Below are 72,089 nucleotides of genomic sequence, written 5' to 3'. Positions count from 1 at the left end.
ATTCCTCTTGATGGCCTCCATTATGCCTCACCTTCAACCCCAAAATTTTTCTCATCCTGCTGAACTATTCTCCCTTCCATATTAGGCTGATCAGCACTGGCCTCTATACCTCAACCCCTCTGTACCATCTTTTCCCTAATCAAAATAGACTGTGGCTTCAGCCCCTGGGATGAGCAGAGACCCATCATTGTTACTGTGTCATGAAAAACTGATGATTTCTTTTCTGTTTTCTGTGGCGAGTTATGGTTTCAAAGTCAGTTACTCCACTGTAATTGAATCATAACTCCAGCCAAAAAATGAAACCATTAAGCCAGCACTTATTACTGCTGACATATGCTGAAATTCATGTGAACACTGCACTATAAGTCTAGGCCCCTATTTAAGACCTCAGTATGGCTGCATGTCCTGAAGAAAGAAACAGAGGTATGATGGGGAGTGATGGCATTATTTAGCGGAGAAGGGCGAATTCATCCTGAATTCAAAACAAAGCACCTGTATTTTGAGGCACTGTCTTTCATTTGTAATTGTTAATTGAAGTGTAGCAATTCTATCAATATCTCACATAAAAGATAGCAAAATATAATGAAATACAAAGAGCTCTTTTGGCAAAATTAAATGCTGTAATCTTCTAAGCTATTTATTCTGTGATTGCTGAATAAGATGATGTGAAGCTTTCAAGTATGCAATGAAGCATACAGAAGGAGCTAAAATGCTATAAATATCCACTTTGTGTGATTCTGATAGGAACTACCAAGTTTTAACTTGAGAAAAGCTATTCATATTTGCAATTATCCTTACATGCTCAAAGCATTGCTGTGGGGAATTCAGTGACATGATACCAAAGAGGATGGAGGCATGTGATGTAACTTGCATAATTTTTTTCCAAGTGTAAACATTTGTATCAGCTGATTTTGTTTTTTCTTCATATTTTCTCTGAGCCATATAAATAGACTACACCTAGAGTGCATTGTTGGAATGTCTGTGTGTCTTTTTTTTTATTATTTTATAGGTGTGAGTTTGAGTTAAAATCACACTGCCTTTGTTCTTGTTCCTTATATTGACACCAAAATCCCTTGACCAAAATATGAATTCATATTTTGCTGTTGTGTATGGTTTGTTTGAGGAAGCCAAGAACTAAATGAGTGACACCCTCACGAAACCACTTGAACGCTGTGGATTACAAAGCCTGATTTATGCATTAAGGAGGGATGACTGTTCTGATAGACCTTGTCCAAAGCTCTTACTTTTATGCTATATACAGGCTTGGAGGATAGTTTAGAAAATAAACCAATAGACTTGCTTAAATTATAGGAAAAATTATTTGTAAAACTGTTGTTAAAAATTACTCTGAGAAGTTCAAAAGCTTTTAGTTTTGCAAACTTTTTGGTGAATTTTTGTCATTATGTTTACAGACTCTTTTCATACATGTAGCGGGTAACTTGCAATAGAACAAAGACATGATCTTTCTCTCAAGGGACTGCAATCTAAAATCCAAAAAGTATCAGATAATATGATCACTGAGGACAGTGGGTCAGGTGTCAGGCATTTGAGCTGAAGTTGCAGAATTACAACCAATTTGAACCATGCCAGACACAACAGAGTGTAAAATAAAAGAACAAAACTCCCTTCCTTCTCCCTTGTCTCCTCTGTACAGACATAGCAGGAAGAATTCTAGGAGCAGCAGAGCATGAATGAGAACAAAAACCAGATTACGTGGTCACTGAGGAGAGGCTGGTATCATGCAACAAAAACAAGTGTGGGTAAAAAGGCATCTTATATGCATTACAACAAACAACCAGCAATTTAGAAGATGTATTTGAATATGGAAAAAGCAGCAGTGGGAGAACATTTATTCAAATTTATAGGTAACATTTTTTCACTTGCACTGGACCATGCATGAAGAATCAGAATCCACTTATCAGGCAATTTCTTAAAAGCAATTACTCTTTAAAAATTGTTAAGACATTTAACAAGATTTTCAGATGACAAAAATATTTGCATAGTGAAAAGGATGTGCCCTATTTGCTCTTACTGTGCACAAGGGATATATTTTGCTGTACAGTAGATTTTCAATAATGAAATTAGTTCCTAATTGCATATGATTGATTTTATCATCCCAAGTTACGCAAGACACTGAGGACAGGCACGGCAGGGTGATCTCTATCAGTCTTCTCTGTGACTCTAGGCACTCCCATAATGATACATGGATAACCAGCTGCAGCTCAGTTATAGCTCAATTAGATGTCACCATTAATCTAAACTCAGAAAACACATTGTCAGCTGTAGCAATTTTTAATGGTGAGAATTAATATAAAATATTTAATTATATATATGTCTTATATACAAATTAGCAACCAGGTACAGATACAGAAGCACTTAGCATAAAAAAACTGAAGACAATTCACAGTATGTCATTCAAGCTAGGTTTCTGTCTGTGATTCAAGTGCTGCTGTGACTTCTACTGAAAACAGGGAAACACACTTCTACCAAATGCTGTAAATAACGAATGCCCCCCTTTCCTTCCCCTTTCTGCTAGCTTTTATATCTGAGCAAATGTCACATAGTATGGAATATGTCTTTGTTCAGCTTGGGTCAGCTGCACCAGTTGTGTCCCCTCCCAAGATTTTGCCCACTCCCAGCCTACCCATGGTGAGGTAGAATGTTGGAGAGACAGGCTGGTGCTGTGCCAGCACTGCTCAGCAGTAGCCAAAACACTGGTGTGTTAAAAACACCCTTCTAGGTACCAATGCAGAGCACAGCACTGTGAGGGCTGCTGTGGGGAAAGCTATCTCCATCCCAGCCGGATCCAATACATAACCTGTTTCTTCTAGGATGTCAAACCTGCCCTCTGCAAGATGGGCAGTTCTGTACTTCTTTTGCCTTAGCTGTGCTGTTTGCATCCAGATGCTGTTTCTCAGGGCTGAGACAAACAACACAGCAGATCTATGCCTGTATCCACACTCTTTGCAGCTGTGATACTGACCCAGAGAGCAAACATTTAATATCGGAACATCACTTAATATCATCTATACCTTGGATGACATGCTGACTTGAAGATGTGGGACCTTCCCTCTGTGGTACTTTTTTTTTTTTATACAGCATTGCTCTGTGGTATCTTACCAGATTCTCCAATTGTACTCACAGAGGCATCACTAAATTTTTAAAATTCTGTTCACACCAGCCACTTAGAATGTGTTTCCTCGGTACTGACAAAGACAGCAGTCTGGAAAAAACTCTGTGCACTACTGGAGTTTGAGAGAGTTTAGCCAGAGACTGGGAAACAAGAGGGCTCTGTTAAAAAAAGTGTTGAAGTTGTGAATTTTACTCAGTCATGTTGGTATATCTCATCTGAAAATAAGTTGAAAAGTCCCTTCCTGAGCTTAATTAAATAAACATAACATTAAAGAACTCACCACATGCCTACAGTGAATGTAAATACACACAAACCTATGTAGAAATATATATACAAGTATATATATTTGCTCCGTAGTGACAGTGTTACAAAATGTTTTTGAAACAGTGAAAAAGCATACCAAGCCCAACAACCCATTAATGCCTGTTTTGACAAATATTTACTATTAAATTCAATAAAGAGATGGATGAATGAGTGAAGTTTCCTGTCCTGTGTCCTGATAGAGGTCAAATTACATGATATAAAAGTCCAGTTTGGTTTTAAAATATATGACTTGACCTCAGTAGGATTAAAATGACGTCGGTCACCTGAGGATCTGTCCTTTGTTAGATCTAAGTAAATAATTTGCCACAAGGTAATTTTTTAATTTCTGCTCCTTCCTCCCTTCCCTCCATTGTGACAAGTCAGAAGACAACTTCCTATGTGCTCTGATTTACTTTATGCTGGGGGATATTCATCCTGTGAGTAACTTCTGGGCTGGTCCCAACTTTCTGTGTGGTAATCATTTGTTATTCAGAAGTAGACTGGAGGAACTGGTCTTTTAAATCACATAGTGAGTGTACATTACAGGCCCTTGGGAGACAGTAGGTCACGCGTGATCCAGAAAGACTTGAGAGGGGGAATAGCATTTCTAAGAGGAGCAACTCTGTGCTGTGCATGCCACAGCCTATGGCTAGAGACTGAAGTGATTGAATCTTCTGTGTCCTTCCTGTGTCTGAGGAGCCAGGGTGGTAGCAGGGTCTATGTTTTGGAGTTGGATGCATGTGTCTTCTGTGCTCTCCCTGAAGATGCCCAGATACGCAGTGCTACATCAAGGAGATAAATGCCACACCAGCTGGCAGAGGGTTGGAGCAGCCTGGATCAGGATGGGTGCTTTCTTGCTTTCTTAACACAGAGAATGGAATTAGCTGGAGCAGGGATTGGGAGTCAAAAATTAAGGAGCTGTAAGGTAGCACGGCATTGAAATTTCAGAGTGCGTGATGCTGGACAAGGAATGCCAGTCAGGCCTGGCAGAAAAAAGGGCCTGATGGGTGGGAGAAAAATTACACCAGTCTGAAAGCATTGAAGGGAGGGAGGAACTAGCTGGTTGGGGGTTGGGAGCCTGGGAAGCAGACAGGCAGTGGCCTGGGTGGGAGGTGGTCTTAAATTAATCCCTTCTTAAAGCAACTGTGATGGCATTAATGCAAACTTGTTGCCCTCTATCAAGGTGAGAATGAAAGGTGTGATACTGAAATGAACTGGTATACACCTCTGGGAAAGCTCATTCTCCATGGTTGTTGCTGCAGAATGAGCAGAAACTGAAAGGACATTGTGAATGCAGGGGCAAAAAGGAAAAAAGTTGTTTTTTAGACTTTTATTCTACGCAGGTATAAACGACCATGAAACAGATCACGACAGTGAGGAACTGACTCAGAAACGTCATAAATAGATTAGAAGAACATGTAATTTCCTGTTCAAGTGAATTATGTCAATGTGTTTTTCTTGCTAATGTTAGTAAAAAGAAAAACACAGTTTTTTCTAAATCTATATTCTACTGAAATACTCTTTTTTCCCTGCTTTCTTGCCTTGTAATTTAATGTTTGTATTCCACTTGCTGTTTCAGCTGGAAGTCTGCATCAACCCTGATGAAAGAGGTTTGCTCTCTCTGTATGCACCCTCATATGCACCCACGGAGATTGCCACTCACACACACCCTGGGACACAATAGTTTTACGCACAGGATACTCTGCCTGAGGAGGGCAGGTCACACAGCCCTGGCCTTGCCAGCATCAGCCTCAGGGAACATTTTAAGGAATAGGTTAGCTGCTATCAGTCAAAGTCAAGTATCCTGGAAAAGGAAATAATAGTCCCTAGTTTTGCATCAGGAAGGAATCTCCCATCCTGAGGAAGAAAGATTAGCTTAACTGTGTGTGCAATTGCTCAGGAACAACTTCCCAAATTACAATGCATGAAAAGATCCCAATTTAGTACATTATGGAAGTAAGAGGACAGGGCTGCATGCAGATTAAAGCTCACATTCATTATTGTTATTAAGTAGTCTAATTTTAGAAAGAAACCTAAACTATTTTACATGAATCAGAAGCACAGCAATGTGAAAATACATTAAGAAAGAAATTGAATAATAAAGGTCATATCTGCATATGTCTCAGAAATAATCATATGGTGTAATGACAATGCATAATTAAGTATAAAAGTATTCTGTGTTGACAGAGCTGGCAAAAAGTAGATTTTCTTATATCTTCATTGGATAAACACACATACATGATAACAAACCATACACACCAGACCCCCATTTTGAAGAAAATTTGATGACACTGTAATCTTACTGTAATGTGTGATTCTGGTTCAGGGTTCATGGCTAGGCTTCGCAAACGAAGATTTGGGAAGGTGTCATGGTTTGAAAAAAGGCCCAAAATCCAATTCTGATTCCTAGCCCCCCTCCCACATCTCAGCCCCATGTGAGATGGGTTTTCCAGACAAAAACACAAGACTCAATATGGAGGGAAAGGAATATATTACAGGACTGTACAAATAAATACTTATACTATAATACATTACATATTATCTTAACTCTATTTCTATCTCTACCATGACAATAATATTTACAGTGGGCCAAATCTCTTCTCCCTCCAAATAAAAGTCCAGGAGAGAAGAAGAAGAAAAGACCCCTTCCAGTCTCTCAGCAGCAGGTCTCTCTCTAGGCAGCAGGCTCTCTCTTCTTCTCTTCCAGGCAGCAGTAGTAGTTGCTGGCCCTCTGCCAGCACACACGAGGGGGTCTCCAAGCCCTTCGGCCCTCCGTCTTCAAAACGGGGGTCTTTCCGTGGGCTGCGGTACCCCAGACAAGGTTGTGTCACCACGGTCATATCATGAAGCACAGGGGTCTTCGTGACGGTCTGGTATCCTCAGGGGAAATCAAGACCCTGCACAGAGCTCCCATGCTCTGACTCAAAGATGGCTGCCAGCTCCTCTGAAGCCTGGCAGCAGTGGGGGGGGGGCAAGGTCACCCCACACACACATTCCTTTGGCCGTCCTGGCTTATCTCTCAGGAGGCCGGAGCTTCTTAGCTCCTCTCTGTAGTGCATACTGCACTCCAAGACTCTTCAAGTGAGTCCAATCATCCTCCTCTCTCATCAGAGGAGTCTCCAAGGGAGTTTGGGGGTTTTGGTTATCCAGTTCTTACCCCCACAAACTCTGTCTCTGCTGCTGGCTCTTTTCCTTCTCCTCAGACACCTCTGTGTCTTCCATGCAGCATACCGGCTTCTGCTGCTTCTTCTGGTTCTTATCAGTTGGCTCTTTGCCACTGCTCTTCGGATGCTGCTGTCTCCGCTGCTGCTCCCAGCGTCTCCCACTGCTCCTACTGGGGAGAAACTCCCCCAGCTCCTGGCCACAGGCACTCAGCCCAGCTATAACACTGTTCCGAGTCTCTGCAGCCCCCCAACCGGGGCTGGGGGGGGGGGGGCAAAGCTCCCAGGGGCCCTGAGCCCCTTCTTTGTGGCTTCTACAACATGGCCACCCTTCTTCTTACAACCAGTACCACTGCTTCTCTTCCGGTGGAGAGATATGTTTATATTTTGCAGGAGCACTGATTGGGTCAAACCCCAAGGGTCACCACCCCCTGGGGGTTACCACTTTCCTAGTTTCAGGGGGAAAAAACCTGGCTCAAACCACTACAGAAGGGCTCTACCTGCATTTGCTACAAGCGCACTGGTGGCTAAAAAGGCCAATATGAGTAAATAAGAATCAATTACCCAAATTCTGTGAAGGTGAAAAGCCTTAATAAATTGGAAAATCTTGGGAAAATGAACCTGAAAAATAAAATAAAAAAAAAACAACAACCCCCCCCCAAAAAACCCCAAACAGAAGCAGAGGGTAGTGTAGAAGCAGGTTCACTACATAAAGAAATTGCTATTCAACAAAAATAGGAACACTGCAGAGTGAAAGTGTCACAAAACTCATTTGTATTTTAGTCCAGAAGTATATTGAGTCTTATCTTTGTAAGAACAATAATTAATCTGTATTCTCCCACCACCAAACTTCTCTCTATTCAAGGATGATTATTTATTTGGTTGAACCAGAAATGAACTGACTGAAGAAAGACTCAAGGCATGAAATGTACCCCATGTACAACCTGTGCAGCAGGACTTGCTTCTACTTGTGCTCCCTTCTCATGAGGGCTAATTCTTCAGAGAAGGGCTGAAAGAGATCAGGCTGATATGAATGGGCACACACCATCAGTCAAAGGGTGAGAATATTTCCTCACTAGTGACCTTTGCTTGATGCCTTAAGGTCCATCTGGTTTTTTGATTTTTCTAATTTTTATAAGTTTTATAAGTAGTTGTATAGGAGAAGTAAGTTTAGAAGCAGCAGCATTTCATTCCTTTACCCTTAACAGAGAAGCTAAATTACCAACCCTCTAACCCCATTCTGTGCTCCCTATATCAATTCTACCTCTGGATTCCATTAGAAATGTTTAGTCTCTCTTTAAGATAGGCCTGTTCTGTTTGGAGAATGCTTGTATCTTAGTCTAAACAGCAGAACATGGTCAGAAACTGGTTGACCATGTACCCTTTGTGCTCTGAAGAAGATGAAGATTGATGAAGAGAGGGTCTTAAAGACCCCAGCCTCAGTTCCCAAGGGGCAGATTGAGGGTGGTCCAGGGCAAAAGCCAGGGGGTGGAAAAATCTCTGATTGGACAAGCAGTATTATGAATTATAACATCTGTAACAGTGGAGTGCGCATCTTGTAACCTTATGCCTCAGAGGCACAAATTAAAACCCTTTCCTTATCTCACCTTCAAAACTAATTTGCTTCGGAGTTTTTTCTCCCTAAATTTTCTTTTAGGCATCAGCTTGTATGTTTATTTGTTTTGTTTAGTTGTTTTGTTGGTGTTGTTGTGGTTTGTTTTTTTTATCATGACCTGTTTTCAGCTAAGATCTTGCCTGAGTTAGGAGAGTCCAGAGAGGCCGTTGTAGCTCCAGTCCAGGAGGACTGGCAAGGTTTGTCATAATCCATAATGAGGCACAACTATGCACTCTTGGGATCATGACACCGACTGTACTTGCAGCCAGGCCCAAGGGTGAACAAGCTCTTCAAGTGAAATCTTTCAGGAGAGAGCTCACTAGTCATATTCAAAGATGTTACATTGCCATTAGCTCCCAAAAAAGCAAACAGTAGCATAAATGATAGATTCATAACCCTGCCTACAGTGTGTATTTTCTGAAGAATGAACATCCTTATTACAACACTGAATTTTCAGATTCCTGGCATTATCCTTCAGAGGAATAGGCACTGGTCAAAAAAGCAGGGAACCAGACCACTTGCCTGAGAGCTTACTCTGTTCCCAGTGTGTTTATTACACTTCAAAGGGTCAGTCCTTCTGCCTTTTCAGTCCCTTGTCTGTAAAACATGAGCATTAATCATAATGTGTCCTTCTTCCTACACTCTTCGCTCACTGCCTATTCAGGTAGTAAGCTCTGCCAAGCAGACTGTTACACGTCTTTAGAGAAACTAGTACAAAGAGTTCCTGATCTTGGCCACAGTTGTCTTTACCTAAATAAAAATATTAGATTTATAAGGATATTCCGTCACATCTATTTGGATAAACGCTGTGAATGCAACTTCCAACAGTATCCATGGATATATTCTCTCCTTTTGCTGGATAAATTACATTTTTTTTGGTGAGAGTTCAAAATTTCTCGTAGTCTCCCTTTCACTACAGAAATTTTATTTTCTTCCTTCCTAATTATCAAATGTTGAAACAAGCACTTTAAGATGGAAGGTAGATGCCCAGTGCTTGTAACAGGGCCAATGGCTATTAGGGTTTTCTGATTAAAGACGCCGTAGTTCTTGATGATGAATTGCTTCAACTTTGAGATAAGGCAAAAGCACCTCCAAAGAAATTTTTCATGTCATGAAAGAGGAAGCAAATTTGCCAGTGGACATTAAGGATTGTTATTGGACTCTCTATATAACCAATGGTACAGGAAATTCATTAATTGTTTTTCACCTGCATGCAGTAAATTAAATCAGCTGGATCTGATAAGAAATAAATACATAGGAATTTGGCTCAAAATTGCTAAAATAAAACAAAAACAGGAAGTATTTTTACTACAGGTGACGTCACAATATGCTACCTGGAATGACTATGTGAAAGCAAAAAGAAAAAAATGAATGCAGTGGTCAAACATTGCATTTGTAATTCATGTAAAGTCATGGAAAATGTGCTTTCTGTTAAATCCCCTGTGGAAGAAACACATATTTTGCATTAAAAAAAATCAAAAATTTGATTTAAACTAGCCTGTAATTTCAGATGGAAAGAAGGAACAGTCTAATGGAGATGATGACACTGCAAGTTGTTAGAAAGTAAAAGCGCAGTTCCTATCATAAAGAGTTAAAATTCTGAATCTGTACTGGACTGGATCAGAAATCCCTCAGAGAGGTGAATGAAGGGGGATAGAAAAGGGCATAGCTCAGAGACTATTTCTTATGATTTCATGCATCATTCATTTTCCCAAGAGAAATATGTAGGAAACACAGTCCTTTCTGCGAATAACTATATAGGGATTTAGCTTTTTCTCTACATTGAATAATCATTTATACCCTGATAAAGTTTATCCAGGTCTGTGCACAAAACAAAATACTGCAAGATCTCTGCTCTTGCTAATGGCAACCTTTCATATGTGCTTTGAAAAGACCCAAACAAAGCAAGGCAGGTTCTTGCTATGAAATCTTCAAGTAGCAAAAAGTCACGTAAACATATTTAGTCTCAATTGTGCAGAATAAAAAGTTGCAGAAATATTATTTATCCTGCTGATCCATGTGTGGTGCCTCCTACTAGCTGCTGCCAATATTTGGGAGTGAGAAGAGCAGGTACAACTAAACTGCTTCTCAGAGCTGTTCCTTTCATAAAAGAACAAACCCCTATTCCACCAAATTCATCACTGACTGTAGGTGGACCAGGTTTTCAACTTTCCTTCAAACACTCTCTCAAAGAACAGATTCAGGGTGTATCTGCTGTTTGGGAGAGTTTGTCAAATGAAGAAAGTATCATTTATTACAGTCTTTTTAAAGCAGGCCAACCTCTGCGGGCTGATGTCAGGGCAGTGTCGAGGGGCTGCTGCACCTTTTCTTCAGGGGTACTGGGACCCCCTAGTTGAGCAGTCACTGCCCTGGCCCAGAGTAGAGGAATCTGCCATCTCCTCCAGCTCCTTGTTGGGACCTGAGAACAAGGATTGCAGGTAAGATGGGACCCCCATGAACAGCTGAGCCTCCAAGGGCTGGCAGCTGCTGGGCAGCTGCAGCAGGGCCAGGACAGGAACACGAGTCCCCATGGTGAGGCAGCAGGTCCTCGGTGGGGCAGCAGGTCCTTGATGGGGCAGTAGAGGAACATGGAGGTAAGAAGACTCTCTGTATCCACAATCTTCCACTGCTGGGCCACAGAGTACACCCATAGCTCCTGCTGCTGCCAGGGCAGTGAAGGCTTAAGGGATCTTCAGGTGCTCCCAGAACAGGGCCACCCAGACTTCCTATCAGGTCACACTGGCTGTGGCTCAAGGCTCTGAGAGATCTGCCTAAGAGGGCTGTTTAACTTTTAAAGGTCCCACTGACTGGAACTATTTCCAGCCCAACAATACCTCTTTCCAGAAAGTGACATATGCCTCAATATATATAAAAAAATGACCATTTTTTTTGTCCCTCCCTCTCACCCCCTAAAGAAAAAAACAAACCCCACATGTCAGCTGTCATGGAAATGAAGGAGCTTAAAATGTTTGTTGCTGGATGAAGTTTTCTGTTTGATAGAAATTAACAAGTTGATAAACTCAGCAGTTTAGATGGAGACTCAGTGGAGGGAAAGCTTTGACATGACCAATGAAAAGGCCCTAATATCAGCACCTCGCTGTTACTCAGTAGAGTGCTGAGAGAAAGCATCTGAAGAAGCATCACTTCTCAGCTATGCATCTTACGCCCCACTCCATCTTCAGAACTTGTACCTGTAAACATGTGCCTGCCCTGAAGTCAACTGTCATGCTTTAGGAGTTTGTGCCTAGTATTATTGTCCGTCATTAGCCCTGTAAGGGCACAGAGAAGTTATTTCTATTCCTTCATGTGCACCTGGTTGGCACTTATAAAAAAAAAAAAAATTAAAAGGTAAATTCAAAGAACTGTATGTTAATATAGATGAGAAGGGACTTTTGGAGGTCTAACTGCCCTCTGAAATCAGGATCAACTTAAATAAGGCTGCTCAGAGCCTTGTCTAGGTGAGTTCTGAATGTGTTTATATGGCACATTGGGTGAAACACAGAAAAAATGAACTAATATTTACAGATAGAAAAGAAAGCAGAATTAGAAAATAAATATTTTAATTGTTCATAGTCAGATAGTGTATCTATGTCAGTATGCAGTTTGACCAGTTCCACAGAAAACATTTTTTGGCTGTAAATAAAAACATTTGTGTATGCAGTCTACTTCTGATAGACACTAATAGTCTAAACCAGCATGCTATACCATACCTCAGTATGTCTACATCTTCTATAACCAACTCTGTTTTTTAATTTTTGCTGTGTTTGAGGCTATTGTTTAGCTAAGATTTTCACAAGAGAGGAAAAAGAAAGGAATGCCCATTTGGAGTATTTCCTTCAAGTTCATTGTTATAAGAGACAGTGTGTCACAAGCACTGGTCAAGACTTTCACTAGTAAAAATTCGAAGAATTTCAGTCTTGTCGCCCTGGAAAATGCTAGGAAATATGGCCACTCTGTGTCCTGAACAAATGAAAGTAAATTTTTTTCTGCAAAATTCATATGATTTATGAATACATCTGTGAATTTTTAATGTTGTTAAAGAGAAGTCATTCAATAAATCAGAAATCCAAAATGTTTCAAATGGGAACTTTTGGTTCAGATATGGCTTTACTTTAGAAGAGATTAAGAAGCTTAAATTTTTATATTTCACTTCAACTACATTTTATTCATCAAACCCTTAATGCGTGATATTTGGACAACATCTAAGCAGTAATGTTTAAAAACAGTACAATACTCCTTATCATAACTCCTATAATAAAATACATTATTGATCTTCTTCAGCATTACATATGTGCTAATACAAAGTAGCTGCAAGAATCAATTTTCTATGTTGCTTTCATTTTTGAGCTGATTCTGTTTTGAGACAATGACCTCCTGTTCTGGGTAACTGTCTAATGACTCTTTCTAGATGTATCTAGCACACACTGGTAAGGCACATTCCTCATACAATCCTATCCTTTCTGTGACAGTTAGAAAAAGACCAGAGTAGCAGCAGGCATCCCAACATCATCAAGCTCTCTGAAAACTAATTTCTGTGTCTGTAATTTATTCTTATTTCTAGTGACAAGTGAGAGATGTCCTGTGTGTTCAACCTGTTACCAAGCTTTGCTCAACTAGAATGAAATGCTTGCCTGAGCAGAGCATAAAGTGATAAAAATTCATCCCTCTTGAGTTGTACTTAACCCTGAAATAAAATTATATGAGATTTAGGTGGTGCATGGACCTTGTGACCAGTGATGAACTGTATTGCTAAAGTGGCTGAATAGGGCCAGAGTTTTCTGAGGAAAAATCTCCATGACAACTTTTTCTTCTTTTTTTTTAGTTTTTATTTTAGTGCTATTTTGTTCCCTGCTGCTTTCACCAGGGAAACGAGACCTATGTAAGCACACTGCCTTTTTACTCTCCTGGCATTCTCTCACTACTTACTGGCAGCTCTGAACCCATTAGCCAATTTCTATCAAACAGTCAGGCATTTCAGAGTTACCACATGTAAATTACCACAAGTTTCCAGAAAGTCAATGACTGGGTTTTCTCAGTTTGTGCTTGCTTGCTCATTCTTCTTTCTTCCTCTTTCTCATTTTATTGCACTCTCAATTAGTAAAACAGCCAGTCAACATGCTTAATAGCACAAGTCAGCAAATGCAGATACCTGTAAATTAAGTGTGAGCCTTCCTGTCGATTTGGCAAGCAAGCAGGCAGTAGAGTTCTAGCTGGGTGTAATGTGATTTACATCAGGAAAGGGCACAGTAGGAGCACTCTGCAATGAAGAGCGGCTCCACTGGTTCAGAAAGAACAAGTAAAGATTGAATGAGGAAATTTTCACATTAAAGTGCTGCATCTCCTCCAGGAATTGACTGCACCATAATATGTATTCAGAAAACAGGTTATTGTGTGGGGATTTGGGGCACTTCTACAGGATCTGCTGTAATAACAGAAGTGATCTGTGACAACACAGTTAGGGTATTGGCCTCAGGATGGGTCCCACTTTCTGTTGCACTCTGATCATGCTGGGTGGCTGCCAAATTGCAGGTGGCGCAAAGACTTCCAATGCTGGGCTGCTGCCAGTGACTGTACCCATACATTTAATAACCATGAGATAGTGAGAAGCTGAGAATGAGTCACAGCAGTAGAAGTATTGCCATCACTAAGCAGCTGAAGGGCATTCTGATGAAAAGACAGTTTTTGATCTGCATTCTCAACTGTAAAGAATAAGCAATGAATTCACCACAATGATTTTTTATGAGTTTTCACTCCTCAAAGTCCTTGTTCAGAAGATCCTCCCCCTTTCCATGCATTTTTTTCATCCTCTATGGAGGGTTTGTTCTGATTTTTAGAGAAGAAGCCAGGTAGACTCGATGCAGAACCTCCTGTTCTTACTACGGACTTGTTCATAAAGGTGTGCTCTTCATGCCTGTGAATAAAACACTGTTCCCTTAGTATTCCAAAGTACAAGCAGAGCAAAACTAGGCTCTTCTGAGCTCTGATTTCCTCATGAGTCTGGTGAACTAGCACACGACTTTGAAGAAAAAATTTACATATATGATCAGCCCGTGATTTTGTGATAATGGTAACCAATCATCTTTGTATCAACTGTATTAAAAAAAGACAGTGAACCTCACTGTGTCAGTTAAACCTTCCATTGCTGACAAACAAACCCATACCAATGACGAACACCAACTGTATGAACCCTACAAGAATGAATATATTCCATAATATTCCTTGTTGCTTGAATAAAACTGCTAAAATATTTCTATACCTCACCGACCCTAAAGCACTTATTAGAATTATTTCTCTTTTTTTCCTTTTCATTTATACATTTTTACTGTTCTTTGAACCTTTGACAGCTGAGTTCCCCACAAATCCAAAATGTAATGTTATATAAATCTTTTTCAGCAGGTGATGTTTTTGGTATTTTATTTCACTCATAACTAAAGGCACAAGCATATAAGGCCTTATAATCCTCCAAACTTGGAGGAGCTGAAAGTTGGCAGGTTAGCTAGCTACACAGAGAGTGGAGCATTATTTGTGCCCTACATATTAGTAGGCCCCATTTATTTCTTTAATTGGATGAGAATTGTATAAAGAATAGGATAGACAGGCTATAGTGAGACAAAGAAATCTAGTCCACAAGAACAGAAAAGCTTCAGCAGGTTTCAAAGACAGGTGGAAATTCTGATCCTACAGTATTCAGTAACTCAAAAAAAAATATCCTCCACTCCATACAAAAGTAGAGCTTGCTTTCTCTCAGATTAAAAAGAAAGATTTTAAGTTGCTCAGGTAAAAAGAATTATAGTGACGCTTTCCTAATCAGAGAAAAATATCAGCTACTTCTGATCTGCTACATCGTCAGCTAAGTAATGACTCATTTTCTGCATTGTTCTCAGTATATGAAGGACAACAGGAGAACAAACCTTATCCACAGGTTCTGGTTACACTGAGGCATTTCCTTCTAACAGACAGGCATTATGAAACAGTGCATTCATAAATTAAAAGCAGAAGCACAGTCTGTGCTGTTGATACACCTGATTGTCCCGCAACATTTCAAGGCTGTATTGCCCTGAAAGAGATGAGGAGAGAGATGCCATAAGCAGGTCTGCAGGTCGGTTTAGTGTCTGAAAACTAGTTCTTCTTTTAAGGTAGACCTCTTTTCTCTTTATTTATACACAAAATTTACAACTTTTCCCATGATAGGCAGGATAGGCTTTTTTTCAGCAACTTTTTGTTGCCTCACCTGCTCTCGACTGGACTGTCAGCAATTTCCTACTACATGAACACATGCATCCCATCTCATGCTAATTTAGCTCATATAAAGAAACAAGCCAGGATGCTTTTTCTTGGAACAGGGAGCACTGGAGGGCCTGCGTTCACTTTGATGCTTGGAAAAGTAAAGAGATTTATTTGGCAGCTGCTATAAGGATAGTTAATTAGGGAGCTGTGCTACCCATAACATGCCTTTATGCAGCACTTCTGACAAGAATACAAGACTAGATTTAAAGTCCAAGGCAAACCTCTCCATTGCATATGAATGTAATAGTAGATATTCCTTATGGTGATTCTTGAAAAGTTGTCCTTAACAGGTTCCTACCTATTCTAGGAGTGTTTCTTCTAAATGGCACAAGCTAAACCTAGGAGGACTATCTGGTATTTTATGGTAAATGCTAAGAGCTTAACACTACTTTGACACGTGTTATATGGTCTCATTCCACTCCTCTCACCTAGATCGCTGCCTGGCAAACTGTGTCCTCAACTAATACTCTTCCTACTTGGGAAGATAGCCGCCTTCACAGGCCTATCCGACTGATCCTTTCACCTTTTGCTTTTGAAATTAGGATGGATGTCATGTCGTCTCCTCAATTACAGTACTTGATTTCAGTTTTCCCACTGTTTTACTTCATTTAAACTTGCTACACTGAGAACTGCATATTACACAGATTTTAGTAATCTGGTATTTGCACTGTCATTCTGCTGTCATATTGCATTTTACCCCCTGGTTTTAATACATACCCTGTATAAGATGATTTGTGCCATGATGTGATTTATTTCAGAAATTCACAGCAAACTAAGCATACTGCTGAATCCCAAGCTGTAAAAGCACGGTGGGTTTAAAACTGTGACTGTAAGCTCTTGCCTATGCTGTTGGAAAATGTTTTATCCTGCAGAACAGACCATTTTTAAAGGGCACAGTAATTTCTGAGCCACTGAGCAACTGATGGTTTATATACCAGCAATTGGAGTATATATTGCTAACAAGAAAATGGGTTGTGATTATTTGTATACAAACATCCGTTTATTTTCATTTAGAATAACAAACAATTACTCAGATAACCAATAGTGAGACCAAGTAAATTTCCACCCCAATAGGTTTTGTTTTTACCTGAGAAGAAAAACAAAGCAATTTTGATAATGTACGATGTGTCTACTGAAGTAATGTCCCTGTTTCTAGCTTTCAATGAGGATTTGCAATTAAATAACTTCAAAGGAAGGTATTAGAAGAAAAAAAGTAGTAAACATAGTTGAACATTCATTTACTTTGGGAACGCCCAGAATGGTCAAACAGGAAATAATGGCTATATCCCGAAAGGCTCTGAGTGCTCTTTCTAAGATCTTTGCTACATCTGGACTGAGAACTGAGAAAATACTTGAAGAGGACCTTTCCTGACAGAGATAATAGTCCTGCATAAGTCTAGACAATTTGTTATTTCCCCTTCCTCCTGAAGGGTCAGATTCTGCTACCCATGATACTGTAAATTGGGAATGCAATTTGGTAGTATGACCAGGACAGACTATGAATCCAGAGCTGCTGCATATTATTCATAAAGGCAAAATTCTGTTTTATCTATTCTTTTTATGCAATTTGAATATGTTTGTTCTGTGAGGACAACTCACTTTATGGAGGGCTAGTACAGGACTTATGCAATACTGAAAGATATAATTTGATCTTAACTTGTGTTGAGAGAAGAAATTTTATGCAATACAACTGTCTTCCTGTGTAAGGTTGCAGGATTAATCTAAGCAACTGTATTTAGAAGAAGAAGAAGCAAAATAAAACCCCGCTTATTTTTTGAAATTTGGTATTTTCTTAATATACAATAAAAGAAACCTGTCAATATCAATTCAGTATCAGATATATAAAGTTAAATATCATATCATAACATACCAACAGAAAAATACCAGTAAATTATTTTCTGAAAAGACTTTTTTTCCAATACTTTTCTTATTAAGGTAACTGTTTCCTTGGGACAAAGGCAAATAATAATAAGAAAGGTGTTCATTAAACTTCTGGGAAAAACCATATCTAAACCTAACTACCTTCTGACTTTGATGGGATATATAATTAAGAACAGCAAAGGCTAGGTATTGACAGGAGACTCATTAGAAAAGAAATACGATTAATACTAAGATTTATTGCACATGATTCAAAACTTCAGGAAGCCATCTTTAGTGAGTGCTAATTAAGGTCTGCTGTTCTGGTGAATTGACAGGACTGTACCATGCAGCAGAAATGCAGAGGCAGAATTCAAAATAGTATCTACCACTGCTCGTTCTTACTCTCATTATAACATGGCCTGAGGCCTAGAGGATGACTTTTTTATTTCTTCTCTTTTTTTCTTCTCAGACCATAACGAGCTTTGTAGATTTGTACTGTAATGAAAGTGTTTGAAATTGATTTGACTGCTACTGTTACAAAAGTTCCAGATCAAAGAATTCAGCACCCACTGAAAATGGGGTTAAAATGCCTTTTTAGAATGGCTTTGAGTAGGAAATATAACCCCCATCAGGCCCATTGATCCCATCATGTTTACTGTGGCTAACTAGATCATTCACAAACTACCAGATGGTGCTGGATGAGTTTGAGAATCACTATTTTGAGGAATACTCTGAGTTCTGGTTTAATTTTAAACTCATTCCACAATGTTTTTACATCTCTCCTATCACAGTCATGGGCACCCTCCGATGCTAATTTGTAAAATGAATTTTACTGAATACCATCTAATCTTATTGCCATAGTTACAACCAAGAAATTGAAGATTGCTACACTGAGCTCAAAATAGCTGACTTGATACAAGAAAGGAGACTAATTCTTATGCAAACCTCTGTACTCAAATACAATCTCTTATTCAAAGAACAATGGAAAGTTTGATCTCTGGAAGCACGTACTTCCACTGCCTTTTCATTTAGCAACGATCTGCAGAAAAGATTGAATGAAATGCATAAAAGTGATGGGATAAACAGAGCACTGGGGCCAAATGTTTGTCATATGTGTTATTTGCCAATAGGAAAAAGAAAATGAGTAGCAGAAGTACTTATTTTGTTAAAGCCCACAGTTGTTAACAACTAAGCTCCTGCTGGCTGGAGCAGCAGTCACATACCCTTTCCCCCTAAGTCCTCTCTGCAGGATACTTTAAAGAAGTAGCAGGAAGGGTCTGATTGAAGCCAGCACTTTTGGTATTTACTTTTGGTATTGTTTCTCTTTATTGTGCCGTCTCTTTATACTTGCAGATTGCACAGGGTTTTTTATGTTATGAATAGAAGATGCAAAATTTTTATCACTTACTACTTCAAATACCCTTGACTTAAATGGGGAAATTGTTAGAGATATATGGCCAAAGTGCTCTATGTCTCTGGCATTTGTCCCCGTGCAAGGACTTCCTGAAGAGATTCTCTGCGATGACTCCAGGATATGGAGAAAAGATCTTGTACCTGGGCAATGTACAGCAAAGAACTGGGACAACAGCCCATACGACAGTAGTAACTCCTGAATCCACCATAGGCCCTCTCACCCCAACTGTATAAGACATGGCAGCAATAGATGAGTCTTATGACTTTCTTGTGTGCTAGTACCATATGGTAGTAAACGTACGATGGAGGATGAATATTTAATAAAAGAAAACAGGGAAAAAGAGAGGAGAGCTTAAGAGAAAGGGAAATGCAGAGAGGAAAAGCAAATTTGTCTCATAGAAAAAAGAGAGAGGAAGGGTGATACAGAAAACCAAATAACAACAAACAGCTGAAGGCAATCAGGGTTTTCAGAAAAAGAGGGGGAATGTGTAATAAACATGTGAGACAGAGTAACAATGAAGAAAAAACAACCCACCCAACAGTTGGAAGAAGGAAAGTAGACTTTAAATTGTCCCTACAGAGTTAGAATTTAAAATCTACTAACATTGTCCTATGTAGGATATTATGCATTTTTTTTTCTGGATGAAGAAATCTCATTCTATTGAATGGAATAATCTGACATATTAATAAAGTGCTACAAGTTCTAATATGGTGCTTTACTGGTGAATGGCCAGGATAGAAAATTTTACACTTAGCCCTGCAAACAGAGAAAACTCAAGGAATACAAGCTTTCCTGAAGCACATTACCTCATGAACTCAAGCCTCATCTGTTACAATTTCTTTGGTCTTCCACAATACTCTCTGGCCTCTCCAATACTCTTGTTTTTTTTTTTGTCCAGACCACCACCAATCCTCTCCATGCCTCACAAACATGGCAGCTGAAAAAGAAGAAACATTTAAGCTGCTCATTTTAATGTAGCTTGATGCCACCTGTGATATCAGGGTCTGCACAGCTTAAACTTTAACTCAGATCTTTGAACATAAAAGAGTTCACATAGAAACATCTCTTCCATGCAGAACTGCCTAATAAACCTCTTGCTACTCTTTTCTGCAATGTGAGATGTTAGGCTGCTTGTCATCCTGAGAGTATGAGCAGTACTCATGACTGCAGAGTCATTCAGCATTTAGATAGTTGCTCCACACACATTCCCAGTGAAGAGGGATAGAGTTCAACCAAATGTTGACCTCAACTAGCCAGATCCATCCCCACAAGAGGCATTTAAGAAAAGATTTTTCTTTTGTTAGAAAACTTGGGGTTTTTTTGTGAATGGTTGCTGAACTCATTCTTGCTCACACAGTGTAGAAGATTAGAGGTTAAGGGGGCTAATGCGTATGTCTCAAACACCAATAGCCGGATAGTTGTGGAGCAAAACAAGGATTGTTGGTAAAAACACATTGTAAGAAAGAACAGGATGTGGCTGGAGAAGGGGCCATATGGAGGTAGGGCAGCACTTTTCTGGGACAAATATCTTCTGGATGCCGGACATAAGCACAACACAGTATAGTGCAAGAACAGAAATGAGGTCAAGAAGTAAGCATGGACTGTCAACCACAGACTGACCCAGTAAGGGGGAATTAGCACCACTAACCACCCCAAAAACCCTCTGAACCATTTCCACAGAGGCCTAGAACAATTGAGTGTACACGGTAATTGATTTGCATATAAAGAGAGAAACTTATCTCCAGGGTGGGGAAAACTTATCTACAAAGAGGTGCCCACAGAAGTCCAGGCATGTGTATTCCTTGGGGCCCTGGACACCCAATCAGTTGGATTGATGATAGAGCCAGGACTGGTGATCTCTCCATCTCTTCCTTTCTTTCTCCCCATCTTTAATTCATCTCTCTGTCTCTCTGCCCTTTCACCCTACCCTTTTATCCAAAACCTACTGCTGTGTGCTCATATAGGAAGTCAGGGTCTAACTTACAGCAGTTTCCATGATAAGTGTGTGATTTATTAATAGAACTTAGTAAGCTTTTGCAGACCATCTGACATTTGTTGCTACTTTTGACAACAAGCATTATGCATCTTGGGTTCTCCCTTCCCTTTAAGGGTGGGACTGAACACAGAGATAATGATCAGACTGTTTTGAGCAAATATTAAGAACTGTGAAAGCAAATATCTCCTCAAAAATTTTTCTGGAGCATAACATTAAGTGATTCTTATTTCAGCTGCTGTTCTCTGGTATGACTCAAACCTGTGTAAAGCATGGAGAAGTGCTTGCTAAAGTCTTCTCAGTAGTGTAGGTAAGTTATATTCCACTGCCCTGGAGGAAGTACAAAGTAGATCTTGTGGTCCAGATGTCACTGTGTTCCACTCTTACCTGTTTCGGCTTGGACTGTCCACTGCCATTAGTGCCCTATAGGGACAAAGTAAATCCCCTGTCCCTCATCAGTGTTAGCCTTTCTCTGGAGAGCTACAGCTTGCAGCATCTGCAGAGCAACAAGTCCTCTTTTGGCTTGCAGGGAGTCACTCCAGAGGTGCGCTGCTTCCTACAGGGTGGCTTGCTTCTCGCAAGTTGCCCTCCTTCCTCCTGTCCCCAGATTATTGGGGGAAAGACGGAAGAGGCAGATGCCTCTTGCTGGAGCAATCTGCTACCCTGAGAAATACCCCACAGCTAACACTGTTTCTGGATGTTCCTCTTTTGCCATTGCTCTAACCAGCCATGAGACCTAGGAAAAAACATGAATTTTACTCAAAGGAGACCACTAAATAAAGGATACTTAGAAATGCTGTAGCAATTGTGATAGTATTTGATGTACTCATTAGAATTTGACTTAAATGAGAAATTAGCTAAAAGCTTGAGTACTTGCATATTTACATTAACTGCTGCTAAAACAAACTAAAACATGACAGTGAAAGTCATATTATTTGGAAAGAGACATTAGCTGTGTTTCCTTAGAGTTTTATTGGCCAAAGCAAAAATTACAAAAATAATACTTTGAAAATTGCCATAAGTTTACAATAAAATATCTAAAATTTTACAGAACAACTGATTAGCACAATATAATTTGGAAAAAGCTACAGCAGGCAAAGAGAGAAAGGGAGTGAAAGTTTTTACAATGCTAGGGACCTGTGGAAGCCACAGATTAAGGCAGTTTGCAACCAGTAATAACTTGCTGTATTATTAGGTTGAATGACTGTAGTCATTCCAATCAGCATTAAAAGTGCATGCTGGAAAACAGAAAAAGGGTGCTTTATTCTTGTATAGGACAGGCTATAAAAAATTCTTCCAATATTGCCTTCTAAATCATGGATTGAAATAAAATTACTCTTCTGTTTTTGCTTCCCTTCTTTTTTTTTTTTAAGAAATATAAAAAGCCAAGAAGAGTATCTATTTTAATAGGTATTATTTTCTATATATTGAATATTTATAATTAGAAAGTGGTGCATAATTATTTGTATCTAGCATTTTGGCAATAATTTAATTCTATTAATATTTATTCACTTGCTTATCCTCTTACAACCAGCAGACCTTATCACACATCTGGACGACTGGCATACAGGAAAATGTGTGGATCTGCAGATTAAATGTCTATACTAATAAAGGACTTAATCCAGGGAAATAATTTTATTTAAGTAGATTGTTTTTCAAGATATCTTTTGCATATCTCATCTCCTGAAAACACTGTCACTTCCTAAAAAAAGAAGAGTCAAGGTAGTCTCATTATAGTTTTTCAGACTCCTTCTATATTTGTCTGAGAAAACAGAACTTTGATGTATATACATTAGCTCTTCTAGTTGTTGCCTGGATAGATACAGAGCTGTACAGCAAATAATGACTCCTCAAGGGTTTAGAAATGAGACGTCTAGTTTCACAGCTGTCATTCATTGCTCAGAACGACAGATATGCAATATCATAGGCCAGTTTGGGTTGGGAGGGGCTTCTGGAAGTCCACTCCCTCCTCAGGATAGAACCAAATTCAAAGTTGCGCTATACTTCTGTTGTTTCTATGAAATGTTTGGAACTTCCTGCAAGGTAGGGTACAGAGTTTGTTCAAATGTTTCTTCAACTGTTTGTTTGATTGAAAACTCTTTATAATTCAGTACCATGGAATCTAATTCTTGCCTGTTTTGTGCAATTCCTATAGTTGTTTTTGCTCAAAGGAAAATCACTTCAGCGACTGCTAGTCTTTGTGGCTCCCTGTGTAAACCAATTGGACATTTTTGACTGGGCAAAAATTAATCTAAGAGGAACACTTGGTGGCCTTTGAGGGATAGCTGATATTTTCAAGAGAGATATTTAAGACCCTTTTGAAATTTTGTGAGTGCATATTGCTGGGTAGGACTTTTTAGCCTGTTGACAATAAAAACAGTTGAAAAGAACTATGTGCCAAATAACTCAAGACAACATTATGTGTAAATGCAATTTTTTTCTGAGCGTTTCACCCAGCTGAGATGGGTTTACAGTTCAAAATGAAAAATGATGGCCATTTCACCGATTCAGTAGCAATACATATGCTCAGTTTAGTTTATCTTGAAATTTCATCTTCTTTATTGCTAAGGCTAAATGTAAGTATTTACATAAGGATACAATAATAAGAAGGATGATCCTGGCAGTAGCCACAATGTCCTTTTTTTTTTTTTTTAGCTGAACTTGACAAGAAATTCTGAGTTCAGTTCAAACATCAGTCCACTGTCCCTGGTGCCATGGTGCTAACTTACTTGATACACTGGTGAGATAGCTATCATTTTGTGTAAATAGACTTTGCATCCAATCATTGTCTTACTCATTTCAGGGAAACACTACAACAAGTGACATTGAGCTGTAACACTGTTCTTTTATTTTGCTTTTTATATAATCCTTTGTCAACTTGTTTTCAGTTAAGACATTGTAAAGAGTTCTAAGTATGTCAGAGATATTTCCTCTTACCTAACAGACAAAGAAGCTTCTTAGTGAAGGCCTTCATTTTGAAACAAGTATGTTCTTTCCTTGCCTTCTGAAATTTTGGTTATTAAATGAGAAGAAGGCTCATAGAGGCTAATAGACTGGCAAACTTTATGTCAGTTTCTGGTTAAATTTCAAGATGAGATGACAGTTAAGGAAGAAAAGGAAGATAACACTCATAAGAACTACAAGAAAAATCAAGTGTTTTACCTATTCAGAAGACAACAGGAACTTTGAGGAGACAGTTGTGGCTCCATAAATACTTGGTGTCTGTAGGATTTCTTTAAAAATGGGGGAGTTCCTATGGCATTTCAGAAGGGCAGGATAAAGGCAAGATTCAGGGGACCTTTTCTCTTATTATAGGACACCTCACTTGGGCATACTTACTATCTAGCTTTTGTGCATCCCTTCAAAGTACTCAGGCTGTCATGGGTTCATCAATCATATCCTCATATACTTCAACTGCTTTGAGAAGTTTTTACAACTAATATAATTTTTCGAAGATTTCTTCCTCAGGTGTTCACTGGATTTTTTGGGTAAAAAAAACCCAAAAAGACTACTTCTAGTCTGAAAGAAGTGGAAGATTCTTCTATTTTAGCAGCACACCTTTTCAAGGAGTCAAAGACAAGTGAAGTCTCATATACAAAATTTTTAAAAGAGATTATATAATTGGCTTTCAGTTAACTTTTAATATTTTTATTCATACTACATTTTTCTGCCATCACGATCTTAACAGAAATTTGATGCTTACCTTTGTAAAGGTGTTGATTAGTTGCTACTAGTCAAACATAGTAATCTTTTCCAACTTCTGCCAATCAAAACTTTCCAAATACTTTTCTTCTTGTGACTGATTTGTATACATAAATCTATTTCAAAGATTCACCTTCTCTGAATCTGGAACAATTATGTCAATACTACTGTTGGAATGTCTTTAGACAGTAAATGCTAAAGAACCTTGTGTTAGATTGAAGGGCCTTTTTATTTTTTTTTATTAATATGAATATTTGTTGTGTAAAATGGTATAGTCTAAGGCTTGGTAAACATCTTCCATATCATCTATTCTGTTTGGGCCATGTCAAGTCCACCATGGCACTCCTGTAGATATTAATAATGTAGCACTGTAAACAACATTCTCTGTGATATAGTAATTAACAGTTTTGAGAAAAGATAAACAGATGTGTTTGGGACTTACCCAAATGCTTATTGATATGCAAAGAAGGAAAAATGGCTATTGATTTGTATGAGTATTGGATGAGAGGCTTAATAAATGCTAATGGAAACTGTATAGCAGCTAAGTCTATTAAGAATTGCTTTGCTTTCTTTATATGATCAAAAGGAGATTTTCTTTGCTAGCAGTAGAAATCCAAGCCTGTGTGTAGAGTTAGGCACAGGCAGCCTAGATACTGCTTTGCTGCCACATGTAGGGTCTTCAACAGCTGAATATAGTATTGCCGAAAATACACATCTGACCAAACTGAGAAAGCATGTTAAAATGAAGAATAGACTCAGAGCAGTGAAATGCTGAGGAGCAGGAATCTGTGTTGACACAGTATCTCATAGGACAATGGAAAGCGAGAAGTAATTTCCTAAAGTCACTTATATTTGCAGTGACATATCTCGGCTCTGTTGTTGTGTTACCTACTTTCTGTAAATATGTGTTTACTGCAGTCACTCCAGAGTGAAAGAGAAAGGACACACAATGCACTAAACACTTTTTGTCCTATTAGTTCTTCTAGGGAGATGTAACAGAGTAAAACAAATCAAAGGTACATGAGTATGAGTGTTTGAAGAGTGCTCAGTGAACTTAGGAGAGGGCAGGTGTTGGCTACACCAAGTACAATAGAACTCAACTTGACGTCTGCCCATGGTATTAAACATGGTAATTTTTTCAGGATTTTGCATTGTTTTACTTAGAAGAGGTGATGAAATATTTGAACATTTGAGTCACTGAACTTCAATGTCATGACAAAATTTTGAAAGGAATATTATCTTGATCCTCAAGATTTTAGTCAGTTTCCATTAACAGACATCAAGAGACAGTTTATTCAGTTATGGCCTAAACTTTCTCTGGTGTATCTAACAGTTTTCATACCAACTGAAGACATACACTGTTAGATGGACTTCAAGGCTGATTTGATATGACAAATAGTGTCCTTCTCTATATCTGTACTGAATAGGAAACTAGATAAATGAAAAAACAGGAAGATACTTCCATGTCTGTAAGTGAGCTAAATGAATACCAAAAAAGAAAAAGTTTTTTAAAGATTCTTTTCTATTTCCAAAGGAATTTAACTCAACCATGTCTATAGTTTTATGTATCTTATACACATACCAAAGAATATTTGTGAGAAATGTAAGTACATTTATTAAAATAAAAAGTATCATCTCTACCTTTTCATACATGAAAAATTGGATGCAGGAAATCTACTTAGAGAATTGTTTCAAATGCTGACATAGCAAAATGCACACACTGTGACCAGCTGCTTAATAACAATGCCGCAATTCTGTTGTGACTAGTTGAAAATTATCAATACCACTTGTCATCAACAATGACATCAAGTTTCTCTGATTCCTTGACTAATTCTAATTTACATACACTGAAGTGAGACACTGTGTTTTAAAATAATGCTTGTGCACTGGATAGAGACAATAAAATCACACTTTTTATACAGCACTCAAACTAATTTCTGACAGAGAAATAAAGAATCTGAGAAGGTATTCACTGGGGTAAATATTGAAATTTATATAGAGATTTACTGATACAATTAAATTGATAAATGCTGTCATTTACTGTCAGTAAATGCTCTTTTCAACAATTCTACTAGGTACAGAAGAATTTTCTGCTTAAAAATATACATTCCAAATGGCAGTGCTCTTTAAAAAAATGTTAGACACTAAAGCTCAAGGTGTTCGTATGCGTATTCTCTGTTTCAGACAAAAGCAAGAGTGTTGACACTGACTTGTTCTATTAGTCTACTGGGAGCAACACAGAAATACGAAGGCATAAACTCAGAACTCTTAGACAGAATTAGTAGGCTTGCCTTTTGGTGACTGTTTGCAGATTTTGAGCACTGCAAGAACAAATAATGCAGCCAGTGAAATGTGCTGTTTTGAATATGATGTCACAAAGAACATCACTAATAGGTGAAGGAGGGTAAGGTTTCTTATTATACTAGGACAGTAGTTAAATCAATCGTTTGTTGTTTCTCTGATGACTCAATTGTAATATTGAAGAAATGAAAGAAGTTGGATTTCACTTGGATAAGTGTTCTGGCAGATAATTCACCCAAATTAAAAAAACACTTTGCTATCAGAGGAAGAAAATTCTTCCCTGACCAGCGCAAATGCAGACAGTCTATTGATGGCACCACTGGGGTGCTCCTGGTAAAAGTTTGAAAGACAGATGAAAAAATGTGGGGTTTTTTTTCTGTTACCATATGATTCGGGAGCTTGTCTCATTATGAGGAAATTGGTCAAGGTTCATTACAATTGTCTTTCAGAGATCTTGCTGACTGTTCCAAGTGTCAGAGGGTATTTTATTCTTCTTAGGTATTACAATACCTTTGTAGAATAGAGATTAGGAAATTGAGTCCTTTCTATTTTTCTGGCATCACTATTTTGTTCTGTATTTCTTAATAGCTGTCTTCTTTCACTGTGCTTTTTACAATAAACAATTTGGTGCTCCATGATGTGAAGAATGACTCCTTTGTCTCCTTCCCTCCGTTTTTGTCTTGAGCTGAGCCACTCAAATGTGCTTTCGTATGTTGATGAGCTCATGGGTTTGATGACTTAAATAAGGAAAATAAAAGAATAGGCTGATGAACTTGATTACACAGAAAAACCAAGAGATACAATTTAATTTAAAGGTTCCATCACTACAGATTCTTTGAAAATACTACTGATCATAATGACTTTATTTAGTATTCATGGAATGCTACATACATTTCCATAGATTATACTCTTGTGAGATATAGCCTCACTTAAATACTGGCTATTCCTACTAAGTGAATTTGAGTAAACAATTTTATCAAATAGTGAATTCTATCTATTGTCAAGGGTTCAGAGTACAATTGTTATGCTTGACTAACCAGATATTTAGCTTTTCTCCGCTACAGAAGTGACTGACCTCCTGCATAAACATGTGTAATTTATCTCAGGATTACAGTTAATCAGGAGCCTTTTGTACTCTGCTGCTTCTTTTTTTTTTTTTTCCAGATGTTTTTCTTAGATATTTTGTCCGTATTAAAAATTATGGAGAAGCATAGCACAAATGTTTAGGGAGTCTTTGTAAGCATCATTAAAGTGTATGTTTACTAAGGTGCTTTCTCTTTCATTTCCACCCACTGCTACCAGCAGTACATTGCTGGCTTGTGAGAGAAGAGGTGCAGAAAATGACTAATAGCAGAAAATGGAGAAAGTAACTATAAATGGTCTAACTTATCACAGGCCTGGTTTTACAGTCCAAGGACTGTGGAATATTTACTTACAAAAACATCCCAATACTGTTTTTTGCAGTATACTTGAAGACAGGTAAGTTAAAATATATAACTTTTTGTCTTCGTCTCTGAGTGTTGTCATTCAGGAATTATTAAAGAAGAATTCTTTTTCCATAATTTAAGTCCACTCTTTGAACTACAGTGATGACAAGGTTGTGTGTCAAGAATATATTTACTTTTCTATACAGTTAAAATAGGCAAAGAATCTCTGTCTCTGCTCCGTCACCCACTGCTGCTGAGTGCTCTGCAGAAGGGTTGCAGAGAGGGTGGGAATTCTGGTGTTAACTGTCCTAGTGCTATTAGCAAGAACACCACTACTACCAAAACGTAAGTTAAAATAAGACCACTATTCCAGCTGCAAGTGGTGACATTTTCAGCCTGTCCGAATCATATTTCATCAGTGTCACAAGAAGTTAGCTAGACTTCAAATTACTGAGGGGAGAAGACTGAGGTACATAAAACCTATGCCTTTGAAAAAAATAATGAGAATAGCCCAGCTGCTAAAATGGAGCTGTTGCTGAGACGTGGACTACTAAAACCCTGAAACCACATCACTGTTAGTTCTATAGCTCCTTCCCTTATGTTTCAAGACCTGTCCACCATGGCATAATTTCTTCATGACATACATAAATGAGAAACACCTGCAGCTATCCCTGATGCACTGTTAAGCACAACAACTATTTTGGCTTTGTTTGGCAATTCCACTGAGCTGCTCTTCCCTTTTGCTACTTATCATTGCAGAGGGCTATTGTACACACAAAGAATTTCATTAGGTGGCCTAAGTCAGTCGGCAAACATGGACAGATGTTCTCCTGAAACATGCTGGAACAAACATTCATAGCAAATGGTAGCATACTGTCACTCTCTCATTTGAGGAGTTACCAGAGTGAATATGGAGTGTGTTTCACTCAGTGGCTCCCACTTGGATAAAATGAACTCTTTTACCTTTCTCACATTGCTGCTGTAGACGATCCTGCTGTGAAAGCCAAATTCCCTGGTTAAACATACATACGGTGCAATGTCAGAGAGGCTGCTTGAAATTAGTAGCCATTAGCATACACTAAAGTTTAACACATAGTTATGATTGATCGCAGCTAAATAAGGAGTTTCATGAATATGAGGTAGGCAAGATGATACTTGATGGAGTATCTGGTATTTTTTTTCATCCACAGTTGAGCTCGGATACAACTAAGAGCTAAAGAAACATTATTTTGTACTACGTTAAGTGCATCTGTGATCAATTGATGGTCCTTTTCATTAATTCCCTCCCACTGAGGTAAGGTATCTGTTAGAAACCATTAACCACTTCCCAAAGCCAAAAGGGAAGATCATGGAGGGTGTTTCAGTTTATTCAGGTCACTAATAATCATGACTAGTTTTTTGCTTGATACTTCAAACTCTATATAATCTAAAACTTCCAGTCCTGTTCCCAGGATGCCAGTCACATCTTTCCTGGTTTGCCTGGAGGAATTGAGGACCTGTTTATGCTGTGCATCTTGCATAAGAGGTTTTCAGGAATAGTGAGCAAGCTCAACTTGTTTGAGAGAACATGTTGTGTTGACTAACATTTACTGTTGATCTGTATTTTTGATAGAGACCAATGTTATATATGCGAGGAGACAGTTTGATATGAGGCTAAGTTGTTGGAGGCTGAGCTGTTAAATATGGCTCTTTAAGAATAACTTTGAATTGAAGACCCCAGATCAACTGAGGGTTGGGATCTGTCCAAAGACCCATCACAAATGTTGGGATTGGACATTTTAAAGGCATGCCAGCCCTCATGCTTAAATGAGAAGGTATGTATGTTGTTTTTTCCTTTGGCCTAATTTACAACACTTTTTCCCTCAACATAGCTTGCAACAATGTGTAAGACTGCTGTCAAGCATTTAGTGTTATTTTAAATTCAACATCCTACTGAGATGATGTCTCTTTTAATTCACTTTAGAGATGGGATATGTTGATTTTCACTCTCATCTGTGATGATTCACTCTTGCCTATAAAAGGTGATATTGTACAGTGTCACTGCAAAAAAAATTAGAAGCTAGGATATACATGGATATATACTCTTTTCTAGGCCTTAAATATTTTCTGACATACTAGGGAAAATTTATATTCAGATGGAAACTTTAATACCAAGCTCTTAAATATTAGTCCCTTGATGGGCTTGCAGAGGCACAATCACTTCCATTTCCCCAAGTCATTTTATTGGCATCATCTTTCTTCATATATTTATGGATTAAGAATTAAAGAAGTATGTAACTAATTTTCAAATGAGTTCTTTCTGATAAAATAAAACAGCAGATTAACTTCATTTTTTGTTAAATTTGTTTACATATGAAGTTAAGAAGTACGGACTGAGTTGCATTTGCAGTCAGCACTTACAGCTGACTTTTAATTAACTTTCCTCCATAATGTTAATGTAGTTCTTTTGCTGAATAATATTTCTGTTCCACAATAGCTGAAAATACAGACAGTACAGCATAGAGAGGAAAAATGGTCCTTCATTATCAAACCATTATATTTGCAACAGCTAACTGCCAAGAGACTTTTCAAAGCAGTCAAACAATAAATTCATTTGAATTCCAAAATAGGCCATGGGGGCCAAACCTTGATCCCATTGAAATCAATAACTAATGTACTGAATAGTGCTAGTGTTTTGCCCTTAAAACTACTCAAATATCTTGGTTCAAGCAAAATAATAGACCACTACTGCAAATCTAACCTTCATTAAATGTTCTATGCACTTGTATGAATTACAGAATGTTTTCCATTTGAGCTGAATATTACTTATATTTGATTTTGAAAATGAATTTTAATGTTGTATTCTATACAGGTTGCAATTATTCTCAGGGAACACAAGTGCAGCAAGTAAACTCCCATATATACAAATATATATTATATATAAATATATGCAATCCCATGGAGACCAGGTAGCCAATGGATAAAAACCCTACTTATTTCAAAGGTTGCAGATTCAACATGACTGAGCTCAGTTTTAATTAAACTTTCTATTTGCTTCTCCACAAGCTACGACATATAAAAGTCAATCACGGTTAAAAAAATGTCTATTTTCACTTACAGTTATATGAAGTCTATTCCTTTGTGCATAACACAGAATAGAAGATCAGGAGCAGTTAGCACAGACATGTCTCTATCTAAGTGCAAAACCACATAATGTTTAACAAAACTCAGGTAACTTTCTGGTTCCCAAACCCTGTATTTATTGAAAAAGAAGAATACCAAAATAGGCTCTGTATTTCTGCTTCTCTATATTTGTTTAAAGCATCTATGAGCCAGGAACGCAGAAAGGAATAATTCACTCATATCTACCTGCAAGCCATGTGTTACTAAACTTTGGAATTGCTGAGAACACCGTCACTGATAGACAGAGTAACTGGGAATGTCTAGTGTACCACATCAGATGCAGTTTCAAATGACTTGAGTTTTATGGGACGTTGAAAAAAATCATACATTTAGTCAGAGGTGGATACAGAAATGCTGTGAATCTTATAGTCTCTGGGAAAGGGCAAGGTCTGTGGCAAATTACAGTAGACAAAGTATTTGATCCTGTGCCTAATAGAGATCCTGTTGTCCAATAGAGATAATAGTAAGGAGTAAGAGTGGTATCAAACATGGTTTGACCTTCAGATATGTACAGCTTCTATGTATCTTGTCTACTCAAAACTCATGTCAACCCTTTACGCTTGCTCATACTTGAAGGAATGATATATAAAACAAAAAGTAGTGCAGTTAAACTTGTGTCCTACCTGTGTGCTATTTTAGGAATATGTGTGAGTAAGGGAAGTAATTACTTGTGGAAATAAAAAACTACTGGCTTTCACAGATTAATTTCTGTGGTCAAAGAGAATAGACTTCATTTTACTTCTATAACCTTACAAGTAAGGTTACAGAGAACAAAATGCTCTATATCGACAAAGACCAGAAATTACAAGGCACACAAATATCTCACTGTGGAATATTTCTCAACAGACAGATGTTTTCTGTGGTTTAAGACACATGCTCTCTGTGGAGAAAGCAGCCTGACAAAAATGATAAAGATAGAATGTATTTGCAACTGCATAGGAAAATTATGTGTCTCTATGCAGACTAGAGGTGAGGCAAATGGATATTACTCACTTCATTGAGAGAATGAGGCCTGATACAGAGAACAATTAACCTACGTTAACATTCAGATGGAGTCTCTCTAGTATACCTACCACTTGATTGAAAGTAAACAATCTGACCCAGAATTTATTATGTGAAAAAAGATTGAAATGATCAGTCAATCAATTTGTCTCTCTAATAAGCTCTCTTTAAAAGCATAACTGCTTAAAGGGTGTAACTAAATATGCAAAATTAAAAGTAAGAAACTTAAGCTGTTGATTGAACTAAGGCCCACAGAATGCAATTGCAGTTTTGAGGAGACTTGAACAGGGTTTGCATGGCCAATTCCCTCTGTTTCTAAAGGTCAAAGACATTTTGTTGTTTTTTAAAAGGAGTTTTATGAGACTAAAAATTAGTCAAACCAGTACCTTTGGGAATGTTGGATTATGATTGCCTTTGTTGTAATCTATATGTTATGCAAACCTGCATGTTTTTAAATGACTTGGTTGTTTTTCTAAGTTTTGGAAGCAGTGGGTTTTAAAAATATATCTCATTTAAGAAGCAGCCAAGTACTACAGTTTATATTTATCTTATCAGCTTGAATATAATACTTTATTTTAGTGATGTATAAATCTTGCAACTACATGAAAGATTTTTTTACATGTTAGATGCTTAATGCCAGCTCCTCTTTCACATCTTGTAAAATTAGGTCCAGAGCTGAAATACCGTAATCACAAAAAATTTTGTGATAATTTAGAAGGAAACTGTAATATTTTTGTTTCTTTCTATATTTTTACCCTGCTGAAAATTTTCAGAAGGAAGTTCGGATCAGTTTTCTTTGACCTAGTTGGCTAAGTCTCTCATTAGGATATGAGGCATTTTAATAATAAAAAGAAATAACCTGAATTTACCATTTATAGTCCAGAGCCACATGCACCAAAAATATGCCACAGCAAGATATAACTATGCATTGTGAGGGTCTATCCATTACTTAGGTTTGAGAGCTATAATGATTTAAATGAGTTGTGCCTGTCCATTTTAAGACAAGGTGATTACATGGCTTGATCCATAAGCATGGAGAAGAATGAGACTCAACCTCCTGAAAAAGTGTAGTAACGAGGATGAGAACAACGCTCTTGTGTGTGAAGGAGGCACTGGATGTGTTCTGGCCATCTGATCAGTGTATGAGACCAAGCCCTTTCCCACTCTGTGTTCAAGTAAAGTGAGGACCTGGCACAAGTGATTGGCTGGAGGAATGGGGTATTGCCAACAAGCCGTAGAGTGATTCACATGAAAAACTCTTTTCTTCTAACCACACACAACATAGTAATTTGTATATCATATGAATCCAGAATCTATCTTATTAGCTTGTTATTTCTATTTCTTGGGTCATAAAATTTTACAAGAAGTTTAATTTTGTCTGTCTGATGCCTGCTAAAGCCAAAAGAAGACATCCCATAAGTTTGAATGTTTGCTGGTTTTTAGAGTAGTTTTGGCTGTTAGAGATTACATTCTGAACTCCTACCCAATATTTTTTTGTCAGAATTAAATTATGAACAGAAATATTCTAAACTATTTTGAATAGTGGAGACTTCAGCTGTTTCCAAGCACTTCTCAAACCTTCCCATCCCAGGCAGCCATGAAGAGATGGGCTTTAAAAATGCAACAAGCACCTTCTTCTGCCCCAGATACTGGATTCTGCAATGTTTTATTTGTGTTACTTCCCTCTTCATTTACTGCTTTTTAAGGTCTTGATGCTCTTTGTCTTGAGTGCTCCCCAGTTTCCCAAGTCAGACTCTCATATTAATAATGTGCCAAATGTCTTTATCAAGTGCAACTCATGCATGCTGGAAAAGATACCTGCCAGGTCTGGAGTCAGTTCAGAGTACTTTGTCCATTTGTTCAGGACAACCAAGAGTCCAAAGACAATGCGTCGGGCTGAGTTATGGTACAAACCATGAGAATAAAAATTGCCAGCACTGGCCCAGCCAATCAGAGTAGTTTAGGCCTTAATGCTTTAAAAAGTAGGCAACTTTGAAGGGACTTTTTTTTCCCTATGTGTGGGCTCTTGTGCTAATCTGAAACATGTGCAGTAATATATATGTAGTGATTTTGGCTTCAGACTGCTAGACCAAAAGCCAAGGATTTATTGTTTGTCTCTGTTTAAGCAAAAATCTCCTACCTCTTTTTCTAGCATAGAAACCCAGAAGAGCAATAGATAACTCTGCTGAACAGTGAGTATATGTGTGCATGCAAGGAATCATAGGAAAAGCAATTACATTTACTTGATAGCATATATCAGCATCTTCATTTTCTACAATGATATTGACTCACAGAGTGAGTAACTCTACATCTATCTTTGAACATATTCTGCTAAGATTTTGGCTTGCTTATACTTTAGAAGCATTAGGGTTCCCCCTGCTCAGGTAAACAATAACCAGTTATGAATGAGGTGCTTATATACATGTGCAAAACAAAAAAAAAAAAGGTTTTGCCTAATGCTCAGGTCTGATCCAGGCTGTCAAGGTTTCACAAAGTTTACACAGTGTTTCAAAGGTTACTGTGTTAGAAAGCAACTCATCAAATGTCTGCTGCTAAAGAGACTGCAGCACCTGCAGGATGATTCATGCTGGGGGCTGAGGGCAGCTGGACTCTCACATTCTGAGCCTTCCCAGAGTATTCCCTCCCATACCAACCAAAAGACATTTCTCCTGACACTTTGCCACAAACTCGGAAGGAGCTGGGTTTCCAACCAACGGTCTGGAGAGGGCAGAAGTATGCTGGTATGATTTGAGACCAGATATGTCTTTAAATTTTGAGATGAAATCGTATTTGCTTTTGTGCTTCAGGACCAAATGTACACGTGGGGCAGGAAGCACTAAAGCAGTTTCCACCTCCCTCAAATATCCCTGCTGTCTTTTAACTTAATAAACTGATGTGGCTGACTCAATGAAAAAATGTTTTGAGGTTGCTTTGGAGAATGGACTGCAGCTCTGTAACGGACCTTAGGCTGGAAATTAGTAAGTTTCATTGTTAAGGACAGCCAGTGCTCAGTTGCTTTTCCTGACTCTATTCCAGGCACTTGGGAGATAAATGATGTGCTTTACATGAGCACAGACATGGATTATTTTGGTCATTTCCTGAATAGAAGGGAAATTTAAACCATATTTGGCTTAGAAGTGCAAAACTATTGGTACATCTGGAAACAAAAATGAAAGCCACCTCAAAGAACTCCAAAAAAAGTGTGAAGGAAATGAACTTTATCCTATGGTGATCAGAAAGGATATCACAGGACATACTGAAGAATTAATGAAACACACTTCAAGAACCAAAGCTGCGTGACAGGAGGCTGGTTATAACCAGGTTTACTCAGTAAAATATTAAAGGCCATTTCTCCCTACCCATTTACTTTGACTTACTACAAAGCACTTTAGAAAGGGCAAGAGACTAATAGGCACTGAAGAGGTTGTGACTGCAGAGTGCAATAGAGGGTAATAGCATGAAACTTCTGCAGAGAAAAATCTGTTCAGAAAGTGTAAATCAAACAAGGTTGCCCCAGAAACAGGCATTTCAGTAAAGCTGACATCTTTCAAACAGCATTTCATACATCTTAAAATTTGTTTCAGAAACTGAATTGTTTTAAAAATATCAAAATGGCATATTGCACCATTTTATTTATTTTTACTTTGTAAAGGCTTTCAGTAATGTTAAAATATTGCAATGTTTATACAAATATTTTGGGGATTGGAATGTGACCAGAGCTTTTTTACCAAAACAACTTTCCCTCCCAAATGGATCCCATGGATCACTTCTGAATGTTGACTCTTTCTTCTCACTCTCTATTAAGAATGGCAAATGAAAAAAAAAAAAGGAAGTTTGGTGGAAATTCATTCTTTTAACAATTTCTTCTATGTGATTCAGTTTCTGCTCTTAAACATACTCTGTTGTATTTTGCAAAAACACCTGGATTGTACCCTGCTACTCATTGTCTATTCAAATAGAAACAGAGGAAGCACCCAGACCAGCAGTAGGGCTTAGTTATGCTCCTTCAGGTCTTAGGTGACCTTAAAGTGAGGCTGAGTCATCAAAACGCTCAACTAAATGCACTGGAAGATACAGCGAGGGCACTGCTCCATTCTTTGACTAAAGTGGGGTGTGGGCAGCTTCCTCACTGCTCAGAAGATCAAAGGAGAACTCTGCTTCCCCTTCAGTCATGGTCTTTCCTAAGGCTAACCTGAAATGATCCAGGTGATCACCATCCCTGCCAGAGGGTTGTACATTGCCCATGAAGGTGGAACACTCAAAAATTAAAAATTAACTAGTCTCACCTGAATAATTATTTCAAAGTTGTCATAATTGTGAATATTAACTGTTCTTAGTCCCACTTTAAAATGATCAGCATATAATGTTGAAATAGATGGATGACAGATCACAGCCTTAAGTGAGGTAAAATCTCTGGGAAATGGAAAATACATTTAAAAAAAAGTAATAAAAATAATCCAGCATAGCACCTGTGTTGTGTTCGCTTTTATAGCTCAGAAACAAGAATATTTTTTTTTAACACACTAGATTAAGGCTGGGAAAGAGATGGGTGTTCACATACAGGATTGCAGTATGATTTTTTTAAAAAGTACTTTTTGTTTTGAGAACCACCAAACTAGAGAATAATACACAAATCACTGAATTTCTCAGTCATTCAACCTGAAACAAACACTCTTCACTCCAGATAACAGATTTCCAAATTTTTCTAAGTCTTGATATGTACTGAGATGCTGGAAGATACTTTGCTTATCTTTGCTATATCAAAGTTTCTTGAGCTAACTTAGGGTTCATTAGGTTATCTTTTAGTTGGTGATGGGTAGACTGTGACAGATTCAGAGATCTGAGTGACTCAAAAGAGATCTTCAATGGTTAACTCTGTGGACTGCCAGATATGCAATGGATCATTCAATAGGGTGAATTCAGTGTAGTGGTATTGTTCACAAAACTCAACATTGTGAAAGGGCCAAAAATGTGAATCCTATCTATTACTGCTTAATTCTGTTACATATTACCACACTTTTGTTATCTTGCATTAAATTTCAGTGTGTAAGAGAACTGCAGAAGAGAGAAAAAGACATAGAAGAACATTCTAGAAATATTCTTGAATAAAAAAAGGTAACAATAAAGTGACAAACTTTAAAAACAACTATTTTATGCTTGACCTGCACTAGAAACTAATCTTCCTAAACTAAACCTCAGCTCCCCAATGGAATAGTTAAATAAATGTTTCTAGCTAGGATGTTTTACATTATATCACAGCATTTCAAAACTTCACTGTATCTAGGAATGATTCTGACTGTTCCTAATTTGTCTTGAAAAAGGAAATTGCCCTGGTTTTTTTGTTGTTTTTTGTTTGTTTGTTTTGTTTGTTTGTTTGTTTTGTTTGTGTTTGTTGCTGTTGATGATGTTGTTAATAGGCACAAACAGGAATGTTTGAAGCCACCTAGGAGATGTAGGATTTTAGAAGCAGTCCTAAGGAAGCAGAAGGACAAGTGAAGATGAAAATGCTGTGAAACAGAGGGAGTGCAGTATGTGAAGCTCATTATGGTGTTAGTGGGGTGTGCAGTACCACAGCACAGAGCGCACCCAGAGGTTTGGGCTGGGTGCAGAAGGGCTCCCAGACCTCCCCTCCCACTAGCTGCTCCGGCTGGCAGATCCTGCTCCTGTTCTCACAAGCAGCACTATAAATATGAGGAGACACAACAAAGAACAGTGAGTAAGATGTGGGTCTGGGAGCTGAACCTCCTGAGCTGCCTCCATGCTGTGGTACAGGCTTGCCAGTATGAGGATGCAGTGTCCCTTCTGTGTTTCAGTTCCTACATCTCCTGCGGCAACTGGAAGGAGTACCCAGACAAAACTCCCGTCTTGCTATCAGGGCTTCCTCTTATCACTTGCTGCTGTTACTGATGTGGTCTCTACACCCCTGATACTCTTTTGGCAGTCCTTGTTGATGACATCTTTAGAAGGGAATCCTTTAGAGAATTGCCTTTTTCATTCTCTGCTCCCACTCTCAGCTCTCAGTGTTTCTGACATCCTAGAAGTTGTTATTTCTTCCCTAAATCTGAAAGTTCCTCCTACACTACTCCCATAGTCTTGCAGTTTCTATGACTGCCCAATGCCCCATGGCTCTGGGCACAAAGACCATTCCTTGTGCAGGATGCAAGCCCACCACAAATGGCCATGGTCTTAAAAAGGAATTGTTTTCATTTAAGTACAGCCTTTCATAAGTAGGCAAAGAGTCTAATGAGTAAACGGAGGTCCTGGCCCTGGAGATGTTTTTTAAGATCTTTGAGAAGCCTGTTTGTCAGAGCTTGAAAGAAAGATTGTGGTGGCCTTACAGAAAATCAAACAATCCCTTTCCCTGTGCTCTCATTTGTGGTTTGAGTCAATTACAGTAAGCCTGTTTTCAGAGGTGGAAACAGGTGTTTGGAGTGGTGGTGGATAAAATTCAAAGCTCTTTTATTAATGCAACTTCAGAGGAAATATGGTAAAAGGTCTGAAAATGTGAGATAAAACCAGAAGGCAGAGTCCAAGCTGCTTGATCTGATAGTGAGTATTCTTTACTTGCAAGAGTGCAAAAAGGTGCAAAAAGTCACAAATAGTGACACAGAATATTGACTGTGTTGCAGCAGCTGCATGCTGATTGGGCAATATGTGGCAACCATAAATCCAAACCTGGAGAGTTCTGTCTGCAAAATTGACTCCTCAGGTGATGTTGACCTCACACACCATCTCACACAACATCTTTCAGCTACTGGGAGAGCCAAGAACAAGACAAATTTGGATTGCTTCAGTGGCCTTTGGAGACCTCTGGACACTGACACAAAGCAAAGACACTGTGCATCTTCTCTGCTCTGCTCCTGGCAGTGAGTGAGCAGCCAGGTAGTGATAGTGCAAAGAGAGAGTGAGCACAGGCTGGACTCTGACCAGAATCAATTCCACAAAGTGATTTTTTTTTCGGTACAAGGTATTTGCAATCACGCAGTACTATCAACTCGGGAATGTGAGAACACAAACAACCAGCTGTGTCCCAGCACTATGGGAGAATCACCTCTAAGAAACTAGTAACAATAATCATGCTCTGTGTCTTCTATGACCCGGAAAAAGGAGCACACCCCTTTCAGTGCCAGATATCGATATGAAATGCCAGTTCAGTCAGATTACTGCAGACTTAACTTGCATCTTTTATAGCCTTAAAAATTAATCTTATCAGTGAAACCTTCCCAAAACCATACTATAGGCTAGCACTCGCTTTCCAGTCTAAGTAATAAGTGGCCTATGCTTAGCAAAGACATTGGAAAACATAAGCAATGTGCCTTTCAGTGGTCTCAGGCTTGAATTGTGTTCATAATGCCTGAAGACTTCTAAGTTCAATGCAGAGTTTATTTGTAAAAGTAGTTCATCCTCAGGACTAAACTGCAAGAAAACATCAAATAACAAATCATCCATAATGCCTGAGAACTTCTAAGTTCAATGCAGAGTTTATTTGTAAAAGTAGTTCATCCTCAGGACTAAACTGCAAGAAAACATCAAATAACAAATCATCCATTAAACAGCTTTTTCACAAGTTCATGCCATTGTAAGAAAAGACTGCGCAAAACATTCAGAGGAATATTTTCCTTCCCAGAGACACATTAAGTTGCTGATAAAGGAATTTAAACTTAAAGACTGGATTTAATTTGGTCTAGAGGAGCCTGCAAGGGCATAAACCCTCTGGTACGTTCTAGCATAGACTCAGGTCTGAGTGTGCAGGACAAGCACATGACATGTATCTGCAGACTACCTGCCAAAGCAAGCAGATGGCTGCCACAGACAGAGAACAAATGGAAACTCAGTTCAGTTGACCTCCAGGAGCAACTGTGGCAAATTACTTTAATGCTGATTCTGGTGGTATTGCACATATTTGTCCCAAGCAATCAGCATGACTCGCGGTTTAACTGGTGTGTTAGGGCCAGATGTCTCCCTTCAAATATCCCTTGCCACCCCTGAAAATTGATGCAAAGAGGACAAGGAATGCCTAACTGAGAGAAATGCTGAATCTGCACCAGAAAGGCTGCTGGGTATGGACTGGATCCTGGGAACTGCATGAGCCAAGTGGCACAGTGCTACACACAGAGCGGAGAGTTTGGGACATTATATCTCTGCCACACATGGCAAATGTCAAAAAGTCTCCAATATTTTGGGGCACTTCAAACTGAAGGTTTTAAGAGCTTGTGGTTAGTATTTTGCACTCTTTGAAATAAAATGTTCAGCAGAGCCAAAATTTACCAATTTTTAAAATTAAGCCATCTGGAGCAATTGCTGCTTAATTACAGCAGAAAGAATAATGAATGAACAATGTGAAACACTTTTCCATTGCAGGATTCAGAGTGCGTTTAAGCCTTTTTATTCCTTGGTTTAAAAAACCCCATGCAATATTCGTTATGCTATTCTTTCAGCTTTTCCTTCTTTTCACCAAATAAAAATCCCAGAAAACCAAAGAACAAACCTTCCACCAAAAAAAACCTAACACATAAAACCTAGCTATGTAGGGATAAAATTCAATCTCTCTTTACAAAGCAGATATGACAATGAATACATATAGATGAGTATGGAAGAAAAATAAAGACTTTTTTTTCTTGGTTTATTATCACATTTAATGTAAGTTTTCCCCATGGGGTTGTAAATCATTTGTCTTTTTGTGTTTTGGTTATTCTAGCCATTTCTGATCCCAGGGTAAAACCCATCTTGAAACAATGTGGACTCCATGAGTTTACTCTGCTTGAAACAAGGAAGCCTTTGTCCTGTATCCCCTAGGCTATTTAAAACACAATGCCCCTATCCTCCTTTGCCTTGAGACCTTCAGTCAACATTCCCCTTGGTTTATGACAACTGAACCAACAATTAGGCCTGAGGCATTCAAACATGACATTTGAAATAGAGGGTGCATTTGCATGCATGAACTCTGTACTGTTGTCTCCTGCATTATAAAGGTGCAAGGGTAAACTTCGAAGTTGCTGCTACAACCCGTTGTTTTTCACAGCTGCTTGTTCACTATTGTATTTCATGGAAGAGTGTGAGATTTGGAAGATGCACTATTTAACTTGAGTATTTCTGCATTTTTGAGAGGGAAATTTTACAAACATTGTTACAAATGTCTCTTCTCCCACATAATGCCACAGCACTAGTTAAAGCACTCTTCTACAGTGTCCAAGGGCACGTCTCAGCCCTGAAGTTATTCCCAGTTGCATGGTGATAAAGAATAAATGCCGCCTAACAGGTTTGTCCTGAGGAGAATCTGTCTGATACTGCAGATTCCCACAGCTTGCAATGCCCGCTCCACTGAAATCCAGAAGCCCCAGGTTCTGGTGTGACTACTCAGGGTTGTTCATGTTTTCCATTCATGCCACCCCTCAATGAAAGACTGAATGCAGAACTAGGCAGTTAAAGAGGAGTCACAAAGCTGGATAAACAACTGTTTCTGCACGTAGGGATTTCTGGCTGTGCTTAAAGGTCTCTTAACAGACCCTGTGGGAAGGAGGTGGTGGTGCTGTTGCCAGCTTCTCCATGGCCAGTTCTGCCATATAGCAGTGAGGACTGCAGGTAGACAAAATACCTGTCCTATGGGGAACATACCTGGATGAATGTTATCAACAATATCATTTGACTGTGTTTTTTTCCCGAAACAATAGATTTCAGAGTGCCAAAAAGCATATTGTGAGATTCCAAGACCAGATGAACCACTAATAATCAGTATTAGCACAGGATGGGGGAAAAAAACAAATGCAGCCTACAGTTTTTATTAACTGACAGATTAACAGGAGGTCAACATCTTAGGGGAAACTAACGCAAAGGAAAAAAAACAAGAAAAGTTATTTCAGTGCAGATAGATAATCAGTGATAGAATAGAACTAAATTCTTTATTCATTGTTCAGACTGTTAGGTCACAGTGCCTTGCATTCGCAGGTAATAAATGCCTTGGAGGTTTCTGCTTCCTGCCCATCTGCTAATAGGCCCTGTACAGAAACCTGTACAGTGTGATACGTATTATGCAGCATTCTTTAAAGAACTTTACATCACTCTATCAGAGTGACTGAAAGTCCCTGAATTTTGATAGTGGTGAAAGATACTTCTGTTATATTTGTGCATTGCTCAAATAGGCTAATTTTCTGTATTTTTTACATTGTCATTAACTTACTCCGATAGCAATTGTGTGCTACAAAGTTAGTGCAAAATTAAATTTGCACTCACCCATCTGATTCAAGGGGAGTGTGAAATCTACTTGTCACACCATTTTCACGTGTTACAGTAGTTCGCTCAGCATGACTTCCTGGAGTGAACCAAGTGGCTGATAATAGTGACTAGCATTCAGAACTCCTACCACAGCAGCCAGTAACAAAAAACCCCAACCAACCGCACATAAGAAACCCCCAAAAAACAATCAACCAACTAACCAACCAACCAAAAATGCCAAACCTCTCCCTAAAAACACTGGAAAGAAATACAACAGAAAGAAAACCAGATCAAATAGAAGACAAGCATTTTTAAACTCTTCATTAACTCCTCTTTAAAATGTCCCTGAAAGAAAGCAACACCTGAGTCATGGGGAGCTGTATTGCAGAAACATTTGATAGATAATTCAGCAACCAGATATACCACAATGTTGGGTTATGTCATAGTTTTCCTTGGGGTGTTCCATGAGATCCTAGCAAACTGACTGACTTACCTAAATCAACATCACAAGGTTTCACTCTTATTATGCTCCATTTTATTGCCTCATTTTCTAAAGCTGTGTCTCACTAAAATGATGTTTGATTTTAGCCAATCTAAACGGGGTAACTGAGAATGCAATGCTTTCCTTAAATGCACTGTATGCAGCAAAGCACACAGATATATGCTTATCTTTAAGAAGACGAATTATTCCAGTAAATTGAGCAATGCTGAAACTGAGTGTTTGAAGTGAAGCTCATGTTTTTTCACTTGGAGGAACGAGTTGACACTATGTATTTTTCTCTCTTTTCTCCCATGTGGGTCTCTTGCTTAAATCACATCCACTGTTTGTGCACCAACCTTGTGTAGCTGAAATGTGCAGCTGCCACTGTCACAAGTTTTGGTCTACTCAAATCACTGGTACTCCAGGAGATGACAAAGAAAAGCAAAACAATGCCTTCGTAACGTTCTTCGGTTTCTTAGTCTGGCAAACAACTGCTGTTAAGCTTTTTTTCAGCATGTGTCATCTTGCCGGACGCTTCCTAAGTGTGAGTGGAAATAACATTAACAGCAGTTCATCTGCAATAGGATTATCAGATTTCTTATGATAGTTCTTGGAGGTGGATCACTCCATTGTGCTCCAGTGGAAGAGATCTAAGACCTGCTCAAGAGAAGGAAGTCTCTCTGCAGCTTATGTTAAACAATATTCCAGAGATTTTTCCTACTGTGCTGCACTAGTTGCTGTCTTTGTCTTCTAACATACTCTGCCCTCATATGCCTCTTTTCTGTTATTCTGCAACTGCCATGGGAGCTGCTTAATCTGTTGGACTGCTGTGTCAAGGTGCTCCACCCTTCTCCCTTCCCTCCCACAAGTCTATGGCCACATACAGTTTCCCACCTGCAACACCTGAAAAGCCATTTCTTATACCCTCCTGTCTTTTCCTGTTCCCTGTCTTCTTAACCCATGAATTCAATAGATTTTTACACGTGTAAAAATGTCTTCTCTTTCTCCATGGTTAGAGTTTATAACAGAAAAATATGACAGAGAAAATTGACACTGTGTTAAGAAAGAAGGAATGAAGAATTGTTTGCAGGAGAGAGAGCAGATAATGTCCCCATAAGCTTTATACTCACTTCCATATCAGCTTTTCCATGGCTTACCTGAGATAGTCACTGCAGTAATTTGTGCTCCCTTAATGACAATTGTAGCACTTGGACCTCCCTTCATATGGCCTTTCCTCCTCCTTGGCAGGTCAGCTGAGTGAGAGACTGCACTGGTTGTGGTAGATCCTACATTGCCTTCAAGAAGCAGCTGCCAAATGTATATGGATGTTTTTCCTACTTTTGCCCCTAAAACTCATGGTGCCAGTATTAGGATTACGATTCTTTGCTTAGCCATCAAAGGCATTAAATGGATGGAAACTTTATTTCCTTAAGACCTCTTCTGTCTGTTAAATTCAGTGAAAGCTGACCAGCAAGAAATATTGTTGCGAATAGTGGGGATGATGAGGAGCAAAGCAGTCACAAACATAGAGACACAGGCACACACTTTCCTAAACTCCAAAATCATTTAACCTCAGGGGAGGGGAGGGGGGTTGGGTTTGCTGCATAGATCTTCTGTAAATCAAAGTTACAGTCCATACTGTCAGAGTATCAGGGATGACATTTTATGTGTAAACTTAATTTAACTGTTTGATACCTGTAAGAAAAATGTTCCATACAATATGTTAATATAAAAGAAATAATTGATGTTCAAGTCATGGCAGTGAGCTTTGACTCAATTACCCTTTGCAGTGTAATTTTATTTAGTAGACAACTGCATTTTGGCATTTTAAATCTAAAATTAAGTGCTGGAAGGAGGAGGAGGTCAACTGTACTTTAATCTCCAAGCAAAACCAATCACTATCAAATAATTACATGAATTTAGGTAAAATACAACAGAAGGTCTGAAACCTGCCTAGTATTTAGCTTTGTTGACCTTTGGTCTACAACTGCACACTTTGTATAGCCATTGATTCAGTTTTTTTTTTTTTTCTTTTTTGAATTTACTGCTTTTACAAACAGTCTCTGGATGACTGCCTTAAGAGTTTACTCAATTATTTATAGTGCTGATGCAGAAAAGCAATATGTTCTGAGGCAGACATACATTAATTAACACCTCCTTCCTTATCACTGCCTTTTTCACGTTTTAATCCCATTGTCAAGGATGTTCTTGTTCATTAGTAACTTGGCAAGTGAGTTTTGTCACACTCAAAACCAGAACACTTGTTGACTGACATCTAAATAGGACTTGGGTGTTATTTTGCTTAAGCAAGAAACTTCACTTTAATGTGATGTCACACACCCTAATAGTTTGAATCTTATCTTAAAATACAGCAGTCATCTAGACTTTATTAGTGTTTTTTTCTGCTATTGTATAGGCTGGTAAAGTGAGTCTAGGATAAGTTCATTGCCTCTGTGTTAACTTACTTTTTGCTGTAGGGAATTGTGTTATTGATATTACTCCTTCTCCCTAAGTCACAAATCACTTATTTAATTCAAATCTGCAAATGGGTTGCTCAGACTAATCAGTCCCAAACCACCAATTCAATCATTGGTGATGAGATAAACTCATTACCCTCACATGCTGAGCCAAAAAATTTGCCAGCTTGCACTTGATAGATGGTTCATAAAATGTTTATAAAGTTGCAAATATTTTCATTTCCTATATTATAAACGAACATGATATCAAATAGACCTTCTAACTCTTTAATTAATTTACACTTCATTTGAAAGAGGGTACCCTAGAAAAAACACTTGGACTCAGATGGGCAGTGTCTTCTTCATACTCTGTAAATTCTGTATAACAGGTTCTAGCCAAATAAAATGTTAGACAGGATGCTATAATGAAAGAGGTCTTTTTCTTTTCAGCAACTTCCTGCTCCTTTTTCATCTCTCTGAACAGTGAAATTGATCTGAATGTCTGTGTTGGGCAGGGCACATGCTTTCAGTGTTCCAGGAGGGAAGGGGCTAGTTATGATCCCTTTTTCCTATGCAACTTGAATCTCTGAAGGAGGAGTTTCATCTTCATATGGAGTCAGACAAAATCCCTTTGCGAAAGGGGTGATTAAGACACCCATTGTAGTCAGGTACAAACACAAGACTTCTACACAAATACTAGGCAAGTTAATCAATTCTCTCTGCCTTTGGTGCTGACGAAGGTTGCGATCTCTGGAGGAACAATCTAGAGGAAACTCATGAAAGAAACCCTTTTGGCTTATTCTATCAACAATGTTTTGATCTTCCATATGGAAATTTTTATTTCTGAAAGTAGGTTCCAAATAGATATAGACATTTTGATCACTTATATTAAGTCATGGCAGAAGACTGATAACCAAAGACCTCAGGTGAAAAAAACAAACGTGCAATGCTAAGTAAGAAGCATGATTTTCACTATTTAATACCTTACATTCATCTGGTATATTTTATTACAGGCTCTTAATTCTCTCACTTATCATTTCTTATGTCTCAAGGCCCAGGGATAATGTTTGATGACCACTGGCACATGATGATACAACAGTATTAATGAAGCATTCAGGAGGAAGAAGATTGCCAGGATCATTTTAAAGTGTTAATAACAGCAAACTGTACTGATTTTTATTGATTCATTAGTACTGACTGTCTTAAAATTGACTTGTTAAAAGGCCATGACCCAGTTCAAGGAACCTTCAATAGTTACGTACTTAACATTAAAAAAAGAAGTAAAATTAAAAGCATGAACAATATCTACTTTTCTAAAGGAAAGAATATGATTGAGTTTTATATCCTTTTCATATGGGAAAAAACGAACATAATTTCCATTTGGTAAGAGTTGACTGCAAATATTATTAAAAAATACAGCTTGTTTTGAGTTCTCTAAAGTTAAAGAGTATTTGAAACCATACAATTTACTTTAAATGGTTCAAAACCAGGCCAGACTGACTGCAATTCATTTAATGAAAGAATATTTGATCTATATACTAAGACCTTAGGGTCTACTGTGATGTTCTCAGCCATATTACATGGACATATGTGATGAATCATACGACCTTTTTTGAAATCTGTCTGAAAATCTCCTAAAGCCACAAACAGAAGTTCCACACCGGTAATACAATGTCACTTCCCTCCCTTCCCCTCCACTCCACTTCCCTCCCTTCTCCTCAATCCTTTTTCCCAATTCTCATTAGTTTTATTTATCATTTCTATCTGAATATGTTGGTTTGTCTCACACAGACAGTTTTGCACATTTAGAAAGGGAATGTGGGCACTACCACACTTTGGTCTTTACTGGTTTTTTTTCTCCTTTAACTTCATGCAGACATTTGTAAATGTGTATATCAAAGGAACTACATTTTAAAACACTCCTTCAAAGGAGAAATCTCACCCTCAGAAAAATATGAGCAGTTAGAGTCTTCAAAATAACAGATTCAGAAAGCTGAAAGGCTTGTGGCAACATGACATGAGGTAAATGGCAGTGTTGGTATCATGACCTTTGAAAAATGAATTACACTCTATCTCCTGCAATCACTGCTGCTCTTCTGCCCTTACTTCCTTCCCAGGGAAAGTGACATCTCCTTCTGTGTGGGAGGTACTGCAGGTTGGAATACAACCAAACAATCGGGGGGAAACTGCTTCCTGCAGCTGTTCTGTGAAAGACCAGGAGAGGAATCTGTGAACTGCAGAGGGGGTGAGAAAAAGCCTTTGTGAATGTACCTGGGGAAGATGATGACTGGGAAACCCTACTCTAATACAAGTTCAGTATCCTGAGCATGAAATAGAGCCTCCTCCTCTGCCCTCAGCTCAATAAATCTGTGCCTTCTCCAAACATCATGCTGTGTTAGGTTTGCCTGACAAAGTTTTGGTAGAGGGAAGGGCTGTAGGGGCTGCTCCTTTTGGAAGCTGCCAGAAGCTTCCCATGTGTCTGACAGAGCCAAAGCCAGATGGCTCCAGGAGAGACCCACCACTGGCCAAGACCATCAGAAAGGGTGGTAGCACCTCTGGGGCAACAGATTTCAGAAGGAAAGAAGTTACTGCACAGTGGCAATAGAAGCCAAAGGAGAAAAGAGTGAGAATACGTGAGAGAAACAGCCCTGAAGACACCAAGGTCAGTGAAGAAGGGGAAGAGGTGCAGAGGTAATGTGTGATGAACTGATCACAGCTACCATTCCCTGTGCTGCTGCCAAGGTACAGCATTTGTGAGTAAAATAAAACCTGAAAAGTGTGTGTGTGGAGGAAGTTGTTTTAAGATTTATATTTTATTCTCTTCTTATTCTACTCTGATTTGATTGGTAATAAGTTAAATTAATTTTTTTCCTCCAAGTTGAGTCTGTTTTACCTGTGAGAGTAATTGGTGAGTGATCTTCCCCTGTCCTTACCTCAACCCATGAACTTTCATTTGTATTTTTATATCCCCGACTTAGCTGAGAAAGTGAGTGATAGAGTGGCTTTCATGGGTACCTGGCATCCAGCTATGGTCAACCCATCACACACACTATTTTCACTATGTATAAAACACACCTGACTCCTCAGTACCATCAAATATATATTTGGAATATTTTACTTCTATTTAAAACTTTTGCTTGATCCTTCATTCTGATTGAAATTTGCAGCATGACATTTTTACCAGACTTTTAATTAGTTCTATTTTATTTCTGGGACTTATTAAGTGAATCTTTTTATACATCACAGTGGTATAAGGCCACTGCAGCTTCTCCACAGCATGCAATAAAATATATATCACTACAGGCTGTAAATTACTTTTTTTATCTACCCTGACAAAATTGTGGCTTGATAATTTTCACTCCTGGTACTCAGAAAGGCAACTCTCTTGACTTCTGCTGATGTCAGGAGGAAAAGCTGATGCAGGCGGGACACTCTGTCTTGTTTGCCTCCCCTTACTGCTATTTCAAAAGCTTTTTTTCTTGTAAGTTACATATAAATAAACAATTTATATGTGCTTTCATTTCTAAATGCTTGCTGACATTTAAGGGTGAATCTTAATAAGCAGGAAGGGTAATTTTTTTCCTTCTCCAGTCTTTAGACATAATCTTTCCCTTTTTCTTTATTGAGGAAACACAAAGTTGTTTCAATCCCAAATGACCAGATCTCCCAAATGACTTCTGAATTCAGTCTGAATTTCCAGTTAGTCTATTTACACACACCTCCTGTCTAGATATCTCCACCAAAAGTTGAAGACAAAGGTTTGAAATTTCTCTGTGAGGTGAAGGTCTCTGCATTACTTTCCATGTACAGTGAAACAGCAGTGCATGGGCCAGCCGATGACACTGGAGTAAAATGAGACATGTTGTCATCTTACTTTGATAATCTCATTTGGGATCCCCACTTTGACTCCCTAATCTGAAGCCAGAGCTTCTTGAGATCCGAAGAAACTCTTTCTTGATGACCACAGTAAGTTTCAAGAGGATTAAAGGTCAATTACACTGTCTTTACATAGTTTTTGACAATATAATCCTACACAGTCTTCCCTCCATAATGTTCTATATTCTTCAGTTCACAGGCTGTACTGCAATCTCGGAATTCACAGTTACCACCCTTGCTTTTTATTATATGTCAGTCAATCCTTGTGCTCAGTGCAGAATCACTATTTTCCTCATAGATTTTTCTATAATTCTCCTCACTACCTTATCCAAGAGCTTTGTAAGGTCTGCCTTTATCCTTATAATCTCCATCGGATGAAGTGTTGTTATTTTCCTAGTCTTAGATGGGGAGAGATAGGTCATGGCGAAATCAAAGTGTTCAGAAGAGTGCATTAATTGTACGTGTCCATTTTAAATGAGGGAGGAGCTGACTTTCTCAAAAGGATTAGCTTTACTAGAGTGGGTTACAAGGTGCACAACACAGATTTCATTGATTTTCCTGGCAACAAGGAATGCTCAGCATTTCCTTAGTTCCTTGTGGCAAAAATCTCTTCAAATACTCACCATCTCTGCAAATAATCCTGTAGTTGGTAACAGATGATCACTAGGGTGAACTGTGGCTGAATTTCTCTAGAGAGTCTTTGGAGAAGGTGAGATTTAGCCATTTCATGGCAAATATGTCTACTATGAGATAAATGAAGGATCTGTTCCTGCTGGTCATATTCCCTTAGGAAATGTTAATGGAAATTTTGGTACAGAATTTCTAAAAGGACCTTTGAAAATTTCCTAGTCTAATGCCACAGGAAGAAGCATAAAAAGCAGTAAAATTCCATAATTAAAAGACATTTCTACTATTCACTACATAAGTAGTAGGGACTTAAGTAAATTAGAAAGCACCCAACTCCAGAAACTTCTGTATGGATTTTCTTGTCTCCAGTAAAGTAAGAATGAGGCTCATTAAAGCCTTCAAATGAGGTTTTCTCCTTCTGCAGTATAATAGGTATTCTTATATTGTCTTAGAATGAACAACAGGTTCCTGAGGCTAATGCAGTCCTGGAGGAGCATAAAGCACAAAGAGGGAAATGTATTTAGAATGACTTCTTAGGCTTTCCCGTGTGTTGTATTTTAACTCCAGCTGGCAAGTAAACCCCACTCAGTTGCTTGCTCACACTCACCCAGTCAGATGTGGGAGAGAACCGAAAGAATAAAAGTGTGAGAAATCTTATGGGTTGAAAAAAAACCAGTTTAATAGGTAATGCAAAACACACACAAGCAAAGTGAAACAAGGAATTCATTCACCCTTTTCTGCTGGCAGCTGGGCTCCGTCACCCACAATGGTGACTTGGAAAGATAAATGCTATCGCTCTGAATGTCCCCCTGCTTTCCTTCTTCTTCACCCAGCTTTATATGTTGAGCATGATACCATATGGCATGGAATACCCCTGTGGTCAGTTGGAGTCAGTTGCCCCTGCTGTGTCTCCTCCCAACTCCTTGTTCATCCCTAGTCCTCTTGGTTGTGACGTGGAGTGAGGAGCAGAAAATATGCTGTGTAGACACTGCTCAGCAATAACGAAAACATCCCTGAGTTATCAACACTCTTTCCAGCACAAATCCAAAGCAAACCCCCACACTAGTCACTGTGAAGAAAATTAACTCTATCCCAGCCAAAACCATCACACCATACTGGCATCTTAAACAGTGAAATCACTGTCGGCTTTTCTACAGGAAAAAAAAAAGCTATGCAGAAAATGTTATTATTGTCTGTGCTTGCTAAGGACTGCTGCCTGCTTCTCCACAATTAGGCAGGAGCCTTGTTTAAACTGTCAAATGCTCAAACACTATACTCTTATCCCATAGGAAGGATATGTGGGAGCCTTCCCTAAAAAATCCCACCTAAACAAATAAAACCAGAATCCCCAGTAAGTTTCACTACATCTCTGAAATGCTGAGGTATTTCTAGAAACCATTACTAACATTCTAAGATTTCACACTGGATTAGCATTTGGATTTTTTTTCTTGTAGTGGTATTTGTCTAGTGGCTATAGCAATACATTTAATGATAAAAAGGCAGGTTCAAGTAGTTCTCACGATGAATTGCAAAAGATGAATGGAAAATCTGAGAAAGATGGACACTAAAACCGAACTGCTAAGTCCCAGAAAAAGAAAAATATTTGCATAAATTTGTGGCTCTAAAGAAAATCTGTGGAACCTGAATTTGCATAATCTAAATGATGAGAAAAGTCAGGGAAACTAAAGACTGTTTAGACATGTTGGTGCCAGGGCTTGCTCTTGACTTGAACAAATCACTTTGTGAGAAGAAATCCTGTGTGTCCTGATCCTGGAGCCAGAAAAAGCACTAAGACAGATTTCCCAAAAGAAGGACAAAAGGCTGTAGTCTGCTGGGAAACAACAGGAAAAAAAATACACTTTAAGAGATCGGTGTAACAGTATCAAGTGGAGTCACTGAACACTTTCATACCAAGAAATTGAAATACAAACTGTGGTAGCCTCAATCCTTACTGTATGTTGTGGGATCAATCGGTGAAGACGAGTCTGTCATAGTCAGCCCACATAACTTTATTACAACTGAAATGCCCAGGAATTGCTGAATCCTCAAGCTGACAGCCAAACTTGGGCAGAGAGATGGACTTGCATATCTGCCACAAACAGAAAGGCAGACAAGATCTGCAACCGTGGCAATGTGGGCTTAGACATCCTGATATTCCTGAAGTGGCTCTCTGTCCACTGCCTTCTGCTGCATGCCAAAAACTGAACTAACAGTGCTCTGGAAACAATAACTGTGGGAGGGAGGGAAGGAAGGAAGGAAGCAAGAAAGGAAGGAAGAGAGGGAGGGAGGGAGGAAGGGAAGGAGGGAGGGAAGAAAGGAGGAGACACAGGCAGTGTTTCAGAACTGCAGATTTCATCCTTTGTTCTTAATTCAAACTTCAAGAGTTATCTAGATATAAGCAAGAAAAAAAGGCTGCACAGGTGTCACTTAGCAGAGGGTATCTGAGGCTTAAAAATCCAGAGGGTTCTGGGACCTCTGGTTCTTCTGTATTCCCTTCAAAAGTAATCTAATACTATTACAATCCAAACATATGACAGAGTATATTCTGTCAAGTTTACTCTTTCTGTGAGATATGTAAATTCTGTAAATACCTAAAACACCTTACAAATAAAGTTTGTTTTTTCAAGGTCTGCTCTGTTTTGAAACATATGAACAGAGAGCATATTTCAGTAAACAACATGCTGAGTTGTTTTTTAAGATTTAGAGCCCACACAAGGAATGCCGTAACTGTCTTCAAATATGATCTCCATGTTATGGGTCATCACATGAAACAAATACCGAGGCTCTTTGCCGAGGCTGGTAAGTGAAAGGACTTTGCTTAAGAAAAGCCCTCTACTTAAATGTAGTATGATGTTTGTTTGGCTTGCAGCTAATTGTTTAACATAAGCAGTGACAGGAGAGAACTCCATCTTTGCAAAAATAAAACCAAGTTTTTTATTAAGATTGCAGTTTACAGAGACAGTGGCATGGCAGCTGCCGTTCAAAGGTGTGTATCACCTTCATTCCTGGGCTCATTCACACTTTGAGCTCTTGTCATCTGAGTGCCTCTGTTTTCACTGCTCTCAACAAAGTCTACATTTCCCCTGTTATGGCTCTTATGGCTACCTATTTTATGATATTTGACAATTTGCCTGATCTTTGCTTCACAGCAAGACTCTGTAAGAAGTCATGCTCCAGTTGTCTCTACAGTCTTAATGTAAGTAGGGAAAGGTTATTGAGTCTTACATGAAAAGTGGCATTGATTAAAGTCATTAATTAATGGCATCATGTTTCTGAGGGAAAATCATTACTGCGCAAAGGAAAGAAACTCATTTGGAAAACAGGAACTGCTATCCCTTTTTCTACAACTAAGCTTACCCAAACAATAGGACTTTCTTCTTCCTACGCACAAGGGAAGCTTTCTTAAAAAGGCCTTATAGGAAAAAGTGTTTTCAATCAGGTGGAACTGGGTTAACAGAAAGTCTGTTTCTCAGTGGTGATTAGTTTTTCATTGCACCAAAGAAATCTGTATCATTTACAGCAAATCTGAAAGCTGGAAAATGTACCTGTTGACATTTAGCCAAAGGAATATTAAGAGCAGCTCATGCTTTCAGGGAGATATTGAGTATGAAAACAGTGGTTATAATTCATTCCCACAGTTTTTAAAGTTTTATTGATTTTTTTTTCTGCAGAAAATGATTTTTTTTTTTAAACAGGCCTGGTAATTACAGAATAGTTTTAATGGTAAGTCAGTGATTTTTCAGGCCAAGGGACAAATTTATAAAAACATGGAACAAAATACTTGAAATCAGATTTTTAATATGGAAAAAATAATATAGCACTTATTAATACAGTAGGACTCCTACTATTGTTCTAATCGAGCCTTTTTCATAGAGAAAATAATAGAATGAGAAAGTAGATTTTCTCTCCTATAAACACAGTTGCCAGCCAAAAATGCTTTAAGGAAATAGGTTGACAAGACAGATACCATAGAGGGATAAAAGATTACAGGGTCACATCACCTACCTCTTTGAAAGCAGAGAGCAAAATCAGGGTGAAACTAAATTATTTTAGCATACCTTAAAGGTAGAGTGCTTTGTCTATTTTACACCCTTAAAGTCAGCTAATTAGCCTGTGGTAGTAACGCATCATTTATTGTGTGCCAGCCAAGCCCACAGTAAGTATAATGTGTAGATATAATAAACAATTTGCACTTGCACAGTATCTTAAATTGGAGGATTTTCAAGTACCTTACAAGCAACTAATGTCTTCATTTCACAGTGTCACTGTGAAGAAAAGCTATTATTTTTCCTCATTTGAAAGATGCAGAAATGAGATGACTTGGATAAAGCTCGCTTTTTTGCATGGGCCACTACCCTTCACTAGCACCCTTTGTCTGAGCTCCCTGAACAGTAGCCAGCTACACCCTTCTGCCCCAAGGCTAATCAGCACTTGGGATTTCAGTGTAGTGCTGACATAACGCAGTCCAATGCTTTCATCTCCATCATGCTTTTTTAACCAGGTGGAAAACTTAAGACTCCAGAAAGCTGTTGAATGTGGACTGACTGATACGTGCACAGAATGCAGGGTATAGTACAGTATAGTCACCCTTACCATGTAATGAGATTAATGTTATAGTTATCAGGTATCACCTTGGTGATTATAATTATGTGGTTTAGTCAAGACACATGGCAGAAGCCAAAATTTTGGCTCTTGTTCGAAGAATGTTGCAAAATACAGCACATGGTCCAATGAGCAATCATATACCACTACATCTGGACACTAGGCAGCTTCAAATTTGCTCTTTGGGAACTGAAATCTCTGAGAAAATATTTACTTTGCAAATACAGTTCATTTACAATGTCAAACAAGGTGACTCTTTAACATCATGACAAACACTAGAAATTCCAGTATAATCACAGCACCTCATTAAACATGAAAAATAACCTTCATGCACGGGCATGTTTTCGGGTTGTCGGCAGTAGTAGAGGAAATGTTACGGTATCTGACAGGCTCAGTTAGTAGCCTTGGGGATGCAGAGATGTAAAATGGCAAGGAGTATCAGGCCTTGAGAAGGCTTGTGGAGGAAACCATGAGGCTGGGAAAGATAGCAGGATGTAGAAGAGAGAAATAATTTACTGAGAAATCTAACCCAGGGAAGACCTTATACCATTCCTAAACGGAAAGAACTGAAGTGCTTGTTTACAGACTATTCCTTTCTTTTGATAGCTTTACATTGATGTTGTCAGTATGAAAATTACTTCCATATTACTTAAGAGAAATATGTATATGTATATATTATATAAATATATGCACAATATAAAATAGAAAGATAATATTTTCAGATCTCACAAAATCCACAGCATAGAAAAAATTAAGACATCATGAGTAACGTCAATTTGAACAAGATAAAGATGATAATTTTTCCCTCTCAGAAATTTAAAAAGTGTTGTTTAAGTAGCTTTAATAATATAATGTTCTACCAGGATCAAGACATGCCCCTCATCATCAGACTAAACAGAAATATCCTGATACAAGTGTCTATTTACCAAATATTCATTGGTCCTTCATAACAATCCTGTCCCCAGAGGAACAATTATCAAACCCAAATATTCAGAAACACAGCAGGTTGTGTCAGGATGAATAAGGACAGAAGACAATTTTGACCACAAGTGGATAGAGAAAGTCTTGCAAAATGTATATATAGGTTGCACCCATGAGTTAGTATTCAGAGCCTGTCTGAGCCTGCAAAACATGTCCATCCTCCCCCACAAAAATGCAACCTATTCTTGTCCACAAAGCAAAGATCCAGCCTACAGATTTGGAGAAGTAACCAGGAAGATTACATTAAGTTAACTGCAAATGTAACTGGTTTCTTACTACAGAGCTTGTGTGCATTCCTTTGTGCATATTTGTATATAAGTAATTTATTGACCTGTTCCCCTGCTCTCCAGCCGTCTGTAAGAAAAATGCAGTAAAAGAAATAGCCTACTGTGTATCGTTTTACGTTTTCAAGGCCTATTTTGACAGGACAGTCAGCTAAAAAAGTGGAAATTCCCACTTATTTTTCTAGAACCTGGACATGTAGAGAAAACTGAAGGAAATCCTCTGCAACAAATAGGGTCCAAATCCACAAGATAAAGTCTGTCATCATTAAATTTAATACATCATCATGTATTAAATATTAATCAGCAATTATGCTGTTTATATAAAATAGCAGACAAAAACTATTTCCTTGTAAAAGGGAAACAGAGTTAGAGCTGAGACTATATATAGACTGTAACTGTGGATGATTTCTTGCATGAAAGCTTCCTGGTGAATGATTGTATTTAGAGCTAAACATATTTCAAACCATGAAACATTATATGACACTTTCTCCTTATCATTCTTGAGAGTAGTCTGTCTCTTTCATATTGCTTAGAACTTTGTTTCTAAGGACATTATTCAGACACCGGAGCTGTCTGTGCTCCTTACATTGGTCTCTTTTGTCTGCACAGCCATGAGAATCATTTTCATTGGCTCTCACTGGGCTGCATATTTATTTTCTAGTCTATTATAAAAATGTTGCATTTAGAAAGAATAAATTAGAAGTATTTTTACCTAAAAATGGTAAAATTAGGTCCTAGAAGCCTGTTTTGCTTTTCATATTGCTTCTTCTCTCTTTTCTTTTTTACTTTACTACTAAATTTGGTTTTTTTGTTTGTTTGTTGTGAAGCTTCATGAAACACACTCAATAACTTTTTATCTCATAAAAACAAGCTTCCTAGTTTAGTCAAGGTGATAAAGAATGTAATGCAGATTTTCCCAGGTAGTAAAATTTTAAAAACTTACAAGTACTCAATGTGGAACTTTAGGTTAGCAAAGAGCTACCAAGAAGAAAGGAATTAGGATTTTTAACAGCAAATCCAAGGAATACTCTTACACTTCACAGTTGTTGGGATCCTTATTAACAATATTGTTCTGCGTGGTCAAATCTAATTAAAGCACAAACACTTTTAACCTATTTACATTTGCTGAATAGCCTAACAGCAAAAGAAATGAAGAGCACAAAGAAGAAACCATAAGGGTAAAGTTTCTAATGTGAATCATTCAAGCTGAGAAAGTGAAGGCAGTTTAAATAAAAACACGAGAGCACGATTAGCTTTCACTTCTACGGTAAGCGGCTGTTCACACCTTATGCTTAGAGGAATCTACCATAGAAATCACCTCCCAAATGCTGAAGTAAACAGAAATTACATACAGAGATCAAGGAATCAGGATCCAACCTGAACCCTTATCAGTCATATTAGCAGATGCTAATATGCATCTGTACAAGTATTGTACAGGCACATGTGTTTTTCTGTTTTGGTTTTTTTTTTTTTTAATGGGTTATTTACTATTATTAATTACAGGTGTCATCTGATGGAGGTGTAGATGATTATACTAGTATTATTAATATCCTGTGTGCATTTACAGTATTTGACTATATGTCTAGAAAAATTATGGTAGTGTTAACTATATGCAGTATAAAACTACAATATCCTAGAATAATCAGAATAAGCATTTTAATAAGCAGTGACTGTTCTGATTTGCTTTTTAGTCACCCAGAATTCGAGTGGAATGTGCTGAAGGACTGTATGTTTTCTAATTAAAAACACCATTAGATCATTAGTGCTTATTTTCACTGAAACTTGAAATTAATCTTGCAGCAAACTGCCTAGGGATATCAAGTGAAATGCTAGATGCTTGCCTTTTCCATACAGTAAGTATTCTGAATGACATAGGGTATTTTCTAGGAAGAGGTCAGCACCTGCCATCTCTGCTCGACTTGCAGGGAACTCGTAGACTGCAAACCTTGTTTGGAGATATACAGCACCTTACTAATTCTTTTGTACATACAAAATGAAAAAATTAACTCTGTGCATCAAAGTTTTCTGATTCTCTTCCTGTATGAAACGCATAGTAACTAACCAATTTTGGAGTAGTTTTCCACCTTTCAATGAGAACCAGAGCATATAATGAGGAAGAATTTGGGTCCAGATTTAAATATAACTTATGGAAATGGCATCTCTTCCATAGAATAACAACACTGTTCACATCCTGCTCACGTTATTCACATAGGAAGTTAACAAAGTAGTGAATCATATTAAAACTAGGGATTAGGAACTCTGTCACTGTAGATTGCTCTCTCGCCTCTAGATCTGAGTCCGGGACTTTGTTTAAACAGCTCCTTCTTCTCCCCCAAAGAGATTAAGGCTCTTTCCCTCTTGGTCTACAGCAGAAAATATTTTCTGGCAGTCATAATAGCAGTTCTGGAGAGTCTGTTTCTGGGGTAGTATAACATCTCTGATTTTAACACTGCATTCTCAGTGGAGCACTTCAGGAAGACATAATGAAAGTCTAGCTTCTTGCTTACAGACCTTATGGTTTCAGATTAGTTGACAGGGATCCTCATCACCTCCAAACTCTACAGTCTAAAATGCACATCTCTCTTGCCATTTCATCTAGTCAAGGTTTAAACTCTAACAAGTGCCATTTGATGTATGTGCTTGTGAAATGGTATTGCCTGCTGCCTGGGGTTTCAACATGGGAAGTTTCTTCACGCATGAATACATTTCTCAGTCATGCATCAACTTTTTCAGAGTCTTTCATGAAAAAAGAGGAGGAGGAAAAACATTTGCTAAAATATTTGTAATACATCCCTTTATCAGATGGCAACAGATGCTTGCAATCAAAATGTATTACTCTCTATTGGGTGTTCATGTTGTGAGTACAGAAATGGATTACACTCATAACAAAATAAGACATTTTACTCTGAAAGTAAGATCCCCTGAGAAATTGACCCCTTTGATTGTGCCATGACAGAGGAATGGTCACCATTCCTGTTTGGACTGGAAATAGTGAATTTGCTTTTCCTAGGACGTATGAACCTATTACAGGATGCATTTTAGTCTCTGAGTACAAAGAAGTCTTGTTCCTTCACATCAGCCTCTACATTTCTTGATTCTCTCTCTTGCTCCTCAGCAGAGAATATTTCTAAATTAACTGTGGTGTTTCCCATGCAATTCCCATGTCAGTGTCTGGCAATAACATACAAAAGGAAACTTTCAGAACAAACGCTGATCTTGGATAGGGCTCAAAGGCTGAGGCTCCTTTTTACTTTTCCCGTGTGCACCTCATGCAACTTCCACTTGCAAATGAAGAAGGCAGGAGCTACTTATGGATGATACTCTTTGCACTGGGTTGCTAGGGAATAATTCTCCTCTGCATATAAAAGCCAATTATTTAAAGAAGTACTTATAGCAGACTGACAAGAATACTTTTAGGATTGGTGAGTGAAAGATAAATGTACTATAAAGGCAAAACAGTCTCTGGTTCATAACCAACTTCATCATGGTGCTCTGGCCAGCTAAAGTTCTGAACGTGGCTCCTGAAGAAGGCTCTTTAGTAGTAGTCAAGAGTAAGACAAGAAAAAGACAGTAAAGAATGTTTAAAGAAGACACAAGCATATGCATGTTTAGGTAAGAATTTTTCATATAATTGACACAATTGAGAAGAGAATTTGTGCTATTTTGGCATTTGTATCATTGCAAAGATGTGTTCTATTTAAAACCAGAATTATTATGCCGTGTTTCTGTCTTACAAAGATATACCAACCATGAAGAATTTGGCATGATAAGAAGGAGTATTTCTGAGTCTTCTGTTAGAGAAAACCAGACTGATACATTTTGCCAAGAAGCAAGAGAGAAAAGCAAATGAGCAAATGAAGTGACGATTTTTTGTGTTTGCACTGACTATCCATAAGTACCTGTGATTGCTTAAGTGTTGAAGAAAATCAGTTTACATTTAAAAAGATGAGAAATATCTTGAATCAAATAACTTTTTGGAAGCAAAGACTGATTTTTAACTGAGTTTTACCTATTCATCAACATTAAGCTTCCATAATGAGTGAGCTCCGTCATGCAGAAAGTTAAAAGGAACACATCTCATTGTTATTATTTCAATTTCCAGGTCAAAAGGAGAAATACAAGACATGTTACTTTTGATGTTTCTGAAATGTAACTGAAAACTACTATAGTCACACAGTACGTATGTTGCAATTTCACTGCACCAGTTCAAAACGGCTTGGGACAACAGATTTCTGAACAAGGTCTAATATTCATCCTGCTTCTGTTTTTGTGTTTTTTAATTCCACTGATAAATGGAGGCAGGCTAAAGTAAAGTAAAGCAGTGTCCTCCACTTGCTACTACGTTAAGGGTCTTCTTTTCATCACAAAGGAAGGCAAAACTCACATAATTATGTCTCGTACATTATATGACTATAGTACCTAAAAGCTTCCTTACAGATTGGATTCCTACTGAGGAAAGCCAGAATTACACTTATTGTAGGCAGTGCTCCAAAGAGCTCAGTGTGCAGAAGGAACTTTTACGAATGGGCCTGGATGTTTTGCATCTGTAGCGGGAGAATGTGAGATTTGTAATTTTATGTGCCGTACCATTTTCTGGTTCATTGCTTTAGTATTTCTGGACATGGTTCCCGTTTGAAACACCAGCACAATAACAAGTAGTGAAACACAAATCCTTCACCTTGTGAAAAGTAAGAATTCTCATTTTGCTGAAAATGAATGGAAAATTCTTACTGTTAAAGCATCCCTTTCTTTCATACACCAAAGCTACTGTAAACCCACAAAGACAAACAATTATCAAAGGTTAATTAATTAAGTAGATTCAGTCCACATTGCATGCACATCAGATAAGTGTCCAGATAACATATATGCAAGATATATGGATATCTTGCACATATGTGTACATGTTTAAGGAAACCTTAGGACCTATCACTTTGGAATGTCATACTGAGAAGTCTAAAACGATTTCTGGAAGATAGAAGTGTTTTGTATCACTTCTGCAGTAAAGATGGATTTACAGTCTCCAGGGGAAATTGCATTCCACTTTTCTTTTCAGAGGGAAAGATGCTAAATAGAATTTGGAACTCTAAGAACAGACTGAGTAAAAACAGGTTAGAAAGCAGTACCTCAGTGGAGAAGACACAGTCCAGGAAAGAGGTAAGAGGAAAGGGAAAGGTCTGTTGAATATAAACCCTTTGATAAGGTTTCTTTTTACTGCTTTGCTTCCTGCTCTTCACAGATAGCAGCCATCTTCTTGGAACTAGGACTATTAGTTTATTGAATATATGGATAGTGCACACCACAGGGAGTACCTCAGTCCCCAGATGAAACACTAAGGTGTGGAAATAGCTGTACAAGAGAAACAGCTGTAATAGCAGTTTTATTATCTGGACTACTGCCTCTATCTCTTGAGAAGACTATCTGAATTAAAATCTAGTACTGAAAATATAAGACAATGTTTCAAAATTAAACTACGGCACAGAAATTTCACTATCACTAAGAGGGTCTTTTAGGCGTCCCTAGATGATAGACTTTTTATTTCCTCTCCAACTATTCTGTTGATGGATTTTGCTTTAATGCATAATATATCAAAATGACAATTGTGAAGTATTTGGCAGGTACAAACCAATTTGTTCAACTTGGAATGCTTGACTTTTTATGATGGTTGTGACACTACATTTGTTTGACTAGTGCACTGAACATACAGTAAGAAGGATGCCAAAAGCCATTTCATGGTGAAAAAACTGACCTGAAAAGAAAAATCATTGAGGAGGGCTATTTGTATTGGTATCCTTCACTAATTGAGCAGTTTTAAAGACAATGTAACAACCACGGGCATGACAGGCATAACAGACTGTTAAAGACTTGCATAGAAGGTTTGTCATGTACTGTGTATTTCTACTTCTCTAAGTTTCTTACAAAACTGTAAAAATAAAAGGTACTTTTAAAAAGTCTTACCTATTTTTAAAGTATATCTCTCTATATATATATTTAAACCAGTTGTTTCTTTGTCAAAATTTTATACATTTATAGAGTGAACTTTATACCTCCATAGGCACTGATCAAGTTATTTATATTTTCAGAGAACTTCCTTACTTCTCAGTTCACATGCTGATCCAAAACAGAATTTGTGAGAACAGTATATAAGTCAAGAAACATTAAAATTTTAGAAAAACCTTTGAGAATTCTTGTCCATCTAGAGTAAACAGGTGTACACTTAAACCAGCAACACATGCCAATTTACACATATGAGTCTTTTTGTTCTGAGCTGAAGGTCTGTAATTCTACTTCTTGGAGTGACTTTGCATAAATTTTCTTAATATCATGTTTAAGTTTCCAAAGACATTCACTTGTACATTTGTTTAGTACTGTAGTACTATTTTTCCCAGTCTGATTTTGATATCCCAGTATCCTATCTTCCATTAAGATTTAAATCCACTTTTGATATTCTGCATTGAAAGATTCATATCTCATAGATTCCAATGGATCCCTCTTTCCTGTAGACAGAAAGAAACAAAGACTACTTCTTGTAATGATTGCTTAAATGCATTCACTGGCATGGCAACAACTCCTGTTAACAGATGTGGCAACAGCTGGAGAAATCTTTTTTTCATATGTGAAATTGATTATTGAGTCTATATTCAGCCAAATAAATCTCTGGCATTGCAAACATGTAAATTCTTGAGCATGCCTTTGACCACACTGAAGATATATTTCTGATTCTCTATGATGCCTATTTTCTCTAAAGAAAAGTGTCATTCTCTATCTTTTCAATGACTTCAGGTAATTCTCATGAAAAGAGAGAGCACAGAAATGCATACAAATCTCTGAAAATGCAAAGGACTTGCCCTGGTGGCTAGGACATGGAATTATCTCAAGACTTCTCTGAAGCATGCCTAAATTTTATTGAGGTTGAAACATGTCCAGGATATGTATTGAAGTGTGAGGGGTTCTGGGCCTAGGAGGGAGAGAGTAAGAATTTATCATACACTTTTGATTTCTCCTCTTTTCTTCAATAAAGGGAGCCTCTTATAAATCTACACAGCCTAGACTTTTAATGAAAGTTCAAACCAAGTAAAAAGTATTCATAAAACCCTCACTTAAAACTGTATAAAACTTACACCTAGCTGTTTTTGTTGATGTCATCCCTATTCCATCTCTTTCTTTCAAACATGCTCTCAAACTTCTGGTTAACTTTAGCTGAAATTCAAATTTCAGCCTCTTGTTGTAGCAAAGTACAGCTAAAGTCTGTAAAAACCAACACATTCTGATGAAACATGCTTCCTTGTTATAGTTTTTAACCCTTAATCTAGATTTTAATGCCTAATCTGTACCAGGGCATGGATTATGAATGTGTGCTGCTAGAACGTTACCAGGAGCCAAAAAAAAGTCCATCTGTTTCTTAAAATTATCTGTTGCTTCACTTCTGCAATACATGTAAAAGGAATATCCCCTCAGGAATAGGATGAGAGGACATAGCCTTAAGCTGCACCAGAGGAGGTTTAGGCTGAACATTAGGAAGAATGTCTTCACAGAAGGGGTGATTAGACCTTGGAATGGATTGCCCAGGAAGGTGGTGGAGTCACTGTCCCTGGAGGTGTTTAAGTAAAGGCTGGATGTGGCACTTGGTGCCATGGACTAGTTGGCATGGTGTTATTGATTCACAGGTTGGACTCAATGATCCAACCTAACAGATTCTGTGATACTGTGAACAGCATTTCTGACTCTTTTATTACAACTTACATGGGGGAAATTTTGATCAGCCCCTGCTTTCTGCAGGTCCCTGGTTTCCTGCAATAACACCTCTGATGCACAAAATGTTATGGTCAAGCCTGTGCCCTTCTAAGTGTTATCTAGGTACTACTTGGCAGCAGATAGATACTGCATACAGATCTAGAACCAACTCTGTAGAAGAAATCAAGAATTCTCTTCGACTAGGTAGCCCTAAAAATCAGTGAATTTCTGGCAGCATATAGCTTAACCACAGTGAATAGATCTTTGATGGCTTCAAGTCTATCTAGAAGAAATTCATGTTGTTTCCCTTCCGCCTGCCACTCTCCTTATTTTACCTGCTCTCCAGGGAGTCAGGCACCTGGAATCAATTAGATGAGCCTATATTCAGGCAGATTCTCCCAGTAACTGTTAAACACTAATGTAGAATTTCAGGTAGCAGCTGCAGATGTTCTGGCTAAGGATAACATCAGTTTGACTCCTTGTCTTCTGTTTGCCCAGCTGGAGAAATTCAACCCTTTGTGAGGTTAACATAAGTATACAGTCTTGTATGTAAGTAAATGCATGACTCTCTACATAATGTAAAACTAGTCATTTCAGCCAGGTGAGTTTAGAGCATGTCTTATGCTTTATTTGTCCAATGCATTTTGACATCTAAGAGCAAAAAGAGACATGAAAGAGCTAAAATTGAAGCATAGCTATACTTGGATCAATGGGGATTTGAATTAGGCAAAGATTCCTCTCCAGTTCGTGATTCATTGCAATGTGTAACTTACCATCACATATTAGGCAGTGCTAGTGAAATGCACATATGAACTCATAGTCCAATCAAAATAATTATATGAAACTGGTGATTTCTGAGATTAGCCAGGCATTTTTGATTTTTAGTTCCTGAGACCCAAGAACATATGACATATGCTGAAACAGCACAAAAGTTGATCTGGAATTTAAAAGAGAGCTTTCCACTTTGTTTATGAATTTCTCTTGTGTTCTCATGATAAACATAAAGCAGATAAAAACCAGAGGTTTTAACCTTTTGTTCCACTCGTACCTACAATTCTACCTTATGAATTCTGAAAGATTTCCCAAGCAAGCATGTGCCCAGTTTTTACGGAATCTTGGGTTAGTTTTTAATGAACTTGAAACTCCTTTCAGTGTACTGTGGGTACAGAGTCAGCTTCTCCCTCTGCGCCCCCCCAACTTTGAACCCACAGTCAACGAAATACGAGATCAGACTGATTTTTGGATTAGTGGTTTGGGATTATTCTGTAGGCCCTTCAACACTCTCATGAGGCATATAGTAATTCTCATTTTTGATTTTTCATTACAGATTAAGAAACTGAGGCAAAAACATGCCACAGCTCATTTACAGATTACAAACATGGGCTCCCCATCATAAATGCAGGAAGTGTAAGCTAAGTTTACATTTTATTTTAATTATTTGATCATCGCCTTTTCATTTAACTTCTCCTCTGAAATTCATTGTTTAAGTTGATTGAAGGTCATACAAAGTCTGCGACATCAGAGACTTCGTAAGACGTTTGTATTTCTGCAAACAAAGTTTGTTTTCAGGAATCAGAACTATCTCTCACATAACTCACTGATCTCTGAAATATAATAGAAAATGTCCTTTGACCAAGAAGTACAAAATTTAAATCCTGAAGCAGATAAAAGGAGTTATTATAATAAGACAACTCTCACTAAAAGTTTGTTGTATTTGCAAAATCAAAGACTACATAATGAGACTGAGAGCTGCAAAAACTGTAATAGCCATTGTGTAACACTCTACAGTGAATGGGTAGTAGTAGTAATCAATACACTCAGTGGGATACTGCAATGTGGAGATTCATTATCACCTTGTCCAACTAGCAGATTTTTTTCCCCAGATCCATGTTTTCAATTCCACAAAGGAAAATCAGGGAAGGGAAGCATGAAAATCTAGGCAAGGAGATGTATAAAGTTAGAGATAAAAAATTCAGGTAACTGTCTGTGAAGTTCATCAAGAATCACTAAAGTAATTTCAGCTCCCCAAACTCATTTGTTACTTAACAATGTGTATTTGCATTCTTAGAGAGTGATTCTCATATGTTCTCATGTTATGCCTGGGTGACTAAGCTGCAGAATATTTAGTATATTAAAAAAAAACCTCCACAACTGGTAGACTACATAAATTCTTCTTGTAGAGAGACAGTAACTAACTCTGTAACATTTTTCATATAGCTGTTACTGTAATAATTTTAAATACTAGAACTTCTATAAGGAAAAATAAATAAAAGAGTCATCCTCAGGCATGTTTGTGGTATGATCTTAACCACTTTGGAGCAAGTAAAACAACTTCACACATATAATGCAAATACCCTGGTTCATGTCTCATTGATGTAATTTTTTGGCTTCTCTGGAAGTATGACTATCTAGGACAAGACAATGCACACATCCAGGGTAGTCTGTTCACCAAAGGCGAAGAGACACTCAACGGAAAAAGGAGGATTCACAGTTCAGTTACTGCTGTGACCTCTTGATTCAGGGTCTGCTATAAAACTAGCATGAATTAGGTAATTACTATGGTAATGTAGAACATCAGCAATCAGCTTTGCTGGGCCCATGCAGCACAGTGGAATTGCCAGGAGCAGAATTTTCCGGAAATGGCTCAGGACACAGGAATCAGAAGCTACTACTTTGGTGATTTAGAGTTCCCTGGTGAATACCTCCCACTCATGGTTAGCTCCTAGCAGCTGCAACTTCAGAGACAGAGGGCAGTGTACATCATCATTGTTATAGATAAGAACTGAGATCAAATAACTTAACCTTTTCTTTCTTGGAAGGAATGTCTCCTAGAAAGCCAACTCTCATTGTTGATAAAATTAAGTCAGAGATGTTTCACATGGCCTAAAGAGCAGCACCTAGGGCTTATTGAGATTTGGGGGTTACGTGCTTTCATCTCTTTCTCATTTTAATGAAATTCAGCAGGTTTTTTTTTTTTTCTCTCTTAGAAATGTTTTGCCATTTCTAAATGGACTATCTGATCTATGTGGTCATGTGTTGACAACTTGCAGTAAAAGATAGTCTATATCTTAAAAGAGTCTGGAATGTCCAAGTATAAACACTACAGACCTGCATTTCATAGGAGAGAACTGCCTCTGGAAGCAGCAGCTGTGAAGCTAGGTTTGTGATACAGGTTTTGTTACAACTTCTAGTATTTAAGGTGGCCATAGCAACCTTAAAGGAGTTTGAATGAAGATGTACACGCTGCAGGAGAAGTGCTTGATAGAAGATACGTGAAGTCAATCAACGCACACATAGTTATTCACAGGCATAGCACCACTAAGGCCAGCTAATACACAAACACGAACTTTACAAATGCCAAATCCCTCCATCTCATTATCTAAAGCGTGGCAGTTGAAACAGCAAACATACTATTATAATTTTTATAGGCATAAGCTATTTCAATGACATACATGCCAGATTAAATGCTAATATTCACGGGCACTAGTACCATGGGGGCCTCTCAGAGCCATGCAATCTCCAAAGCTAACTGTTGAGCATGTTTAAACCACAGCCCTTCAGGCTGCTGAGCTGGAGACAAGCTGGAGTGTTACCCATGGATTCACAGGTAAGTACTGAGCATCAAGTGACTTTCCATATTAAAAAGCACAGCAAAAAAAGTGAAGGGGGGGAACAGAGGAAGCAAGTAGAGAGAGGTAAAGAATTGGGGTGGATAAGTGAAAAGGCAAGGAACTGACAAAGAGTTTTCAAAAACAAAAGGAGAAGCTTTCGCTTGTGTACCATTTCTGGTTTTTTGCCTCTATTCCCTTCTGCTGCATGTTCACCCACAGACATCTGTACAGAGTATTTAATTCCACTCAGGCAGATGAGCTGAGGGGACGGACCCCTGATGTCCCCATCAGCTCCATTTCAAGCAGCATTTCCTCTCCAAATCATTGTCAGAAAGATCCATTTCTAGGAGAATACAAACACTTAGTAATTGACTACCTTTCTCTGAAGTATTAAAACAGTCCTATGGAAAGTGATCTTCATCCAAACACTGAATAAAAAGTTTCAAAAGGATAGTCTGTCTAGATGTTAAAAGCCATGTGGCCTTGAGATTCCTACCATGAACCATCCTCAGCAGAAATTGCTTCCTCACTCTGAGTTGTTATGGTAATCAGGACACGTGTTTTCGTTTAGCTGTCATTGGGAAAAAAATTGGGCATAGGAGAAGGAAAGGCAGTTTCAGCCAATCTCACAGTTTACTCTTTTCTGGATTTAGAGATACATTGACTTTTATCTGTTTGCCATAGCTCCCAAGGGACCATGTGAAGGTGTGTGGTCCTTCAGGTCCTGGCATGCCCTCCCCTCCGTAGCTCTGGTGGGAAGAAGCCCTCACAGCTTTGTCACCCAGGTTTGGGCCGAGACTCCGACACCAGCTACAGCAAAGGTGTTCCCAGGTCACTTCTCTGCAAGCAGCTATGTGGAATGGCATTTACAAGCTGCACAGGGATGGAAGAAAAGGAGTGAGAAATCCAGGATCACACTAAAACTGCCACTAGCAACTCATTCTCCTGTTTGCTGTGGAAGAGGCATATAAAACACTGATGGTAATAGCAATTAACAGACGGGTCAAGGAACAGATGTAGTTGCTTTGCATTTTCTTCAACATCTTGAATTTTTGCTCCTTTTTTTTTCAATTAAAATGTTGGTTACAAATGAACATTCAAAAACAATAACAGCCTTGTTATTTTTTTAAAAAATATATTTATATACATTAATATTATCAAAAGTTAAAAAGTGGCAGAAAATAGTTCTAGTTACATTTTCAGTACCCCATGCTTGTCACATCATGGTTATTATTTTTTTTTAACTTCTAGTCAGTTCATAAAGAAAATAAGCTGATCTAGTGTGCTTTGACATCATTTCAGTAACTGCTCTGTAATACTGTGGGTGACTGCAAGGGTAATTAGAAATACAGTGCCAATAGCTTTAGAACTCATGAAACAATTTATAGGTCGTTGTTGCTTCCGTAGTGCCATTTCCACAGTGATAAAAGAAATTATGGTTAACTACAAGGTTATTACCATACTTAATTCTGATAATTGTAGGCTATCCAACAATGTTGAGAAATAGAAATCAGACTATTTTGTTCCTCCAGCAAGGTGGCAGTACTGTTCCTGTATCACTCATTTTAACGTTGCTGTATTTTTGTTAATGGATTAGATTTACTGCCTTATAGCTGGGACATAGAGGTTAAAAAGTTTACTTTGAGACATCAGCTGTTCCCTTTCAGCCTAATTTACTTGCATACATATACACATGGTCTCTTGAAAACATTATTTCTAATGTTGTGACATAGGTTTCTTTTCCTACTTTAGAACTAAACTGGCAAAGTAGGAGGTTGTGCTAAGCAGAAATAGGCTTTACTGACTACAAAACACTGTAGCTCAAAAACTCCAGGCATCAAATCTCACCCAGACTACAACTGGGAGGAAAATATAAGAACTGTGACTCTAGGGGAATACTGGAAATAGACCAAAATTAATTAATTTTCATTATGACTAATTCCAGAAAATGTCTCTCTCCTGGAAAGTGTTTAAGCACATGCCCCTTTGATTTCAATGGGAGTTGAGGGAGCTTTACAAGAACTGAGTTGGCAAATTTTCATCTCATGGGTGTAATGTTTTGAAAGTGTACATCCTGGAAATATATAGAAAACATAAGGTTAAACCCTGTCTCTGTTTCTGTGTGTAATGGTTTCTCACTGGTTTTTAATTATTTTATAGAAACTGAGAAAAAATAAAAGTCTTTTAAAAAAATCATGTATCTGCTGTGCAAAATCTAAAGGATGATTCTAAAATCTACTGAAGTAAAACCATACTTACTGAAATCCTCAGTTATAAAATCATGGAACATTTCCCTGGAAAAGAACTGGGTTTATTCCTCCAAAAGTCGATGGAATTTTCCTAGAATAAATGTGAACAAGATGTGATCCTCAGCATTTTTTTCTGTACAATCAGTAACAAATGCCATTTATGTTTCACAGTGCCAAACCAGGCATTTCAACTATTGTCTTCTACACTTTTTATTATCTTTCCTAAACATTGAATAGAATACTTTTTCTTGTCAGCAGCTTTACTGTTCTCTTGGTAGTTTTCTTTACCAAAAGCTGCTGAAAGTCTGGACTCCCCCTACTCAGCTAAATTTTCTTATTATTTCAGTGCAAATGGCAAAGTAGAAACTCTTTTCCACCATACCATTATTCTCCTCCTGGTCTCTCTGTGTGTTTGGGCTGAACATATCCTGACACAAGTACAGCAAGGAACAGGTAGGAGGTGACTGTCAGGATCTGTTGGTTTGCAGTGCAGAGTGATACAAATATAAGAATCACGACTGACTTCCCAGCATTTTGATGCTCTCACTCTTCTTCACTCTGTGCACTGGTTTCTCACTTACATTCATGAGGAATTGAAAAAAAGATTTGAGTACAGACAGGATCAGTGTAGATTCCATACTACATCTCTTGCAGCTCCATGCTTTGAGTAACTCAACTCAAATAATGTTTTTCCTTTCAGTGGATTTAAAATTGGGGCCTAAATGATTCTGTGACCTCAGGTGAGCAAAATCTTCCTCAGAAAGCTTTCATTATGTTGTGAAGGGAGCTACAGTACTAAGACTATTTTTATGTCACACCATATTGTATATAGCATAGAAAAAGGAAAATAAAGTTAAAATTGTGTGAAGTAATGCTTGATATTGAAAAAATGATCTGTAGCATATAGAAATTCCTCTAGTCACTCGCTGTTACTGTTGACTATGTTTTGTTCTAAAGGATCATCATTTTTGCACTATAAAACACAGTAATGATTAAAACAACAAAAACCTAGAGAAATAATTGATCCCTGAGAAAGTTTGTGGATGTGTGCTTGGAAAAAGAAGAAAAGCTCAGCTAACATGCAGCGCAAATTCAGTAGATCAAAAATTTAATTATTACAGACTAGAGTTTTGTACATTTCTTGCATTTTATCTAAAAATGATATCAGACATATATCCCTTATATCCCATATATCCCATATATCCCATATATCAGCTATGTCCCTTGGGAAAATATCATATCTTCTCTTTTCTGGTGATTTTTAAATAGATGTTTAAAATTTTTTGAAGAAAAATAATAGATAGGAACCAAAGCACCCTTGCTTATATTCCCTCTCTCAGCTAACACCACTGCAGATTAACACAGATTGCACTAAAACAAATGATCCTCACTTTAAGCTGCCAGTTGCTGAATAGGTGAGTTGGTGCATGTGTCTGCATGCAATTAATTTATAAGCAGGCTAGGAATACCCTCACAGTGCTTTGTTCAGTAGTAAGTGGAAAGCATCATAAGACAGCATAAGAGAGTGTATTTCAGTCCTGAATAACTGCATTTAGTCCAGTATCTCTTAAACACAGCACCTTAATGTCCTTTGCTCAATGTGCCAAGTGTGCAGGCTGTAGCACAAAGATGTGACAGTAACACTCCTGCAGCACAATGATGAGTTTACTTATGTGAATTGGAAGTTAGTTTCTTCAAGTGTTAGTGCTACAATAAACCATGCAGCTACTTTTCATCACCAAGTTGGCGGTTTAAATAAGTTCATTTTAAACGAACTAAATAATCACTTAGTTGCTAATTTAAATTCAGTTCAAAGGTTTAGTTCAAAAGGCAGTGAGTTTGGTATAAAATACAAGTACTGTTGAAGTCGGCTGCAAACACTCCTCATCTTCAGTATGATCAGGAGTGAATGCTATGCCTTGATTAAAAAAATAGTCCTTTTTCCCTTGAACCCTATGATCTCTATGGGCCTGACCCAGGCAGGTTGTGCTAATTATTCTGCATCTTACCCAACCAGCATCAGTCATCCTGTCTAAATCACTACCATAACTCGCATGGGGAAGAAAGACTCAATTCAGATTTTTTTTTGGGTATTGCTCTTTAGCCAACTGACTGAAAATGAAACTATTAAAAATACAAAATTTTAAAATCTGCTTAAAAAACCAAAGTGATTTTATATTTCCTTTCCTGGAAACATCTAGAGAAATACAGTCAGTGTGTTATTATTTCATTATCTGGCTAAAAGTCCATTTTAGTGCACAGCAAATGGCCAGAATTTACTGTTCAAAACATTGATAGGCTCTTTTTTTACAACATATGTCTGATTTATAATCAATCCCATGAGCTTCAATGAAGTTAGATTATTTTCTAGATTTGATCAATTTTCAAAACTCTATGCTCATGTATAAAGAGTTTTGCATTTCAGTGGAGTTTGATTTTGTTTTTTTTCCTTTTTTCTTGTTTGGAGAGAGCAGAGTCTGTCAATAAGCATGTATAATTATATCCTTCCTTAGAGTGATAATGTTTGCAGAACCAGCATAGGATATTTTGAAAAAGGTGCCTTTTGCCTTTTGCTCACGAAATTGGTAAAAGATTGTCTGGATATAGGAGCCGTGATTT

Source organism: Neopelma chrysocephalum, unplaced genomic scaffold (assembly GCF_003984885.1).
Source record: "Neopelma chrysocephalum unplaced genomic scaffold, ASM398488v2 Primary Assembly neopelma1_96778, whole genome shotgun sequence".
Taxonomy (NCBI): domain Eukaryota; kingdom Metazoa; phylum Chordata; class Aves; order Passeriformes; family Pipridae; genus Neopelma; species Neopelma chrysocephalum.
The sequence above is the reverse complement of the archived record's forward strand: the minus strand, read 5'-3'. Positions refer to the sequence as shown.